The following is a 61,208-nucleotide window of genomic DNA, read 5'->3' as shown; positions in this document are numbered from 1 at the left end:
TGTATAAATATACACATCACAAAATATACATTTCTTATTAAAAGCATGAATAATATTTTCATCACTCTAAAGGCTTGTTCAGATATGATGGCAAAACCATGGCAAGTTTTTATGACTTGAATTTAAATGCGCCTTATATTTCTGTATCTTAACATAGAGTTCATTAAATACATGCCAGTTCTTCGTTACACGCAGTTGCCATTTGTTTACTGGTACATGTAAAAACACAGCAGCAGGTTTTTTTGCAGCGGTTTACCGTGTTATGTCTGAACAAGCTTTTATGACTGATAAAATTGTCTTTTCAGAGCCAGAAAGGCGTTAACTTTGGTATGTGAGTTAACATCCTTCTTGCTCCAAACGGGTGACATAAGGATATATTTCAAAGGAAATGTAACTATAAGTGAGTCTTAAATGAATGTAAGAAATCAACCAATCTACAGTCATTCGCTTACAGGAAGTGGAACTCTTAAAAATTCAGTTTACAACAATTCCAAAGATTATAGTGTGGCTCATTAAATCTACACCCACCAACCTTGCTGAGTGTACAATGTAATCTTAATTCTTTTGGAAGTTCTTCTATAATTTCAATATCTTTCTTCTCACAACCAATAACAGTATTTTGTTGGCCCTAAATGATCAAAGTCCCAAAGTATTTATCTTTTAAGTTGTATCTTTATCTTCATGTCCTAGCCCAAATTGTACCTTTTTTTCCTTGTGACACGGGACTTAGTGATTGCCTTAAAAAAATGTGCACTCTGCATGATATATTTGTAATGATTTTTTTTTCTTTTTGCCCTATTCATAATTCGAACAGAAATATGACGCCAAATAAATGCTATGAATCATCGTCGTCTTGAACGTTGATGACATACAATTAAATCAAGATATATTAAATGATTTATTTATATCTCTATCCTGAAAAAAGCTAATGTTTGTATTCCCTAATCATATATTTTAAAATTGTAAAAATCAATCCATGTTGGTCAAACTCTTTGGTTAAAAATATACATCAGAAATATTTCAGTAATAACAAGTCAAAAAACGATACTCAATGTGTACAAATTTGAAAGTACAATATTGAAATTATAATAGTTTTACTAATTTCTTTAATGTCCTCTGAAGACTACAACTTTTTTCTTGCTGTATTTACTCTTAGCAGTTTATATTTCTTTTCCATTTATACCAATACTATACCTACTAGGACTAAAGCCATCAATGCAACGTCATATGTTTAGTACTATTTTTATCCTAGAGTTATGTGTAATGTAGTATTTGAAAGAAATTTAACAAAGATCGGTCTTTCAAACTTTCAAAATATTAGATCATTCTAGATCATTCTATAACAAAAGCGTTCCTTGGTGTAATGAAACAATGTTAAAAGGGCTCAAGCATTCACAGAATTTCTTCTTACCAGTTATTAGCTTCACCTAATTGTACATTAATGTCCTGATTCATAAAAAGAAAAGATTAGTTCAAAGATTGTTTCATTAATAATGCCATCCAAGGTTCATATCATGTCACGTTCATTATCAAACTAACATGATCGCAAAGGCTTTCAATAAATCAACTCAAGGGTAATTTCAATGCTCTATTGTACTGCCAGTGGAAATCATGTTCCAATTACAAAATTGTTATCAGGTTCCTTGATATCAAAAGGTGAAGGACAATGATATTAAAATTGCTTTAGGAAGATTTTTCATAAGTCTTTGCGATTGTCTTAATAATAGTACTTTAATACACAAGACCACGCAATCATCGGGAATGATCACTGTTTGACATAAGTGGTTGTGGTAGTGGCTCCCATTGGAGGGGCGGTAGGTTGACCGTAGCCTGTGCTGTTGTAGTTCGGTTGAGCTGGGTAGGTGTTGTACACGTAGGTGGTCCTGGTAGTTGAATTAGCCGGGTAGGCAACAGGGGTTTCATTGGACACCACCACATAGCGGTTGTGACGTCTTCGACTGGCCAGCCAACAGCATGGGCAGCAGGCACAGACAATCAGGATGAAGAAAAAAGATATGAAGAAGCATGTTGTCACGATCGCACCAATCGCCCATGTCCTGCCAGTGGAGAAAAGGGTAATGATATCATCTAAACAGAATTGCTTTCATAGAGGTTTACTTTCAACAAACTTTTCTCATGTACTCCTCATTCATTTCATGGATGATACTACAAATGGCCTGCCATTGGAGAAAACATTTTTAGAATGGCTTTAAGAGACATTTACTTTCACAAACCTACATGTATCACTATGTCAGGTATTCCACTGAAATATATTTATCTATGAATAAAATTACAAATAGCCTGTTATTAAAGAATACAATATTGTTATTGGAAAAATAAATATCAAAATGTGTTTACTTTCACAAACATTTTTTTTTGCATTCCCCTTCAAATCCCCATTCAATCAGATTTGTAGAATTATTTATAAATAATGATGACAGTGGGTGCATCCAGAACATGTTATGGCAAACTTTGTTTTAGGTTTGATTTTGACACAGATATAGGGTTACAGTTGCAATTGGGTTTTGGGTTAGGTTCAGATCGAGTAAGGGTTGGATATCTTCTGTGGTGCAGTTGGCGCCAGAGCTTGTTTATTTTATTTACAATCTGATATTGAAATATAAGAAACAAATCCTTGTAAGCCCAGGTTTTATATTGATTTCATTGTGCCTCACCTTTCTTGCTGTTTACAGTATCTTTTGAGAAAGCTAGGTGCACCATTGAGATTGTCAAATGAATAATTCTTCTTAAAATTGTAATTTGGATACAAATTCCTTGTTGTTACTTGTCAGGTTTTGTTTTTTTTTTTTTGGGGGGGGAGGGGTCTTTGTTTGTTTTGTTTTCTTCTTCTTCTTCCTTTTGCCATGATGTGTAAATGTGAAATGCTATGAGGGCATCCTTTTAATACCAAAACTGTTGTACAGTTAAAAAGAAAAGAGAATATATATAACAAAATGATTTATTGAAGAAAAAAAGTTGACTGGGCCTTACGCAAGAATAGTTGGATTACAACATTGCTGAATCCCGTTGATACTACAACAGGTCGTCCAATCGTATGAGTCGTATGGCCTTGGGCAAGAAAACCCATAGTCAGATGGGCACATGTCTCCATAAGCACCTGTCAAAGAAGGAATATACAGTTTTCATTTTGTTTTTTTATGACCAGGTCAAGAATTTTATAGGTAAAGGTACACAAAGCTTTAAGCACCGTTTTTATTATTATTATTATTATCACAAAGTCCAAAATATCCTGTGCAAGCAAAATTATGGCTCTCAAATATCACCAAGAAAGGAAGAGTATGACTCCTGTCTTAATAGAGGCCCACTGGCTTCCATGGTAATACATGGTGGTGGTGGGGGGAGGGGGTTATATGCCCCCCTCATCCCACTGTACCTGTACTGTAGTTAGAGGAGATAATGATAGACTAGTGTAGCAGGCAGGTGCATGCTATGCATGGACATAATTAAATCCAGAGTGGTGGTGGTGGGGGTGGGGGGGGGGGGGCAGGCAGACAAAGATTTCTTCCATAAATTTTGTTTTTTTATTTATATGGAAACAAAGAGCAGAATACTCAAAATCGAATTGACATGTTCTAGTAATGCTCAAAGTTCAAAATGAAACTATTATTTTACCTAGATTAAAAAAGGCCCCTTCCAAATATATCAGAGCAATTTTTGCCCAAGGGTGAAAATTCTTGAGATATTATGACTTAGCTACATCAATATTAAAAGATAGTGAAACTGAAAGAAAGGGACTTTGTCCAATTAAGTTGGGTGTTTAAGGCCAAAATACAGAAATGATATGGACATCAGGCAAAGTAGGACTGAAATTCATTCATAGCATTTACAGAATGATGTACAAACAACCATTGGAATGAGACAGATGAGATGTCACTGGCTAAATAATATCATTGTACATAGCTAGAGACATGTAAACAAATAATCTACAGTGAAAAAACTTCTCCCTACCAATATACCATGTCATTCATCGTCTTGGCGAGTATCATTGAGTAATACTAGCCTGTACCAGTGCTGTACTGAAGGTTATTGAATGTAGTTATAAATAACGAAAATAAGAAAATACATCAAAAATTGTTCAATCTCATGTTCACGTGATCGTGACAGATCAAAGTTCAAATCACAATATAGATATAAGGGAACTAATTTGTGCGCATCAGTACACTGTGAATCATGAGAATTAAACGCACTAATTAATACACAATATTGTTTATAAAGATATAATTCATCCACTCCCAGAAAAGAGCTCGACAACTTACCATCAATTAAGGTGAATACTGCGACGGCAAGACATAGTGAAATCGTTCTTGATATAACAGACATTTTGGAACTATATCTTCTTCTCTTCAGGTCGTTTACGGATATCAGCAAAATTGCGCAATGTAAATGTGAATCAAATCATGTGTTCAGTTTATTCACGTACGTGCTGCAAAATATCATCGTTGCATAGGTTGTTTATCTTTGGTAATTACCCCTTGACGTATGATATATTGATGGGAGCAAAGTCCAATGATCAAAGTGTTTTCCTCTCAGTTTCAGGCCCGTACATGGGTGTCGATCCCGGGGGGGGGGGGGGGGGGGAATGGGGGGATATATCCCCCCAATATTTCAGGTGGGGGATGGCCTGTACAATCATCCCCCATATAATTCACCATAAAAAAAAAAAATTGTTAAATCAATAGCATCATAGAAATGCAGTGCGCCAAATGCAAAGACGCAGCGTTAAAAAGCAATGAGACAACCGTATATGAGAAACGAATAAATTGAATTCTCGCTAGCTCATACGGCTTCATCCAAATTATTGATGAATTTATTCAATTTGTTGAAGTGTCCCCCCAGGCGCGGATCCAGGATTTCTTAGGGGGGGGCCCAAATTTGAAATTATGCGAGCCAAATATTGGTACGTAATGGTGACCAACAGTGACGTGATGCGGGGGGGGGGGGGTCGGTGCAGGGAGGGGCGAATTTCCCCCTCCCTCCTCCGCGAAACGCGGAAGCTTTGACGTTTCATTTAATTATTAGAAAAAGAAGACGGTTCGTTGTACCGTTCTCGAAAATAAATCTCGTCTGAGTTTAGATTTTGCCCCCTCGCGCGAAGCGCGGAAAATTTTAGGATTTATTAAATTATTAGAGAAAGAAAACGATTCGTTGTAGAGTTCTCAACTCTAAATTCTCGTCTGAATTCATGTTCCCCCCCCCCTATCGCGCGAAGCGCGGAAGCTTTTAAGTTTCCTTAAATTATTAGAGAAAGAAAACGATTCGTTGTACCGTTTTCGAAAATAATCCTCGTCTGAATTTAGATTCTCCCCCCCCCCTCCCGCGCGAAGCGCGGAAGCTTTTACGTTTCATTAAATCATTAGAGAAACAAAACGATTCGTTGTACAGTTCTCGAAAATAATTCTCGTCTGAATTTAGTTTTTCCCCTCTCGCGCGACGCGCGGAAAATTTTAGGATTTATTAAATTATTAGAGAAAGAAAACGATTCGTTGTACAGTTTTCGAAAATAATTCTCGTCTGAATTAAGTTTTTTCCCTCTCGCGCGACGCGCGGAAAATTTTAGGATTTATTAAATTATTAGAGAAAGAAGACGATTCGTTGTAGAGTTCTCGACTCTAAATTCTCGTCTGAATTCAGGTTCCCCCCCCCCTTTTAAGTTTCCTTAAATCATTAGAGAAAAAAAACGATTCGTTGAACCGTTTTCGAAAATAATCCTCGTCTGAATTAAGATTCTCCCCCCCCTCCCGCGCGAAGCGCGGAAGCTTTTAAGTTTCCTTAAATCATTAGAGAAAAAAAGACAATTCGTTGTACCGTTTTCGAAAATAATCCTCGTCTGAATTTAGATTCTCCCCCCCCCCTCCCGCGCGAAGCGCGGAAGCTTTTACGATTCATTAAATCATTAGAGAAAGAAGACGATTCGTTGTACCCTTCTCGACTCTTAATCCTTGTCTAGATTCAGTTCCTCCCTCCCTCTCCCCCTCCTGCGCGAAGCGCGGAAGCTTTGACGTTTCATTAAACTATATGAAAGAAGGCAATTCGTTGTACCGTTCTCGAATCTTAATCCTCGTCTGAATTCAGTTCCCTCCCCCCCCCCCCTCCGCGCGAAGCGCGGAAGCTTTTACGTTTCATTAAATTATTAGAGAAAGAAGACGATTCGCTGTACAGTTCTCGACTCTTAATCCTCGTCTGAATTCAGGTCCCCCCCCCCCCCTCTCGCGCGAAGCGCGGAAGCTTTTAAGTTTCATAAGATTATGAGAGAAAGAAGACGATTGGCTGAACAGTTCTCGACTCTTAATCCTCGTCTGAATTTCGATTCTCCCCCCTCCCGCGCAAAGCGCGGAAGCTTTTATGTTTCATTAAATCATTAGAGAAACAAGACGATTCGTTGTACAGTTCTCGACTCTTAATCCTCGTCTGAATTCAGGTCCCCCCCCCCCCTCTCGCGCGAAGCGCGGAAGCTTTTAAGTTTCATAAGATTATGAGAGAAAGAAGACGATTGGCTGAACAGTTCTCGACTCTTAATCCTCGTCTGAATTTCGATTCTCCCCCCTCCCGCGCAAAGCGCGGAAGCTTTTATGTTTCATTAAATCATTAGAGAAACAAGACGATTCGTTGTACAGTTCTCGACTCTTAATCCTCGTCTGAATTTAGTTTACCCCCTCCCCCTCCTGCGCGATTCGCGGAAGCTTTGACGTTTCATTAAACTATTGAAGAAAGAAGGCGATTCGTTGTACCGTTCTCGACTCTTAATCCTCGTCTGAATTCAGGTCCCCTCCCCCCCCCCCCCTCCCGCGCGAAGCGCTCAAGCTTTAAAGTTTCATAAGATTATGAGAGAAAAAAGACGATTTGCTGTTCAGTTCTCGACTCTTAATCCTCGTCTGAATTCAGGTTTCCCCCTCCCGCGCGAAGCGCGGAAGCTTTTAATTTTCATTAAATCATTAGAGAAAGAAGACGATTCGTTGTACCGCTCTCGAAAATAATCCTCGTCGGAATTAAGTTCCCCCCCCCCCCCTCCATCCCGCGCGAAGCGCGGAAGCTTTTACGTTTTATTAAATCATAAAAGATTGGTATAACCGTTCTCGCCTCTGAATCCTTGTCTGAATTTAGGTTCCCCTCCCGCGCAAAGCGCGGAAGCTTCACGTTTCATAAGATTATGAGAGAAAAAAGACGATTCGCTGTACCGTTCTCGATTGTTAATCCTTGTCTGGGGCGGCGGCGAAGCCGGCCCCGGAAGCTCAGAGGTTTTAGGCGTTTAATTAAGGTCATATGAGCATATTTTTTTTTGTATACCTTATTATTTCGTGACACTGGCAGGTAACTATTTGGCGTTGGGTCCAGGGGGCGGAGCCCCCCAAAATCAGGGGCTTTAGGAATTAAATTACCGTCAGATGAGCATCTAAGGGCCCGCCGTAGGGCCCTTGGTGGGATCCAGGGGGCAGAGCCCACGGAAGCTTAGGGGTTTTAGGCATTTAATCACGGTCAGATGAGCATATTTTGATGCCTCATTATTTGTTAACACTGGCAGTTAACTATTCTTTCTTTCTTGCTCTCATTCTATTTTATTTCTCTTTAATATACTTTTTCAAACAAAGTGTGGGGGGGGGGAGAGCTCGAGGCTCCCGATCCCCACCGTACCTCGGGCCCTGACATGTAGGAATCTCAAGAATCATATTTCTTGCCTGGCTGCAAATTTAGGAATTGGTCATTTTCCAACAAACACATACAAACGTATAATTTACTAAAAAGTGAGGAAAGATCTCGGAAATGATGTAATTTCAGCATTATTTGTAATCCACCGTTGTGGAATTAGAAATAAACCACATTTGAATTTGATTTCCACTACCCCCCCCCCCCTCCCTTTCAGTACGCCAGTATCTCCTTTTTTCCTTTCCCTTTCCTTCCTTCTCTCTTATTTGTTTTATGGGGGGGGGGGGGGGGTCAACAGCCTGGGAGGCAAAGCCCTTTCGACCCCCCGATCTCCTTCTTCCCCCTTTTCTTTTCTTCTTCCTCTTCTTTCTTTCCCTTTCTCTCCTCTTTCCCTTTCGCTTCTTTTCCTTTTTTCTCTTTTTTTTTTTTTTTTTTTTTTGCGGGGGGGGGGGGGGGGCAAGGCCCGCTCGGCCCCCCCCCCTGGATCCGCGCCTGTGTCCCCCCCCCCCCCATTTTTCTGCTTGAAAATCAAGTTATAGGTACAATTCAGTTGCACACTGGAACGGTTTCACTAATAACAATTGTGTACTACCTATATAAAATTCGCATTGTTGTATTGTTTCCTTTACCTAGACCAGACTGAGCGTCCTCCTCCATGGATGTATAAGAGGAGCTATTAAAGGGTAGGTGCGTGGGTGCGTGCGCCCCCCCCCCCCCCTTGTAGTTAAGAGCCTGCAATTTTCATGTGATTTGATAGAATCGTTAGTACAGGCCATTTCCTTTCTGACTTTCTAATGAAACTTATTCATAACAGGTTAATGAAATTATTTGTAACGAGGCACTTTATAAAGATATTACAGTAAATTTGATTACATTATGAACATGGTCTATTGACAATAAAGCAGCTTGTTCGACGTCAAATAAGTTTTTACTATTTCCGAATATAACTTTCCAAATCAAGAAAGGGACCTTGTAATGAAAGGCTATCATAAACAATTACGATCGCTTCCATACAGCATAACGCTTTTTATATAGAGTATCACTAAGGGCTAAAAAAGAGAGAATATATGATTATGTTTCAGTTCTCTTCAAACATTCAAATTTGTGTAAAAGGGACAAAAGGAGTTTGTTTTGGCCATAAGCTTAATTGGCGCGATAGTACCATCCGCCAAGTCCATAATATCTCTTGTAAAGCCCTTCACAAAAATCGGATCATAATCTAACCTTTAAAGCCGTCAGATTGCGTTGCTATATTTTGTCGATTCTACCATGGACCTCTACCCTTTGTCAAACGGAAACAGATGATTTTCGACAAAATACAATAAATTGGCAAAAGTCCTGTCTGGAACCTTTTTTTTTTAGGTCAGATTTTTTTCTCAACCCTGTGATCTCGGAACAAACTTTGTCAAAAGAAACGAATATGTCTCATCACAAAATATTTAAACATAAAGAGTCCCATTTGGGAAGTTGTTTCATTTTATAGTCCGAAAAGAAAACAGAAAGTTTCCCTAATTCGACTCAAATTTTCAAAAAACCACCACCCCCCCCCCCCCCCAATAAAAAAAAAACCCTCGGTGGTGTGAAGAAAATTCTTTCGGTCCGTTTCAACTTTGTTAAATCAATATATTGCTTCATGGTCTCCCTGTAACAAAAATGTTATCTGACTTCAAAACTCATAGGAGTCGGGCGGGGGGAGGCTAAGATAGACCCCCCCCCCTGCTGCCTTAGCATGTCCGTCATCTACATCTGCTATTTTCAGGGGCCCCCCCCCCCCAAAAAAAAAAAATAAATAAATAAATAAATAAATAAATAAAAAAAATAAAAATGAAACGACTTAATTCCAACGGCATTTGAAAGGTAGTACTAATTAAGAACTTCCCTTAAAACAAAAGGGCTTGAATATATCTTTTTGTGTGAAAATAACGACCGTTAGTTGACGGATCGAATTTAGTGATCGCGGTCGTTTAATTAATTAGTCTGATTTTCAGACCCTTGTAGGCCTACCGAATGGTCGTGCGTTTTGTACTGCGCAAAGAATCAATCAGTTTCATTTAGGCCTTTACCAAAAATGGACTATTGATGCAGACAAATGCTCATGTATACCCTTTACAGCTCATGTTATGTATGTTATTACCAAAGAAACTATAAGAAGTCAGTCAGTCACTCAATAGTGTCTGACAGTGTTCAAATCTAGAAGGTATACGGGTTTCCTCATATAATACTAGGACGCATGCTAATGTTTAAATTTCACAAATAGGACATACGTAACATTTACAATTTCTGCAAAGTTCTACAGAATTTGATGTTGGATGCAAAAGGGATACCCTACGTTAAGAAGAAAAAAAACCCAGATAATGAATGACTTTTATTCAAAATTTCGAACATGAAGTCATTATATAGGCATTAATTTGGTCTTAAGTTGATTTTTGAAAGTATTTGCGATCGTGTTAAAAGTAATAACACTTATAAACATGCGTGAAACATGCAATAGATGTCAACATATCTATTTCTTGAAGATGATTAAAAGGCATTCACATAATCTACATTTTTTACATCACTGCAAAGAAGGCCTACTCTAGGCCTATGTGGTCAGCATGATGACGTGTAGATCGAGAGAAGACGAAAATAAACTTTAATGAATCATGTGACCGACTTGCGTTTTTACAGCGTTTACTTTATTCATGGTAGAACAATCCAAATTGCTTGACGATCTATCTGTGACCTTTTCTCTTTCCTTTTCAAAACAAGTCTGCAGGTTACTTTAGATTTATTTAATTATAAAGTGGAAAGAAACCATTTGATTTTACCATAAGCGATGATACCAGACAGAGTCACGAGCCTACGGTTGAAGGAACCACCATGCTTGATAATTAGGCCGAACTTTGATTGATATTGTATGGTACAAATAAAAATGGTGTCCGGGGTTAATCCCCACTCTTCCCTTATACACATTAACAAAAATCTCATTGTTATTATCATTATCATTATTATTAAATTTCTCCTCTCGGGGGAGCACTGTGCTTGCATGTCTGATGTCGACGACGACGACGACGATGATGATGATGATGATGTCTTGTTGTCAGTATAGCCAGCCTTAATATAGCACCGGTATCATCGTTCCGCCTCTGCTAGGTGCTTATGGCGATTGCTCTACAATGTCAATGTCTTGGCCACTGTGCCAAATTGCATGAGATTATATTCCAAAAAACGGTGACGGTCTTACATTTGTTAGCATTCAATTCTTAATTGCGATAATATCGTAGCTGGGAACAGGTAAGTCTTGAAACCGTTGACGGTCACGAACATTGATATAGTTATAGAATGAACTTGTTCAAGTTCAAGTTCAACTTTAATTATCTTTCTTTCATAACACACATTACAACATGTCATGAATATAACAAATTGACGGAATATGGCGTTACAACAGAAAGATGAGGTGACCTAATTGGTTGAAATAAATGCTTGTGGAATTAAAGGTAATACAAAGTTTTGGTATGGGGTCATGAATTTGGTTCAATTGAACATATTGGTAGCATATGCGATCTTACAATATTCAGTGATCGTTGTCGCGGTTGAAATCGAGTATAAAGTGATGAAATTGTAAATTATAAACTCTTTATGTTGTATAGCGCCCTCTAAAGGTCAAGATAGTAATTAAGCTCTAAAAGCTGATTCAGCCGAGGACGCAGGTTCGAAACTGAGTCACGTCTTTCGGATGGTGACGTTTAAAGGTCGGTCCCAGACGTAAATAATCATATCTGATTGATACACGTCTGTAAAAACCCAATACACACACACACACACACTCTAAAACAATGTTTCTTGACTACAATCGACCAATTTGCTATTACCTTTTGGAATTATATCACAACTGCATATTCTGAGATTTTCATGGTCGCAGCTACCATCGTATGGCCGTAGGCGCTATTTGAAATTTATCAAAATTTACCGGGAGCACCGGTGATTGTTTATATTCAATTTTTCTCGAAAGCAGAAGTGTTTCAGGGGCCAATTTTTTTAGTGCTTATAATACATCCATAGGGGCATCAAAATATATCAACATTGTAAAGAATCACTATCCACCCAATTTTCAAAAATTACCAAAACTTTGTAATACCTTTAAGGTCCCTCATGAGTAGCTTATGCATAATGCCTAAACCGGTCCTAAATTAACAAACTCGTCAGATAAGAATACTGCATACATTAAAATTGCATACAAACTAAATATAACTAAAGAACTGAGAAAAATATAAATATAAATAAGTATAATAAAATATACTGACTATGATGGCTATAAAACGGAGAAGCAGGAAAGAAGCACGGGAAGAGCGAAGGACATATATAAAGTTTAAAGAGAGCAATGTAGAAAACACTGCAGTGTCAGAGATAATGTTAAAAAAGTATGCTCCAGTGAAAGCGCCACACCCATTTCTGCCACGCCCACTGCATCAGCATCGTACACGTCTTCCGCGAGATGAAGGATCTAAGCTGGCTTAACAATGACAATAGTTTAATTGCTCGTCTTTAAAAGAATCTTACATTTTTCATCTTCTACAACATACTCAAAGAAGACAACTTCATATTATCCGATGCAATTTTTCAGAGAATATTGAGGATCATGCATGCGGCATGCATCACTAGTAAATCTTTTCTGGGATCGCGTCGGATGGCTCCTCCGCTCATCCACTTTTAGCTTTTTCACATTCCATATCTTTATTGCTACCGATTGACCAATTTATTTATTTACCCATTCGTCTATATTTATTTATCTATTCATCTATCTGTAGGCATATTTGGCATATCAAAAGTCTTCCCTAATAGGTAAGAGTTGAGGCCTGTCACGAGACTATGAGCTATAGCTAGCCGATGTGAATTTTGGTGTAGTCTTTATTCAATGCATTGGATTTCAGACGGAAAGCTGTGAGCGAGTGGTTCATTCTGTTGCGCTCCGGAAATGAATGTTTCTTTCGTTATTATTTTCAATTATTAGCCTCGAATGCAATGGAGAGCTTCTTTGTTTACCTTTGCATCATTCTTCTGTGCTGCATATTAAGTGAAAGTCATGTTTGTGTGCACAAACCTCCGCAGAATAAACAGGTAAGATCAAAACAATAATGCTCGTGCCCACGTATTGAAATATTTGTGTGTGGAAATTGCGTTTTCGACATTGCGCGAACTTCATTCATATTTTCAGCATTATTTATATTGGGTGTGTTTTATTGTGTTGTGAACAACTTGACGTATTTATTTTCTTCGATGTATGGTGTTTCATTTATTTTATTGTGTGCATTTTTGGGGTCAGAGTACTAGCTGGTGAGGACTCTTATCTCTGACTCTCTGAGACTGAGTAAAAAATTGCCAATCGACTAGGTCTAGTTGGAAAAATAAATCGGCCATCCAAAAATTTGGTTTAGACCTAGAATCTATATCACAAACACAAAAAAGTCATGATTTTTAGTGTGCGCTACATAGGTGCACGATGTGGACCAAATTCTTTGCTTATTTTAATTAGCCAAGTTGATTACCAGAAATACAGAGACTAGATCTGTCGCTTGGAAAAAAACAAGCGAAGGCTAAAACTTTTCAGTGCAGATTTCTTCCTTTTTGGACACGATTAATTTTGACTTTGGAATTGGATTATAACAGGAAATATCAGAAATTCTTCCTGTCGCCCATTAGAGGTAATATTCTGATTTTTTAGAGTTAAATTTATAATTAAGTATTTATTTATTAAATTATATTCACCCCTCTTTATTTTATTCTACACACAATATAGATCTATACCTTTTCCCGATGCAATGTGAGCTCCTAGTGGTGATTTTTATATTTTGACCACTAGTTTTAAATGGTGTAGTTACAGCAGGCTCAGAGTTCTCTTGATTGAATCCTATTTGCAGGTAAAATATGGAGTTCCGCTATCTTCATCGAGTCACCGCAATGAAAGGAGTACAGCTCACAAGCTCAGTGTTCATGTGGAATATGATGTTTCAATTAATGCTCTTTCTATCAGAGAATCATCACTAATTAAGGTATGTTCAGGGTTTCCTTCTCTTTCTAGGTGCATCTAATCTAAAATAGCTACAGTATACAAGGTAATGGGAGCTGTTTAGCCATGGTAATTGGAAAAAGAGCTTTGGTGAACTGGAAAAAGGTTACTGTGAGAAAATTTCACAAAGCACAACGCCAAATTCTAAAAGATCTCTCGTGAACAGAAAAGTATTTGTTTACACTTTTTCACAAGTAGTATTAGAATGTTTGACTATTGGTCAGTTCAAGATTTTTTTATATATATATATATATATATATATATTTTTTTTTTTGGGGGGGGGGGGGAGTGGGTCTTAAAGGTACTATGTCCCATTTGCAGGCCAAAAAAAAAAAAAAAAAGTTAAATTCCAACTGCATTTGAAAGATAATACTAATCTAGAACTTCCCTAAAAAAGGTGGGGCTTGAAAATGTCTTCAAGTGGGAAAATAACGACTATTAGTTGTCAAATCGACTTTAGGGCTATAGAGCCCAAAAGTAATCGTCTTGATTTTCAGACAATTGTACCGAATGGTAATACGTTTTTATGCTGCGCAAAGATTCAATCACTTTAATCTTGGCCATCACAAGAAGTGGGTTATTGATGTAGACAAATGTTCATGTACCCTTTACAACTCTAGTCTAGCAAGTAAACAGGTTTCCTTGCATAATTTGAATATGAGGACACTGCTAATGTTTAAATTTCACAGATAGGACATACATGACATATTCATAATTCCTGCAAAGTTCTACAGAATTTGAGGTTGTCTGCAAAAGGGAAATAGTACCTTTAAGACCAAAATAATAATCAATTTCCTTCTATTAACATGAAAAGCTATAAAAGGTCATTTGTCCAGCCAGAAAAAACAGTGTTTTCTTTTTGAGAATTTCCACTTTTCTGTATGCTTTTTATTTTTTTTGTAACATATAAGATATTCACAAATTGAATTAATCAAAAAATTGTTTTTAATTGATGTTGGAATTTGGAAATAAATCATTTGAATTGAAGAAGAAAAAAGTGAAGAAAAAAAACCAGCCATAAATCAAGATATAATTTTTGTTACGGTGACAGACTTAAATAAAAAAACTAAAAGTGTAGACTTTTCAAGTTGCATTTTAGGGAATTATTGTACCTCATAGATTTTTCTGTTTTTAAATTAAATTTCATCTCATCAGTTGAAAAGCATAATTTCAATCTTTTCATTTATACTAAACTTGTTTTCAAAAGATTTGTTGTTGTTACTTAGATCATGGAAGTAATGTCTTTTTTTGTGCCATGTTTTTATCTGCCAGGGACTCATGCCCGAAGCCCTTGATTTTGTGTCCGAACTGCTAAGTGTAAAACAAAGTCTTTCAACAGTTCTACTTAACAGGTACGTACGAATGTCCATCATTGAACTTGGTTTCTACAGGGTTAGCAGTCGTAATTCTGTCTCACTTTGATACCAAATCCCTCCCTCTTGTTTAGTAAAGTTAAGTGATGTTTTTTCTTGTGGGCTGTCACAAAACTTAGCTGTATGTCTAGAGGAAAATGTTACAACATTGGAAAGTGGGAGAAGGAAAAAACAGTTGCAATGCAATTTAAAAAAAAAAAATATATTACCCAGTCACTATTGGTGAACCTAGAACGCAGTAGGTATAATATTACAGACATCAATCATAATAAATGTGGATTAGCACATCATGCCTTTTAGGAAACTGTCGATTGGGAAGGTACACCCTCTCCCAGTCTAAGATCAACATCTTCCTCAGATCCCAAGAACAAGAGTCACCTGTGGCGAAAGGGCTTTCACTGCCACAGCACCCTTTCTATTGAACAACTTGAAGTTAAAATCTACAACAGAGAGTTTCAAGTTCAAAGTTGAAATCCTACCCGTCCTAATATCGGGAACTAGAGTATGGCTCTTATTCAATTTTCAATTCAATTTCAATTCAATTTATTTATTCAACCATAAAAAAAATACATATATACAATAATAATTCACGATAATATAAAAACATGGGGTTAGGGGCCCCTGAAGAAGTTTGAAAACAAACTTGTGATTGGGGCACCAACCATGACACATATATCGAGAAAATTTACAAAAACAACATTAACCGGAAAACAAATATATACAAGAAAAAAGATTATAAAGACCTATATGTATATGAGGATAAGACATTTACAGCAAAGCACCAGCAAAGGACGCAGAAAGGACACGACGTCAAGCGACACTGCGTCACTATATGCGCCCCTGGCTGGTGCTTTGCAGTATTACAAAACATTTATATACAAAATATAAAAAAATATTAAAAAAAGAACAAGTGGAGCAAGTTATTCATTATTTAATTGAGCGTGGTTTTTGTACTGCAAGAACATTTCATTTTTCAAGAGTTTTTTAAATTTATCAAGAGTTTTACTTAGTTTAATATTATTCCATAACTTAATTCCATTTCAACGTAAGGAATTTTGACTAGATCTAATTGTAGTTTTGGGAAGAAATTGATGAAGATCTGCGTGTTGACGGGTGAAATATGAGTGATAGGAGGCATTAGTGCTAAAAAGATCATTAAAAATATCTGGCAAGGCATTCGTATGATAATGATACATAAAGATATAAGTATACATAAGTACAAGGTCAGGGACCTTTAATGTTTTACATTCAACAAATAAATTGCTTGTATGGTTATTAAATGGTACTTTACAAACTGTTCTTATTGCTTTTTTCTGAGTAATAAAAAGTCTATTCAAGTGTGTTTTAAATGTGTTATATAATGAAATCATGATATGTCTAGGTAAAGTAAATTTAAGTCTGCGGAGGACACCAGTAGTTCTACATAGGCGAGTGCATAGATCATCAATATGTGGTTTCCAAGATAAGAATTCGTTTATTTTGATACCTAAAAATGTAATATTTGATACTTGGGTAATAATATTGCCATCCATAGTGACTTGTGGGATATCATTACTAGCTTTTTTATTTTTTGTTTTAAAGAGAACATATTTACTTTTTTCAAAATTTAAAGACAATTATTCAGACTCTTATTTTCTATCTATTTTTCCTTTTGCACCCCAGAATAGGAGTCCAAGGAAGATGGTGCAATACAAATGCCTACTATTAATTATTATTACTATTATTAAAGTCAGAATAAAATATGTTTATAATTTTATCTGTGGTTGCAGACAATGTGCTGGAGAACACTATGCAAAGAAGCCTGATGGTCATGAATACTGTATAGGAGGATGTGATGATAACACAATGTGTGGTCCTGTAACAATACCTCAACATCATTTACAGGTAAATGTTTATTTCTATCACACCTGTTTATAAGTCAATATATGTTTTTCTTTATTTCTTTTTTAATAGAAGAGAGAGGTAAACCCAAGGCTGTACACTATTACAGGAAGTGCTTAGGCTCATTAGTGCCCAAAATCTTTAAATGTACCAAAAGAAACGTTCAAAAGTTTGATAAGGAGCTCTTGAATATATATCGTAATAATATTAATCTAGTTCCCCTACCGAAAAGGATTGGATGCAGCCTTGGGTACCAGTAAACATGTTTTTGAAATTCTTTTAATTATCTGTATTTATCATATTTATTTGTTCCTGTCATTTCTTCTTTTTCATTTTTTGCAGTGAAGGGAGAGGTGATCTTGTTGATCTTTTTATGCAGTTAAAATATCAGCTATCAACGCTGACTTTAATACTGTTACTCCATTCTGCTTAAATTGTGTTAGACAGATAAAGGACAGAACCTACAGGAGACCTACAGAGTGTCATTCCTGGTTATGAATACTTTTGTGTTCTATGAAATTTTATCTTCAATCTCATAATTTGACTTGCTCATTACTTTTAATCTTATCTTGTTTAATGTACCTGTTTTAGATCTGTTATGCATGCAATGCAGACCAGACAGTATGTGGTCCAGTTAGTAACAGCAGCTCGGCAGGCGCAGGAATCAGTAATACAGACTTCATACTGTATGTGAGTGCAGTGGCCACACATGACTGTGGAGGAGCAGATATGAGTGCTCATGCTTCCTACTGTCAGCTAGAGGCTCAATTGGACAGGTAAGATGACGTTTTTGATTGGGTAACTATTTCTGTGATTGGGGAGACTCTTCATGTTAATCATGTTAATATTGAATGTTTCCACTCATTCTGTAGTTCATGTTACTATCTGTTACATGAATGAACTGCTATTGTCCAGTTACTTTGTAATTCACATTTGTAGTGTCTTCAAAGAGAAAGAATGATGCAATTATCGGTGGAGAATCAGGTACATTATGACTCTAACATATTTAAAAATAAATGTATTCCAACATAAAGTAAGTCATGTGAACTAGATGTCCTTGTCACTTGGCTATTGAGCTGTCTGAACCTTTTAGTAACTTGATCAGAGTTTCTTGCCATACAGACCTATAACAGGTCTTATCTACTTCCCCACAAAGCTGTCTAAACACTATAATGCATTAACTAGTCTCTCATATATCTGTCTATACAGACCTATTGCAGGTTATATCAATCTTTGTCCTCATCACTTGGCTACAGAGCTGTCTAAACACTACACTCTACTTACTACTATTCAGCATGAAATTATCCACGCCTTGGTAAGTTACCATCTCTTCAAATAAATCATGAATTAACTTTTTAAAATCCAAGCAATCTCTCTAGTACAGAGAAATTGTGCATTGTTTTCAATAAATTACTAAATCTGTTTTTTGTTTTGTGTTTCATTTTGTTTTGCATTACTAGGGTAAAAAAGAAGGTCTGTTGACAAGGATATTAGGGCATCCTTCCAAGATTTGCTATAGTTTACTTATTTGTAGTGTATGCACATTGACAATTCTGTCTCCTTCACCTACATGTATGTGTTAGAAATCATAAAGTGTTAAAAAGAATAAAAACAATGCTACTTAGAAGACTTGCAAATCTAATGACCAAACAGTGTTGTTCTCTCATATAATGCATATTACTCATACCTTTTTTCCAGGGTTTCTCTGCTGCCCTCTATGCGTTTTATAGAGATGGGAATGGTCAACCTTTGACACCTCGTCTATCATCAGGCCTCCCAGAATTCAATGCAACGTGAGTTGAGTGGTGCCTTAAATATCTCTTTTATTCTTCTATCATTAATATTTTTCCGTTGCTCCTTCCTTTTCGATGCTAGCAATGTTCTAAGCATTTGGATAGTGTTCTCAAAATGAACTCATAATACTTGATGTTGAAACTGGGACTTCTTGAATTTAAAAAATTTGATCATGTGCACCCCCTCCTAAAAAAAAAACAAGTTCTAAAGATATATGATTATGTGAATCTTATTGGTTGAAAGTAAAAGATGAGATGGTGTTTTGATTTTGTTAATTACAATTTTATCCTGTAGAGAACACAGTTTTACAGAAATTTGTTTTCATCTACTTGCCTCGACAATTAGAAAGGATACATTGCATTATGACAGATTGTTAAAAATTAAATTATATAATTGACAATGGATTTCAGATTCCTTGAAAGAATGGTTTACTAACTCAGTCCTTTCATTTCACGAATGTTGTATATATTGCATTCCACCAGGCTTGGTCTGTATCAGTGGAGTGAGAATGTGATCCGGTCGGTGACTAGAACAGATTGGGACGTCAGCCAAGGACAGATAGATTACACTGTCAAGATGCTTGTCACCAGGAAAGTTGTGGTGAGTTAAATGTCACTCTTGATATCATTACATGTAATAGAAATGACATGTATAAGCCCCAGTCTGCAAGGTTGTTAATAAAATGGATTTAAAAGCTAGGTCAAGTTCTTGTAAAGGTCAGAAATCTTTTGGGAATTTTTTCATTCTTCTTACCGTATTTCCATGTGGAAGAATATTATAGAAGCTAATCGACAGGAAGAGGGTTGCTCTTGAAAAGCTCTCGTATTTTTGGAAAAATGACTCAAAATATTTCCAACTTTGGGCAGATTCCAATGCAACATGTTTATATAGTCCTACGTGTATATACCAATATCATTATGATTTCGACAAGATTTAGACAAAGTCCTACACTTTCTTTCCCAATAAAACTGCATGACTAGAACTCAATGTTTTCTTTAAACTATTCAATACTGTGGGCAGTTGGAGCAGCCTTAATTAAAGAGATTGTATTCACATGCAAGAATAGATTTTTTCTTATCTTGAGATTGATTTATTTATTTATTTGATATTATTTCTACAAAGCAGCCTCATCGGTACTTGAAATACTGTTCGGATTATACAGGAGACATACATGTACAGTTAACTAAATTATTCTTACCTTACAGTATATATAATATTGATTCATCTTGATATTTCTTGAGAATATGACATATTTAAGCTTACATCTAAAAGTATTTAACAAAGACCCTAATTCAATCACTCCACCTTTTCATGCTCGAGTTACGAAATCAACGAAAACTATCAAATTTACAAAGGGTGTGAATAATTTAGTTGTTAACCGTACATAAAATATAATTTATGTGTTGAAATCAGGCTGGTTTTTCCAGAAAATTTAAACAAAATATAAAACAAATGGGGACAGGTATTATGAAATTATTAAATACTAATTAATGTATGTATTAATATGAACTTTGAATACAGGCACTTGGACTGAAAATTTGTTTAACAAAATTTTATGTGTGATATATGTTATGTAAAACTAAGTTGGTAGCTATGAAGGGGTAATTAATACACTCAGTACTTAAAGACCAAGTGCTGAATAATGTGTTCATTATGATTCATTCTTTAAAGGTAAAGACCAGTATTGGAAACGCCCCAATTTCAAAAAATTGAAATGGAAGCTCTTATTACCAATCATGTGAAAGAATATGTTTGGACTAATACATGATGATAAAAAATTGCCGGGAAACCGCCTACAAATCGATATATTTGGTAAATTAGTTTATCCGATGGTCTGTGAGAGATAAACGCACGTGTCGCGCACGTGTGGGTATAGTCCCATATACATCTTTCTGTGTACAGTGCTTGTAACTTTACGAAGACTGGGCCAAGTTTCTTATCATTTTGATGATTCCAGAACCTTGCAGCACACACCAATACTTATATGCTAGATGATCAACCTTTTCTGATCCATTCCACAACGTTTCTTTCACAATGCAATCGCATGACCATAACTGGTCTTTAGCTTTAAAGTATTACATTTTGAGAAGAAAAAGAAGAAAAAAAATTATATTTTTTATTACCATTTCACCATATTACTTTAATCCAGCTACAGTGAAAAAATATACTTTCAATCATACTGGATTAACATTAAAGAGTTGTATGTATTTGTTTTGATTAAACTCAGTTTTGTAAATTTTAGTGATGGTTTCACTTTCCACACTAACATGAATAATACTTTTTGTATAGTGTAATTCTACATGAACAATTTCACACAAATAATAATGAATTTAGTTATAAAAAGGGAACAATAATAATGAAAAACAATCTTCTGATATTTTGTAGGAGGAAGCTCGAGCTCACTTTCAGTGTCCCTCATTAGAGGGTATGGAGGTTGAGAATCATGGAGGTACAGGAACCGAGATCACACACTTTGAGAAGAGATTACTAGCAGTAAGTACATACCAAAGACATGGCTATGGATACAGCTTCATTACATTTTGTATGATCTGAGATATTTTTAGCATCTTAGAGTGAGGCTTGTATATCATGAGTGATGATTTAGTAATGAAACTACAATTAAAGAATCAATTATAGGGGGCTTGAATCATTTAAGACCATTCTAGAATCAGGAGTTACATGATTAACAAGATTAAGATAAATATCTGGTATTTTGGTTTCATTTTATATCTTAAATATCATCTTTGATATTGCAGTACTTGTGGTTGATCTTTAAGTGAATGGGAGTGGCAGCAATCTTTTTTTAGTTTATCTGCAGCCTATGTTAAAATTTGTCTTTAAAGTAACATTTACCGGTAGTCAAATTATTTTATTCATGGTACAACCTCTGACATACATGTATCTATAACAACAGACACCACAAAAAAAATATTGCAGATAATAGTCTATAAATAAAATGATTTGTCTTTTGTGTTGATTAATATCAGAATGAAGCTATGACTGGAACACACACCCACGAGAGGATCTTCTCCCGTCTAACCTTAGCCGTGATGGAGGATACAGGTTGGTATGTACCCAACTATGACAGGGCAGATCCACTGCACTGGGGACAGAACCAAGGATGTCAGTTTGCCAAGAAGAGCTGCAAATACTGGATGGATACAAGAGAAAACAGGTATTGCTGCCATCTTTCTTTCCTATCTTCCTTTCCTTTCTTCTCTTCCTCTTTATCATTCTTTTCCATCTCCCTTTTTCTCTCTTTTTCAAATAGCAAGTTCTTTATATATCACATTCTTAACAAGAAAATCAATTTGATCAATAGATGTTTTAATGTACAGCACCTTTAAAATGTGTGTATTTTCATGCAAATACACCCCTCCCCCCCCCCCTCCTCCCCCTCTCGCCTCAATAAAGCAATAAAAAAGAAAGTGAAAATGGGGGCCTTTTATAGGTACACGTAGGTGGTCTAAATACAGGTGGCCATGAAGGCTTGATTGGCTGTATGGCATTCTTCCTTTGATCATGTATTTTCAGAAGGCAGAAGCTTTATGTTATTGATTTTTTTTTCTAATGACATGAAGATATGTAAATTGTCTCCAAGGGGGCCACAGAGACATTCACTTACACCATTTTATACAGAATCCTAACCCTTTGGCCTGTATTGTGAAGTCTGGTTTAACTTTAAACCTAGGCTTAAATAAACCAGAATTCAAAATATGGGCGGTTAAGTTTACATATTTTGATATAATATATCTCTTAAATTGGCTGTAATGGCCCAAACCATTTAGTCTGACATATTTTGTTAAAGGGCAAGTCCACTTCAAAATAACTTACATGCAATAGAAGCAGAAAAATCAGACAAACCTATCAATAAGAGTTTGAGCAAAATCTGATATTAATTAATATAATATAATACTATTATTATATCTTTCATCTGCAGTGGTGAATCTATCAAGCCCTACTGTAAAATGATAACCCAAGAACCATTCAACCTAACATGTGATGTAGGCAGAGCTGCTGTAGCCCTGTGCAATCTTCATCAATATTCTAGTGATTTACCAATAGAATACCAAGTAAGTTTGGCTTTTACTTGATAATATCAGCTATTTGGAGCCAGAAGGGCATTACCTCATATATTCTTACACAGAGTTAAGTCCTGTCTTGCTCCAAACAGACGATATATATTTCTAGTTACTCAAGAGAACTTTGTTTATACAGTGATTCCTAAGGAGATTATGAATACAGTTAGAATTGTATGGAGATATGGTTCAGGGGAGAAAAGGGGTCTTTATAGACAGGTCTGTATGTTTAGATGGTCAATAAATTAGGTTTCACTCTATTAGGTGTAGATGTGTCGTGGACGAGTGGATATGTCACCGGACTGTGGATCACAAGGTTCGCGGTTCAAGTCCCACCGCGGCACTAATGTCCTTTGGCAAGACATTGATCTACATTTGCCACTCTCCACCCAGGTGTTAAATGGGTACCCGGTAGAATGCCAAAGCTAATGTGGTTAGATTAGCACGTGTGCGCTTGTAAAAAAGACGCCTGGCTGGAATGCTCCCCAGGGAGTGGAGAATGTGCATACATTGTATGCGGGTAAGCCTGAATCCTATGACCGGGGTAATAATATATATATATCTGTAAAGCGCTTTGAGAGGGCCTTCGGTCCTGAAAAGCGCTATATAAGAACTAGCTATTATTATTATTATTATTACTAGTGCAAAGAATAACTTTGTATTAGACAAACAGAATATTTCATCTTGCATTCATTACAGTGAAATGGAAAAACAAAAAGTAGTGAACTTTGCGAAGTTACTGCTGTTCAAGTAGTGTCTAAAATAAGCTACATGAAATAGTCACTATATGAAAAAGTATAGATGTCATTGTGTATGCAAATTCATTTCACTTAGACCTAAGACTAAATTCCTTTGTTAAAATTGAGTTTGAACAAAAGCCTAAACCCAGCATCAGTGTCAAATTTTAGTAGAATAAAGGCTAAAAAAAAATTGTAAGACTCTTCAAAATTTACAGACGTTTTCATCTATTTCTTGTAGATACATGAATGAAGTTTCTAGATGTTTTTAGTACTTATTAGTATGATTGAATACCTTTGGTATCTCTGGTAATACTGGAGAATTTATTTCCTTAATCCTTTTAATTTATTCCATTCTCTTCTTTCAGTACTTTACTTCTCTACCCGGTGTTAATGAGTCTAGTCTGAGTAGATATGGAGGGTCATCAGTATGATTGCAATACCTGTGGTATCTCTGGTAATACTGGAGAATTTATTTCCTTAATCCTTTTAATTTATTCCATTCTCTTCTTTCAGTACTTTACTTCTCTACCTGGTGTTAATGCGTCTAGCCTGAGTAGATATGGAGGATCATCAGTCTTTGCAGATTTCTGTCCGTTTCATCAGGTAGGACAGAGTTTATAATATGCTTCATATAAATCCATGTAACTTGTAAAGTATTTTGTTTCAGTGTTGTAGGAACATTGCATCATATCAACATATTTACATGTATATCTGGGTTCAGAGATGTTGTATAAACAAGTCTTAAAAAATTGAGCCATTAAGGCATTAGTTTCCAACAGCACTTGCCTTTATATAGATAGATTACATGAATCAAAGTAAATTTTTTAATTTTTAGATAGGATCAAAGAGTTTCGATTTTTCCTGTCATGGACATACTGTAGTACCAAAGAGTTATAGCTATCCACAGATATCAATTATATACTGAAATGTTGTGGAAAAGTCTTTTCAAAGTAACTTTATTGTTACCATATGAATACAAATTCAAACAAATTATTTTGTTCTATATTATAATTTTCTTTGTTTGCTTGTTTCCCCCCCCCCCCCCAATTTCAGCAATTTACCTATCAGATGGGAGATGGATCTTCAAACAAAGGCACGGTCTGTAGAGACCCTTTAAACCATCCAGGTAATGTATTAGGGGTCACTAAAAAGAAGCACAATTACCCATGTATTTTCATGAGGTTTGAGGTTTGACAGATAATATGTATTATCACTATGTATTTGAGAAAATTGAAAATATTTACAAAGTTCTGCTGAAGTTGTAAGTGTTGTCATAAGCTACTTTGTAGGTTTTAATGTTCAAGTAGCTATCCCAAGTCACAAGAAATACATGCAACACTACATGTCACGTGTATCTGGTGTATAGGCATATGTGTTGGGGTTGGGGTTGGTCAACCAAAAATTTAATTGATTGTGGCTTTCTCACTGTTACAAATGTCTGTACATGAACAATACCGTGTAAATAAAAAAAATAGAGAGACATGATATTCAAAGGTAAGTCACCTTGTGTTTTTGATACTGTTGAAATTGAAATGTGTTGAATGAGAGGAAATAATATGAAATGAAATATGAGATTATAACTTTTCTTGACCTTTCAGGTATGACAGCCAATCTTGCAGCTGAGGGTTATGGTGAAGGAGCATTGTGCATAGACTCAGTGTCAGCATGGAAGCAACAACAATGTCAGATGACACAGACACAAAAATCAACTGGTGCTGGGTGCTATCAGGTAAATGATGTTCAATGGAGTATAAGGTTATCATTTCCCACAGCCAAATAGCTTTCTCTGCCATGTGGTCTATAATAATATGTTGTAGAAAGGTCAATACCAACTCTACCCAAAGAATTCAAATTTTTTTTGGAATGTAATTTGGTAAAACAAAACAAAAGAAGGAAGTTATTTATTTTCATTTTTCAGAGAGTATTGTGCTCTACAGAGACAAATTGGCAACTACTTTAGAGATGCTGTTGTAATGGGTTCACTGCTTACCGTAATTAACGGTGTATAAACCACACCTTTTTGCTGCCGAAAAAAATTGAAAGTCGGGGGTGCAGTTTATACACGGTACACCAAAAAAAAAAGATTTTTTTTTTTTTTAAATTTTTTTTATTTATGCCCCTCCATCTGGCACTATACCTGGCAATGTCTCCCAGCTCGGTAATCGGTGTGTTGACTCACCACTCGGAAACTAGAACAACACTCAAATTTGTCTGTCATCTTGGTTTGAAAGTAATCTTTCTGATAGATCTCAATATGTAGTTTATAATAATAATTCCTCCAATTTTTCTTCTATTACATGGTGTACCACAAGGTTCTATCCTAGGACCCTACTGTTTTTTAATTTACATTACCGTAATGATCTTACACAAAACAAAACAAAATGTCGGCAAAAAAAAAAAAAAATAAATAAATAAATTTAAGGGCGAAAAAGAGGGGTGCGGTTAATACACGAGGGCGGTTTATACAACGTTAATTACGGTATGTTTTATTTGTTATGTTTGTGTATCCGCAATATAAATTTTTCTTCCGAGGTCATGTGTCATGCCTTTTTCAAAGTATGCTAAGGGTGACATGTGATTTCATGATTATGTCTCTGTAAAATGGGCCTTGTCATGAAGATGAAAAAAAGAAAACATTTTGGATAAGTTTGTTTACAAAATGAAAATGATAACACCTCTCTTCTTCTGAACAAAATGCAAAATCTTTCTCCAAAAGTTTTTAATAGATTGTGATCTTTATGTCATTGAAAACTAATTAGCTTGCAAGTTTGCCTCAACTCCCCTAAAGTATATTTGAACAGTTTCAGTATATTTTTGTTTTTTTGTTGGAGGGGGAGGTTGGGTTGATAGTGGGTCTGGACTTTCGGGACTGTGATTGAAGAGCATGGCATTATCACAAAATAAACATGAAAATTTGGTCTTCATATTGGTTCATACTTTTTTCTTATATATTTTTATATTGTTTTTTAGGTAGTCTGTGATAGTAGAGGATTGACCATCATCGTGGAGGGTATGAACTTCATCTGTACCTCTCCAGGACAGATCTTGAATGTTGGGGTAGCATCCAATCTCTATCTACACACGGGGCAGCTGATATGTCCTGCATGTGAAGAAGTATGTGGGACTGACTGCCCATCTTCACCAGTCATTAATGAACCAACACAAGGTCAGATTAGCAAGAATTTCACTATTGCTTGTTTAAGTTACCTCTTAATTAATTTAAGTTATGCATTGATAGCTTGAGTGAAGATAGATAGACAAACAGATAGCTTAGAGTATAATAAAAATGATATTCATTAATAGATAGACAAACAGATAGCTTAGAGTATAATCAAAATTCATTAATATAATCTTTTTGAGTGTGTAGGCGTGTGCACTATTTATCCTCTTTTACTCTCAAACATGTTTATCTTTAGTGTCAAGTGTTAGGGGAAAAGAAGAGGCAAAGTAGAACACCATTTGATGTAAATGAGCTGCTTTTAAATACCTAGCAAGACTATAGTATAAGATGTTGAAAATTGTATGTTCTACAAATGGAAAGATGAGCAACTTTATGATCATCCTAGCACAAGTGTGGACATAGTACACATCTGTTAGATATTGATTTTACTTTGTTTGTAATGAATTAATAAAAGGGATAGTTGAGTTCTGTTGCAGAGGGCGCTACACAAAATACTTTTTTGTGAGATAATGAAAAACTGAGTGTTAGATTTGAAAGAACATAATATTTAAATGACAAAATCATCTTTGTTTGATCAAAATCGGTTCAGAGACGGCTGAAATATAACGATTTCTAATACTTGTGTACCACCACAAATATTAGGTATTTTGCCAAATTTGAAAAAAACGTTGAAAAAACAAAATAACGCCTTTTACATCGTATTTCAGGCAATGCCGATGTTGGCTGTTTTGTTGGCATTTTAGTGTTGCTTATATTACGCACAACCAGCCGGCCCATGTATTGTTATTTTTAATTAACAGTCACCATGTTTTTTTGAAAGTGGAGCTGAATTGGTATGCTCGTATTGGCTAAATTTCACACATTTTGGGGTCTAAAATTACCTTTATAGCAAATTTATGTTCTAAAAGGGCACTGCAAATGTCATAGATAAGAATAAGAACAATAACCATGCACTTTGAAGGCATTTGCGGTCTGAAAACAGAACTTAACTATCCATTTAATTTGATTCATTTCCCATTACAAAGCTTAACTTTAAAGGGGACAAGTGATCAGACATCAAAATCACCAGAAGCAAATCAAACAAGCTAGCATATTTTTATTCTAGTGATTTTTTTCTGTTTGTAAGAGCTTTGTGAGCAAGTTTTTTTTTTGACACTAGATGAAATTTATGTGTGTTTTCTACTTGGTTTACAGGTATACCAGGAGATGTTGGAGAATGCCCCAGATTACAACCAGATGTTGTAGGACATTGTGCATTATACTGCACGTCTGATACAGACTGTGAGAGAGGGGAGAAATGTTGCTCTAACGGGTGTGGGCGTGTCTGTCGAAAGGTCATCTTAAACTATCAAACAGGTCAGTATACCTATGACTGGCATATTCTTGAATTTTTAAAAGAGGATTCAGTTTTAAAAATGCATAATGGAAACAAGATTACTTATGATTTAAAAGTTTTTAAGTTATTGACTTAAAGATATATTATATCACATAATTTTTGAAAACATATAAAATGTAGGACTGTTAGTATGATGTACTGCCTTTAGAGACTAGAGAGAAATTACACTCTTTCATTTCATTTTTTAATTTTTCTATTTGCACCTTTAGCTCCAGAGATACCATGCAGTGGCGGCAGCAAACCAGTAGTGGCTCCCCTGATAGTCTTGTACCTCATACCCTTGCTCATCACACAGATGATGGATCTAGTCTACTTATAACAGCCTCACCTTAGAGTCCGAAGCATTCCTGTTGTTAAACAACCTTTTGACACACATATCCTCTGTTTGGAACCAGAAAGGCTTTAATGCTTTGTTGAAATACAGTGGTGTTACTTTGTTTGTTCAAAACAACTCAAATCTTGAATTGTCAAATGATTTTGTATTTTTTGTTAAAACTTTGAGTGAAGGTTTGTCACCATGATCTTTCTTATAATGTACATTTAAGCCTTGTTCAGACACGACCCAATAAACTACTTAGATAATGATATGCCACTGCAAAATAAAACAATTTGATGTAAATGAAGGGGAAAAAAGGGAAGACAAAGAAGTAGTTGCAGACCACATAGGCTCATATTAAGCATGCTCACTTTGTCTCTGTGTTATAAGATACAGATAAAGTGAGGTGAACTTTACCGATGCCATTTATTTTTGCCATGGTGGGTTTCTAGGGCAGTTTAATAGCAGCGTGTATGAACGAGATTTATGACGATTTAAACAAAAAAAATTACATTAAAATGAAATTTTGTTCCATACAATTAATTAAAATGTAATATTTTCCAAGCACACCCTAAGATTGGACAGAATATCAACATCTTTTACTTCATCAAACATAAATGAGATGAAAATAAATACTTCAGAGCCTCAGTTTTGATTACTAGATACATGTACCTCAGGCACACTGCTGGACTGACTATTATCCGACCCTAAACCAACTGCTTCTTGGTCATTAGGAATAGTGTGATTCCTTGTTCGGTTTGTTGTTGGTCTGGTGTTGGTTTTGTTGGTAATTGAAGTATGGGAGCCTCTGTCTTTAATAGTATTGACCCATTCCTTTTCATTGACCGTCAGTCTAGCTTCAAATCAGATAGATCACTTGGAAGATTTTGATCACTTTGATGATTATGCCATTACTTAGACTGAGAAAAGGTGTGATTTTTAGAATGCAAGATAATTTTTATTTCACATGTGAATTTTTAAAAGTTATCAACACAGATTAAATTGTAGTTATTAAGGGGACTTGGTAAAATTGTTCAGATGAGAGAAAATGGTGCTAAGGTAGTGATTTTAATGCTAGGTGTACAATTAAAGATTATCTGAAAGTTTGAGTGAAAACAGACCATTAATAATGATAAAAATTTGGAAAAATTGATCTAATCGATTCCTCAATTCTCCCAACTATATTATTACAATTTAATTTTAATTTAGGTGAATGTAAATCGCCACAAAGCAATGAATTGGCTTTTAATATCATTCCAGACATTTAAGTGTTGAAAGATTTTTAAAAGCCTGTCTCATGTCTTATTTTCATGGAAAAACGGTCGGGAAAATTAAAAAATGGTTGGGAGAATTTTCATTTAGAGGGTGTCGCACAGAGGGTTAGTACAGTAAAACAGAAAAAATATAATTAGTAACATTCATACAAAAATTATGCAGTTTTTTCATCAACCTTCAACAATGTTACCAAGTCACTTTAAAGAAAAGCATGGTGCTTGTAGGAATGAAGTTCAGTTAGATTGAAGAATTCTGCTGCGTAAGATGTTTCTAGATATTAACTTGTACAATTTGTACTATTTTGTTGATATGAAAATGTATATGTGCAATATATCCACAGCAAGGTATTTATTATGTATGATAGAAACGTACTAGAATTTAGGGTACATGTAGAATATACTTTTACTTTGTATTATATGACATGTTTATTTTTTGAGAATGCATGAGATAACAAGAATTATGTAAACTGTGGCCAAAATAAGGATTATATATATATATGGGACAATAGTTAGCACAGTTGTCATGGAACTCCACATCATTTGGCTGTAGGTGACAGCTTTACAACTCATTGTGGTGTAAGATTGTAAGATGTGGGCCAGGCATGAGTATCTGAGGATAAATGTGGAAAAGACCAATCAAATGACTGAAACTATTCTAATGATGCAATATGTATAAGAAAATTGAAAAAGGAACAGCTAGGTACCTGTTTCTTGTGATCTGTTTCAATTGTTTCTAATAATTTAACTCCAAGTAATACTTTGCAACTCAAAATGATGCAATACAGCTCATTGAAAGTAGACACTATGGAAATAAAGTATGATTATTGTATTCTATGCAAGAGGTGGAATAAGTTAATAATTTGAAATGTAAAAATGTTTTATAATTCTTTTTAAACTTGATTTTCTTTTATAAATATCTCTTTTACCACGATCACTGCCAAACCAGAACTTTGTACATAAACATTGAAAAAAATGTATAAGTTATTGATGTTAGTTTATAATGAATTCATTGAAATTCAAAATGTGTAGTGAAGTATTTTTTAATCATGCATACCATATGATGTAGGTCAGGCTGAATTTTTATGCCTCCGCCACCGAAGGTGGTGCCGGAGGCATCATGTTTTCGGGTTGTCCGTCCGTACGTCCGTCCGTCCGTACGTCCGTCCGTCCGTCCGTACGTCCGTCCGTACGTCCGTCCCGTTTGACCGTTATCACAATATCTCAAGAACCATTTAAGATTTAAACTTAAGACTCGGGAATAGTATTTATCACCATAGGAAGACGATCTGATTAGATTTTGGAGTACGTAGGTCAAAGGTCACAGGTCACAGAGGTCAACTTATGAAATTCCTTGTATTGAGTTTGTTAGCGCGATATCTCAAGAACCTTTTGAGATTTAAACTTCAAACTTAAGGATAGTATGTATCACCATAGGAAGACGATCTGATTAGATTTTGGAGCACGTATGTCAAAGGTCAAGGGTCACAGAGGTCAACTTATGAAATTCCATACATTGAGATTGTTATCATGATATCTCAAGAACCACTGGAGATTTAAACTTCAAACTTAGTGATAGTGTGTATCACTATAGGAAAACAATCTGATTAGATTTTGGAGCACGTATGTCAAAGGTCAAGGGTCACAGAGGTCAACTTATGAAATTCCATACATTGAGATTGTTATCATGATATCTCAAGAACCACTGGAGATTTAAACTTCAAACTTAGTGATAGTGTGTATCACTATAGGAAAACAATCTGATTAGATTTTGGAGCACGTAGGTCAAAGGTCAAGGGTCACAGAGGTCAACTTATGAAATTCCATACATTGAGATTGTTATCATGATATCTCAAGAACCACTGGAGATGTAAAAACTTCAAACTTAATGATAGTGTGTATCACCATAGGAAGACAATCTGATTAGATTTTGGAGCACGTAGGTCAAAGGTCAAAGGCCACAGCGCACATTATGAATGCAAAAACAGCTTGTGATCGCGTTATCTCAAGAACCAATTGATGGATTCATGCGAAAATTAGGTCATGTTTGTTACTTGCAGAGCCAATGAACTGTCATGCGCCCATTATGTATGCAAAAATAGCTTGTGAACGCATTCTCATTAGAACTGACAGATGGATTACTATTTAACTCAGAACATCTTGCAGAGCCAATGAACTGAGTAGATTTTATGGTCATGAGGTCAAAGATCAAAGGGTCATATATGTATATGAGAAATTGCTTGTAATCACAATATTCTGAGAACCTGTCAATGGATTACCATTGAACGTGAATTCAATTTTTTTTTTCTGTTTTGGTTTGTAAAATTGCTCTATAACGGAGGCATCATTTTCGACTGCGCACAGTCGAATTCCATCTAGTTGTATCTGCAACTGTTGGGTTTCATCTGAACTTTTCAACTACGTTGGGCTTTATGTCTCCTAACTAGTTATCTGCTTGATTCAGGAATTTATAACTATATACATGTATCCAAAAGATCACCAACATTGATATGTATCATATGCATGAACTGTAATTGGTGGATGTATTTAGTTCATTGTACTATGTCTGCAGCTGTATATTCCAAGTATATATATTCTGTGCTTCGACCTTGTTTTTTATTTGACAGGTATAAATCGGTATCCTTAGCATTACATTTGTATATCGGTTCATAAATGCAGTTATTGAAAAATCAATGAATAAGGTTTTTGACACTGTTTTTACATCATATTGATATATTAAAGTACCAAATCTTCACAACAGGTCGATTCATGTATGTATTCACATGTGCAAACATTGTGAAAATGTGACCCTTCTTGAAATGTCCTGTTCTTTTAAAAACATTTCCCTTTCTCTAATCCACATATATATATTTCCTCAAAATTACCCCATTAAAGGGCTAACTATACACAAAGTCAATATATGAAGTGACACCATCAGGATTACAGCACATTCCATGAATGAAATGGGCCCAGAGTTTTGAAAAATGCTTTGTCCAGTAAGGGTACAACGAAGATGGCTTTAAAATATTAAATTTCATGGAGCACTGCTTTTGACCAAATTATGTATGTAAAGATATTCATGTATACATGCAACATGATTTTCCACTGGTTATGTATCTTTAATTCCATTGTATGTGAATTTTGAACATGTTATGCATATGTATGTGCTTTTTAATTTGTCATGCAAGGTGTAATGCCATAGTTTGTGTGTGTGTATCACTGTCTATTCATGTTCCATCATAACTGTTGCCTCTTTATACCTGCCGTAATGGGAATCTGCTCATTCTATACATGTGTGAAACCCCCAAAAATCATTTAATGTAAATCTGTACTCGTATAATGAATGTACCTTACATATATACTATTTGAAAATGAAGAATACATGTATCCTTCACTGTTCTATTCTAAATGTAGAATGTACTGTACCATGATTTCATTGAGATGTGATCAGTTTGCAAGAAGAGCTACATGCTCATGCAATCATTCAGACAGTGCGAAATTCTGTGTAAATAAAGTTACACAGCAACAGTAAATGAAAACATATTGGGTAGAGCTTCTACATGGATGATACATAGCTACATACAACCGTGCATTCTCATTGATCTGTGTTACAGGATATGGAAATGTAAGGTTTACCATGCTCACATGTACCTCTTCAACAAGAGAGAAGTCAAAGCACTTTACGGACTCCTGTCTGAAGGAGGACTTTTATATACCTGTATGTTCGCCAAGATGTGTGTACTTGTATTGTTTCGCATGTGTGGTGTATAATGCTTAACATGCCAACTTCTATCTCAAGTATATGCATTCTACATGAAATGTCTATATTCAATAAACTTGTTTTGTCCACTATACAATAAAAGAATGTGCCATTTGAATTCTTTGAAATACGTGTCAGAAATTGTTCTTTGGTGGCTGTCGTACATGCACAAATCTATGGTTAAGGTGTCATGAGCACTTGACTGGAAATTCAAAGGTCTAGGATTCAATCCCTGACACGGCACTAATGTCTTATGACAGGCCCGAGGAAGAACAGCCTTTGGCTGAAGTGGGTGCAGTGGGAAAAAAAAGAAAAAGAAAAAAATGAAAATAGGCATCAATCTACATGTGCCACTCCATACCCAAGAATGAAATGGGAGGATGATGAAAGCCTTTGAGATGGTGCACACTGTGTATATGAGCGACTCCAAGGATTGGGGTAATAATAAGACATGCATCTGTAATGGGCTTAGAAACAGTATTTTATATTTAGTGCTATATTTCAGATACATTACCCTGATATTATTATTATGACAAGTCTTAAAATGGAGAGAAATGGTGCAGACCCTATTCACAACCCTTTCTTATTCATGATGAATGAAAGATGAAAAAAGGGGGCCTGCACAAATCCTTGGGAGGGGGGGGGGGGGCAATTGTAGAAAAAACTTCTTGAAAATGTTGTTCCTTTATTTATGGTGTTTATCATCTCGCTCTCTCTCTCCAAGTGCCATATCGTTTGACTTTGGCGATCATGCTGTTCCACAACTCTCGGCTCCTAGCCTCCTGTATTAGTACCACTCCCAGTTCTTTCACTCCTCTCTCTTCCAACAATTTCTGCAGACTTGTCCATCCAAAGTATCCTCCTTCTTCCCACAATATTCCTTGTCAAAGTAAGATTCTCTAGGCCTTCTTTACATGTAATGTGACCCATGACCTTCAACTTCCTAATCAACATCTCACGTATCATTTTCCTTTGCACTCCAACTCATGTAAGAACATCCTCATTACTATGTGTTTATTAAAGTATTTGAAATTTCAAGTTTGTCTCTCTGAATCTAGAAAATGAATCACAAAAACAGTCGCATCTGAAGTTGTATGATAATAGGTATATTTTAACATAAAATACATGCATATCAGCATCGTAACAATATGAAATTCCTTGATTCAATTGTAAGCTACATAATACCCATTATACATGCAGTCAATGTCCACATTGTATTATTATGTGTCTGCAGATAAACTTATCATTTAATATTATGGCTTTATTACATTCTTGAAATACAATATCATAAGATGCCATCTGAGAAAGAAAAAGGATGACCAAAAAAAATGCGATCCTACTATTAAATGTTCCTTTCCAAGTAGAGAGAGACTACAAATAATACTGTTGAGTATTGTGCCTATTGAGAGCATTAAGTGATTTACCACAATTTTAAAAGTATTAATTTCAAATACATGTAATTGTTAAAAAAATGTATCTCTTCAGATATCAACACCAAAATGTGGGCTTAATAAAAGGTTGACCTCTCAGTTATACATAACGGGTCATAAAAATAACTGTTTCACAAAATAGAAAAACAGATTAAATCAGAGGATTTTGACACTTTTTAAATACAAAATTAAAATAGTGGGAAAAGGTGAAATACTTTGTATTTGTATTCTTGTCATAATTTTGAAGATTAAAATAACTCTGATCACGGTTTAAAATTTCATATAAGTATACAATGCATAATAGAGTATTTGTCCCAACAAATTAATGAAACATAATACTGAGACAATTTGGGGTCATGATTATACATTCCTCTAAAATATCAACATCATAAACTCAATTCTTTTTTATTCTACTTCCTAAAGAGCAAAGACTAATGGAAGAATTATGTTTTGAATAAACAATTATGTACTGCATTGTTAATAAAATATGAAAGTGGGGTCAGATAATCAAGAATGATTGATGCACGCACATTAATGACTTGAAGCATACAAATCAATAACAGATGGCATCTTAAATGCCACATACTGTATATGTCAGCTTATTTTATCAATTATCACATAGTTCTCAAAACAATTTAATGTAGATATACATGTATATGAATTAAAGAAGCATTAAGATAACAATCTTGAGAATGCAGTCATAGCTACAGTTAAGTGAGAAGCCAGAATAAAGGCAAAATCTGACTACGATACCAGCCATAAATGAAAATAATAGTCTGCTTCCGTTAAGACCATATCCATGTAACCATAAACTTTCATATAGTTGATTTTGCTAGGGAGAAACATGCTGCCTAACATATCTCCACAAAAGCTTCCTGGACCATTTATCACTGATCCAACAGTTGCTCCAATGACAAATGCCCCAGGCTTGGTTTTATCAGAGATATAGGGTTAGGTGTAGTGTCGGCCAACATGTTGGATCCAGGCTTGAAGGTAGAAGACTGGGTAATGTTTGAAATAGACCACAGAGCAATTGTCACTGAAGCATACATTGTATAACCCATTTATTGTGTTCCTGTTTTCACTCATCCTCATCGTCTGCTTGTGGATCCACCCTTTCGCTTTCCAGCAAACAAATGTTTGGGCATCTTGCAAGGGATGTTACGATCGGCCTCGCCCTTCTTAGCGTTCATGTTCATCTTGCGCTGAGACACCTTGGACAAGGTACGAACCTTCTTACGCGTCTGTGTGTGTTGAACAGAGAGAGAGCGAGAGAGAGAGAGAGAGAGAGATGGAAAGAACAAAAGAAAGAAAAAGAAGAGAGATAAACAGAGGGGGAAATACAGAGGGGGGCAGAAAGAGAGAGGGAGGGGGAGAAGATGGAGAGAGGGAGGAATAGAGAGATTGATCATGGATTCTTAATCATTGAGGAAGCATAAGAAGTTTTCCATTTGAGACCGCAATGACCAACCATAAATTTTAAGGGTAGACAATCAAAAGGCTTGGCACTACAGAAAGATAATATTTCAACTCAACTGATTTCATATAAACTATCAATGTAATCATAACAACTTCTACAGTTATTTTTTTTTAAAGATACTATAAGGTCACCACATTCATGAGAACGAAAATGTGTAGGTTCATAACTTCATACTGCACATCTATACAGATATATTTTACTACACAAAAAAGCAGTATTACTAAGCTGGCTTTAAAAAGACTGTTTTACCAGGTGGTCAAAGCATTACAAAAATCTCAATACACATATGTCAAGAGTCGGAAACTGTAGGCATAATTGTTTCTTTCCAAATGATCGTTGTGACATGTTTACAGATTCACACTATAGACTTTTGATCCATATTATGGCTAAAGATTCAGTACATCATAAATGCCATCATGATTGGATGATATGTAATATTACGAGACAATGTGAGTTCATACCTTTACGTCTCTAAGGCCAGACTCATCCCTTGGTGTTCTCATACTGCTTGTCTCACGTCCAGTGGAGTCTGTACGACGCTTCTTGACCAATGGAGCACGACTGGTACTCCTTCCACGATTCTGGGTAAAGTTATCCTATCAATGAAAAATAAACACAGATTCTTTATTTCTCTATGAATAAATATCAACTAAGCATCAGAATAAATTCATAGATTTCACCCGGAATATAGTTCTAGACCGAGAATCCCTGAACCCACATCCTACCTCTACTCCTATCCAAGACCCATGCACAAGAATCTACAGAGTAGAAGTTAAAGATTTGTTTGTTGATCACAGGACTTGTGTTAGAAACTATGACTTTGCACTGATCCGTTACCACATGGTGAGACTTTTGAAATAAATCCTAAATTAGTAACTAGTTTGTGGAAATGGAATGACAACTTGGAAATGCTTCTTCTGAAACTGTTACAACTTGTGTGCTGGAACGGCTTATGTTCATTTCACAGAAGCAAGGATGTATTCATAACTCCTTTGCATTCCAATATATTTTCAACATGTCAAAACAAGAAAGCTGAACATATGGAGAAGATGAGTTATCAAAATAAATATTACAAGCCATACATAATGGATAATTTAAAATTGATATACATGTACTTACACCTGCAATATCCACACCCAATCCACCCATCTCACTCTCAAAGCGCTTCCTTTTGATCTGTAGAGAAAAGAGAAGAAATCATTGAGTCTGAAGAATTGAACAGCGCAACAACATATTTCATAAATTCCATTAAAAAAGGAAATTGAATGAAAGAGATAAATTCAAGGGGTTTTCAGATGTATTATTTGACTTTCTACTTTGCAGGCTGTTATCTTCAGAGATGAGCCTTGAAAATGTTGTATGAAGAGGACATCCAAAACCTTGTTAGGACAACCACCTCCTCAACTATCAACTATAATTGACATAGTGGGTAGTTATCTGGTCTTGATTGTATCTAGAGCAGTCTCTTGTATACCATGATATAAATATAGGTACATGTATGCACAATAGCAATACTGTATGGGATTGATATGAAAAGCATCGTGAGAAAAATACCACCATCTGAATAAACAAAGAATGGTTTCCTTTCTAATTATGATCATTTTATACATTTGCAACCTCTATTTCAGCAAATCTGTAAATGTTACTGATGTGAATTCTAATCTTACCCCTTCAGTCTTCCTAATAATAGACGGATGTCTGATCCTCTTCTTTTCTCTTGATTCCATCTGTAACAGGATCTTCTTGTCACGGATCCTGAAAATGGTTAATATTGATGCAAAAATTATGGTTACTGATTTATGATAACACCTTCGTATTTGGTAAAGGAATAAGCTAATTCTGTATACTTTTCATATTTAATACAAACATATTTGTTTTTTAAAGAGCAAGAACTGATTGCTGTAACAGTAACAACACCATCATATTTGGTGCAAAAGATAAATAAATTACATATACTTTTCATTAAAAACAATTGTTTTACATAGTGAAAATTGATACCAGATAATATATAAATCGAGTATAAAAAATAATAAATAGAACAGACATATTATTGTTATAAAAATAGGGATTTTCTTTCCAAAAATAAGCCAAAACAAAGCCAAAACAATTTGATGACAAAGATGGTCCTCATTTAAAATCTTGATGACAACTAGCAATTCATTGTACATTCCATGGCAAAAACTCAACAACACCTACAAATAACATAAGCATGTTACATGGTCAGGAAAGGTTAATGTAAGGTACTCACTTCCTTGCTGTTACCCTGATCTCCTTCATCTCTTCATCCTCAGACTAAAAGGAAACAAACAGGAATACAATGAATCACTCAAATGAAGACAAGTTTAAGACAGTTGCGATTCATAACAAATTTGAGAAATAGATACTACCGATGATGATTAATACAAATATTCAAAATTTTAGTTCAACATTAACTGATTTTATGCTCATTTTGACCCAAAGTGCATTGAAATGTATGACCTGCTTCACAATGAAAATATAACTATTTGATGAGAATGCAAACACAAGGTTTATTTACTCTAAAGCAAGGAATGTGACTCACTGATTCTGCATTGTCATAGACACCAGCCGCCTCTCTCATGGCTTCCTCCTCCTCCAGCTCAGCCAGCTTGGCATCAATCTCAGGATCCACATAGTCTGCTATGTTCTTACCCATCCATAGCTCAGGGATGATATCTGTCTTCTCTTCTTCGTTCTTCAGATCCCATTCTCTATGTAGCTCGAGGATGAAGTCATCTCCCATCTCGAGCTCCTCGTCTCGGAGTGACCGTTTCTTGCGGTCCGTCTCCATGGCTTCCTTGCGGGCTAGCACAGCAGCGGGAATGCAGGGCGGTCTTGACTGTAGAGAGCATGATAATATCATCAGCATTTAAGATTTATTAGTGAATGTAATCTACATTTGAACTAAGATGGCATAATAACCCAAGCCGTTTGGTGATTATCAGTCAGTGAGAGGATGGACAAATAACCCTTTTTCTGTATCCTGTTTGAATGCAATGAACCATAAAGTTCTGTACTTATATTTAGAAAAGTGATACCTCAGAATTATTCTTGACAATTACATCCATAAACATTGCAGTTAAGCTACATGTAAACAAGTCATTCATATCTGATTTGATCCATTTATAATTACTTCCCTTTTTACGTGCTTTGTTCCATTAGCTTCCATTCCTACTTTCTACATTGTCCACTGTAGAAATTCACTTTAATTTAACTATAATAAACACACGTTGTAGAATAGTTTAAAATCTTTGACAGACATGTTTTTCTCGAACAATCAAACCCCCCTTACCTTATCATCTCTTGGAGAAGGCATGGCTATGTGGAGGCGATTAAGGACATCATTGACCTTACGACCTTTCATCTTCATGTCTACCCTTTGTAAGAGGAGTCTGTCACATGCCTGCATAACAAACCAGAAAATACAATAACCATTCCATTCAACCCTGAGAAGAGGGATCAAAACAGTTTTAATTACATTCTGATTCATCAAGTATTCGCACATATGGCATTATTCATCAACAGCAAATCTGATATTTGTATTTTTTGGTGCCAAGACACAACTTATATGCAAGAATAGTATATTGGATTTTCAAACCTGAATACACTGCCTGTATGTTTACTTTATCCCTTATATTATCACATTGATACATTAAGAATTAAATAATTTCCAGTAGTTTTACACTCAACAACATGCTGAATAAATTTATGCCAAATATTTTTATTCAATTATTATTTTCAAGAGAATATACATGTATTTCATATAATAATCATCTCCTTCCAAAATTATCTGACCCTTCTGCACACTGGCATTCATTAAGGTTCATTTGAAAATCAGATCATTAGCCAATCAAGATCAATCAGTATTGTTATCTTGATTATGATTGGTTAATATCGAGGCATAGACATTACTTATAAGTCTTTGATGATTTCAACCTTACCTCTGTTTTGACTTGCATGATGCCTTGCTCTGTGACTGTGCTTGTCTGTATCACAGTAACTCCATCTGCTTCAGCTTTCCTGAAGAACTCCTGTCAGGCAAACAAACAAAGTCAGGTTTACTATTTTCTACACAACACTGAAATAAGCTAAATTATGTCATGTGACCATTATTGAAAGGACGGTAAACAAAATTGTCTTTTATGCACCTACCATTAGTGAAACAAAAATGAAAAGAATACAAAATTAAGATTTTAGTGTATCAAGCTGTTTTGTGGAAACTTTTAAACTTTAAAGACCCTTTTCCTCATTTAATCAAGCTGAGTAATATTTCCTCAAAAATTCTAAACTCTAAAATTGCTATGCTGTGTTATATTGATACACTGAGAGGTACTAGTTGATATTCTGCTCTAAACTTATAGTGTATGAATCTAGAATGTATAAAATCAAGGTTCCTCAAAAAAGATATAACCCGCATTCTATGGGTTAACAGTAAAGAAGTACGAAGAAAATAAAAGAATAACATAAAACGGCATGTACTGAACCCAAGTCGGACTTGGCTCCCGTACAAGCCTTATTCTACCGTGAGCACGTATGGGTGCGTTTAGTCACTTTTGTATCTAGTGAGAATGTATTTTAACTTGTAATATTCTTATAGAAGTACTATTTGAAGTTCATATTTTGATAGCACTATAGGCAACCTGAAACCTCCAACATGTAGAGCAAAGTAGTTCCCGGTCATTGGAACAATTGAAATAAAAACAAACTGTGACCGCTCAAGTGCATGACCGAGTGACTGGTTTATAAAAGAGAGGTATCATTGCACACAGGATACAAAGGTATCGCTCTGGGCCTTCATGATTACTCACCTGCTGTTCCTCACTGAGTTCTTTGAGCTCAACTATATCTGTCTTGTTAGCTACAATGATAAGAGGCTTGTTGGCAAACAGGGGGCGTATACTCTCAAATAACTCCATCTGTAGACAGGAAACATAATCATACACATTAGGTTAAATGAAGGAATTCTGATAACATTTCAAAAGCCACTTCCTTTTTAACAAATGTACATATTAATTTTATTTTATCTGGAAATTGAAAATAAGTTGGATGCTAATTTTTCTCCATGGAAATACTTTCTCATACTTACCTTTTGCACAGAGACATATTGTAACTCATGCATCATATCATGTCTATAAGTCTTTTAGACAACAACTCTGGGATTCTAACAAGTGCTCACAATGAAAGGTGTTGAAATCAGCCACCATAGTCATTGCATGAAGCGGTGATCGTCTCAAACATACCAAATAATTACATCTGTTTTTTAATAGAAATTCACAGCTCTTTAAAGTTATCCAGAGGATAGCATCACTCTCTCCTCCTGCCAATCTTTCAATGAATAAAAGACAGATTCAGAAGTCACATCATAGCAAGATTCTTAGGGGAAAATAACAAATCTACCACTTCCTCCTAATGGCAAAATCTTGTTCTTTTTAATATAATTATGTACACAAAACAAATGATATACCTGTTCTTCAACTGAATGTCCACACTGTTCTGATACATCCATGACATAGAGAACTGCTGCCCGGAGATGTGCCAACGCTGTGATGGCTTGCATCTCAATGGTGTTCCTATCTTCAAGGGAATGATCTAGGATACCGGGTGTGTCGACCACCTGCCAACGAAGATACCGGTAGTCCATGTGACCCACAAAGAGAGACTTGGTGGTGAAAGCGTAGGGTTGGACTTCTACATCTGCTCTAGTGACCTGGGATGGGAAATGGAACACCATGTAGTGTGACAGTCATCTTCTCATACAGCCTTTACTGCTTTATCATTATTACATTGGACAAAGCAAGTTAAATCTAAGTGAATCATGATGCAGCTTGGGGGAATGTAGATATTTCACAGGGTGATGTGCACCTGTTACTGTTTTATGCAATAGGCACAGAGAGTTATACTTACAAAAGTGACAAAGACACAATTGGCTATTGAGTTTAATGAATTTGAAATCTCTAAAGAAGACACTTCAAACCCTCCTTTGTCAAAATCTAAACATTTTTGCTTGGGGTCCTACGAAACAGACATTCTCACAACCTGGTTTCAGAACTATGCACAAAGTAATGATTAAAGGTTTCAAGTCAGGAACAAGCTCCAGAGGGATGAAATACAAAAACCCACCTTATTCATGAAGCTTGATTTGCCAACGTTGGGGAACCCACAGAGTAGGAGTGTGCGTGTGTTTGGATCTATAGAGGGCAGCCTTGATAGATGCTGCCTGACCTGCTCCAGGTACTCCAGACTCTGACCTTGCCTCTTCATGATGGTGCACATTCGTCCCATACCAGCCCTCTTCAGCTGCTTGCACCGGTACAACGAATCACCATACTTCATCAGTCGGCAGTAGTCTCTTGCGACACTGGGAAACAAGAGAAGGCAGAATGAGGCATTTAGGAGCGTGAATTATCTACAAAATAATATTAATACAAGCAATGCCCTAGCAATACTTGGTAAACAGCAATCAGTGATCACATTTTATGGTAAATTGTAATTATACTGTTCCATAGCATATTGATGATTAACCATTCAATTGTGAATGGCCTACAGCAAAAGAATGAAATAGAACTTCAGTTTCTTTCAGAATTGGTTCTCTTCCATGAACAAAAAAACTAAAAACATTTCTTTTAAGAACTAGCCCACATGATGTTACTGTAAATCTTCTATGCTAGCCTCTGGACAGCACAGCAATCAGTGGAGGCGTAACGAGGATTTTCATCAAGACATATTTTACTCTTGGATCACTTGCCCTATTAAAATAAAGACGATTGTCTTTACAGATAAACCAATAGGAAAGCCATTACTTTAATACTGAGATGAAGAAAGACATAAATACCAACTGGAATGAATAAACAGAGCACTTACTTGTCAATGAGATGCAGGGCTGTGTTAATCTGACCCAGGGCAAGCTTGTAATGGTCTTTATCATACAATACATTCATCAGATCAGCATAGAATGGATGAACGTCCTGGAAGGGGGGGGGGGGGGGATAAAAGATATTTATACAAACTTTCTCTTCCAAACTATACAAACCTTCCAAGTCTGGTTCACAAAAGACATTAATCACCATCCTATTGCTTCATCCTTTATTTGTGATTGACATGCAAAATGATATTCTTAAGAAAGCATATTTCAATGTAATAAAATCTACATCAGTTTTTTTTTAAAGGATTTGGCCTGTAACCGATCTTGAGCCGATCAGGTGAGATTGGATAATAATTTCCAATTGCCGATCAATAAAAAATGATCGGCAGAATTTTTTTTTTTTTTTTTTTAAGCTGAAAATTCTCAAGTTTTTGGCTTTCAAATGCTTTAAACAAATTCATAGCTGGGATTATTTTGTCATTTGGAGTTGTTGTAGACCATGTTTGTTGATATTTATAATGATTATAATGCATGGATTATAATGCATGCCTACATGACGGCCCGCATGTTTTGCCTATTCTCTTAGACCAATATTTGTAATTTCAAAGTCATGAAAAGGCACTAAATATCAACATACATGGTCTACAACAACTCAAAATGACAAAATAATCCCAGCTATGTATTTCTATCCAATCAAAGCCCCAACTTACAGGGTTAACTAAGATATTGCCATTTACAGGTAGTCAGTCATAAAAACAGGTCTGTTGAAATGTTACCATGCATCTCCTCAATCTTCTCAACATTTCTCATACTCACTTCTAACTTGGGAAAGTCCTGAATGATCTGTTGAAGTTTGTCATGGTAACTCTGCTGTGTAAACTTGATTTTTCTCATGTAGAACTGCCGTATTCGGCTGATCTTATAATGCTTGTGAACAACTGTTGGGGTCTTGCGTTGAGTCTTCGACAGGACAATGTCAATAAAGTCCTAAAATGAGAGATAAAAGCAAAAAACAGATTACAGCAAAGGTGAAAATATTCCCAAGTTTCATTCTCCCATGAGCTTAAAATAAAAAAATAAAAATAGTCTTAGACCAAAATCTTCAGTCTCTCATATCAAAGGTTGTTCCACTGAGACTACGTCTGGCTACAGTGACCGCCGCTATACATAGATTGAAGGAGGCCGTTAGTCATTGTTGGGGGAGGTTTCATAGGTGCAGTGGGAGCGTGATTTCCGGTCTCACTGCGCGGAACAGATTCTTAAACTGAATCTATATTAAGGTCCTATATTACCTGAATGAAGGTCCTTATGTTCGAAGCTCTAGTTGACTTTCAATGTATATGTTACGTTTCTTACCTGTTTTGTGTCAATTTTGTTATCTTAAAAAAGATAAGAAAAACAGGTAAAAAACATGGATTTTTAAATCATGAACATTATTTTTGTGTATGCTTTTATACACTGTAGACTGGTAGCTAGAAGAGACGATATCTGCACGACAGAGTAACAGCACTTACACAGGTCAAAGTTTGGATATGATTCTGAACTAGCGCCGTTTTTTGTAGTATAGAAATTAGGGCCTAATAGAAATAGAGTAAGACCGCCAAACTTCGGACACTTAAGACAAAACGGGGGAAAACATTAAATTCTCGTTTTAATTATTGAAAGATCAAATATATTATTATTGTGCAAATACTGTTTATGTATTTCATGAAAAGAAAATTAGTAAAGGAAATGGAAAACTAGAATTATTTACTTACTCGCCGAACCTTTTTTCATGCCAAGCTTCGGACGCACTTGCCAAGCTTCGGACGTTCATGGGTAGCGCACGTATAACGTACGTATAGCGCATAGCGCACGTACAGCGCACGTATAGCGCGCGCGCGCTAAAGTGCGCATTCATCGGAGGTTTGGAAACCAGATCAAAAATCGTTCAACGGGGGTAAGTTTGACTGCGTTGATTTCATGAATAAAATATTATTTTCTCGTTTTGGGTAGATTTATTTTAGGTAGAACTATCAGAAAGGTGTTTTTCACAACACTCACACAATATTTTGGTGCTAAAATCTTACGAAAGTGCTATTTTTTTCGTAGTCAAAATGACACTCAATGTTGCCTGTCCGAAGTTTGGAAGAGCGCCATCTTCTGGTAGGGGTACCTGTATAGTACCCCTAGGTCCGTGGTAACGGCCGCCATTAGAAAATTTTCGCGATAGAGTAAAAAGTATCTCATAAGCTCCCATAATCTTGGCAGAAACCACCTGAAATATGCCAAGGATTTGTTTTTAATCGATATATTGGAGGCTCTATACCTTAACTCCCCTGTTAAGGAACTGTAAAAATCCAGGTAACCTGAAATCTGTCTCTGAATTCAATGTTTTTTGTGAGTTTTGCAGACGGCAACCTGCCCTAACTTTCTGTACTAACGATGTAGGTTAGTAGTAGTATCAAATGCATGCAAGTTACCCGCCTGAGCTAGGCTAATATTTTGCGTTCGAGCCGTTGAAGTAATTTTTGTCCGAAGTTTGGCAACGTCCGAGGTTTGGCGGTTTTACTCTAGATAGGTTCTAGATCTATATTTCTTTTCAGATTGTAGATCTCTAGGCCCTAGTGGATTCACGATCAAAATTAAAAACAAATGGGAGATAAAATTTTAGCCAAAATTGTGAGTTCCCCCCCCCCCTTCTCTCTCTAGAAAAGGGGTCTACATTTTCATTTTGCTAATCTTACGAATCCTGATGATTGATGTCAAAATATCTAGAACTCTACGGCTGATCACCAGACATTACAAAAAATCAGATCCCTTTGCTACAAATCTGGGCCATCTCATGAAATAGCCGAGTCACAAATGCACCTGTGTGCAAACTGCAAAAATCAATGACAATGTCAATGAATGCCGGGCAAATGAATGTGAAAGACAATTAAAGAAGTCTCTCAGTGCAGTGGTGGACTATTTTACAAGAAGAATGCCAGAATCAGTGAAAAACTATTACACACAGAAACGAAAGTATATTTCTTGGTTCTTTTCGCAGGTGAACCTGCCATAGCTTACTTGCAAACAATAACCAGATAACCATGATAACAGTTCGCTGCTCGAAAATGCAGCCGCTGAATTGACCGCAGACCAGCGGCACGATCTCTAAGCCATTGCGGGAAAGTCTGGCGAGGACCCTTTCCCAATTCTCCTTAGGTCTATTTGGTTCCAGTTCCTGCAAGCTGCATATTCTATTTTCTTGAACAAAATACTGACAATCATGCATTGTAAGATAAATAATATGCCAATAATATTAACAAATGTTTCATACCTTAGACTTCGGCACAACTGTTATCTTCTTGAAGTTATAGAGAGACATTTTTAATTCAAAGAGCTTCTACTTGTAGATCTAAATGGATGGTGTAATCCTGACAACACGTCATTTAATTTCCGATGTGCGAAGTAAAGCGTACATTGTCAGAGAGATTACACGGTGAGGTACTTTCGTAGTACAGTATGTTGGCCTCGATCAAAGCGTGGATCGTGAAAACGACACTCACTTTCCTTCCATCTTTTTCAAGTTCGTGACTTGTTTTACGAGAGCAACCTTGATTATAATTTTAGATATGTACAATTCTAACCGATTTTATAATGAAAACCAATAAGGCGTGGGCAATGATAAACTTAAGAGTTTGACAGGTAGTGGCCCCCCTTGCCAAAAAGGGTTTAAAAAAAGAAAAATGAACCCCCCCCCCTTGGGTGGGGGAGGGGTGGGTGTTGAGAAGGGGGAAAAGGGAGTGTTCACCCCCCCCCCCCGTTGAGCCCCCAAAAAAGCGCTTACCCCTCCCCCCCCCCCCCCCCGGCCCCCACACACACACATTACTCCCGTAAAATCGTGATTTTGCTACTAATTACGAGACGGTACCCCGTACTAAAGTCTGATTTTCCAGTAGAATTAAAAGAAAATTATGTAATAATTTTGTTTGGTACATTATATTTGAAAGTTAGGGATTTTGTTTAATGAATTCTAAAAAAACTTCCAAGAGACACAGCATAGCACGCACGAATCCCCACGCAGTTAGTTGCCACTGAATACAGAAAAGATTATTACTACTTCTCATGTTGCGTGCTAGTGGAACTGACTGAGCCCTCTCCGCAATATAAGCTCTTTGGTGGAACTATTAGTGCATTGGACGATTGGCTGCTTCTTGCACGCACGTGGACTGAACCCACACTGAACCCAATCTATATCACAAATTTACTATGTCTACCATACGTTGAGATTGGGCATACGTTGATAATAAGCCGATTATAATAATAATATAATAACAACAAGATCAATAATGATACAAATAATTTTAATAATAACAATACTAATAATAACCTATAATGATGATGATAATAATAGTATTTAACAATAACTAGGCCTATATAGAAGAGTGAGATACGCTCTGCATCTCATTTCTATTTGTATACTGTCTAGTTTGTTGATCTGAGGCGGCGAACTCGGACACCCCCCCCCCCCCAGGAAATTTTGAAAAAGGGAGAAAAAAAAGGGGGGAAATGCATAATGAGTAAAGTCGGATGTGAAGCGTTTGAGAATGCTACGCTTTTTGGGGGTAGGCAAATATCGCAACCCATGCGCATGCCCATGCAAGCACATTGAAATGCATCACAGTTAATTTGAAAAGAAAATCATACAATAACATATAAGCAACGTCCTATATTAAGTAATGTAATAAGTAATGAAATAATAAAATGTTCCATCGATTAATACTTTAAAGAAAAACAAAATTGAAATTGTTTTTATTACAATCATATAAACCTCATTGAAATATATGTTGTTTTTGTTTTTGTTGAATACAAGATCATTCTCTACTTGCTGACTCAAAATTTAATTTGATATATTATATTGTGCCTTCTCATGCTTCTCTCCTTTCTAATGCGCATTTCTCTTTCCTCATCTTCTTCTCAAACCCCACATGCAGCTCATCATTTTGTATTATTTTCTATACCCCCGATTTCTCACTTCTTTTTTGGCATTGTCTACTCTTTGTATTATGACCGTGTTTTTCTATATCTTTGTCATGTGTGTTGACATCTTTTTTGTAGTTCCTTTTGTAGTTACGGACTTGATTCATTATTTCTATGTATCAATTGAGGTGTCCACACGTCTTGTACAAGCATTGAATGTTTATAGTGGACCCCTCTGATTTCAATATGTATTCCTACATTAATGTTGTTGTTAATATTTATAATTGATTTGTAATGTTTTGTTGGAAACTGAAAACGGAAACTGGAAATTGAAATTACACGAATGCCATAATTTGACATTCACTAATGATTTTTCAAAAGTTTTTTGCAGAGTGCATGCATGTCTCCAATTGAGACAAGTTATGTGCAGAGGCATGCGAGGTTCAAGAGGACCATCTTTCTGGAGGGGCTTCCGAGTTCGAGGGCCTAGTGGGAACTTGGAGATTCTCCCGACTTGCTTAATTTTCTACATGTGCCCCGTTTAAATTCGGAAATGATCAAGAAAACTTCTTTTTTTTTGGGGGGGGGGGGGGTGTAGAGAAACAAGATAGTTGCGTAATGAGAACAAAGTAGTGAGGCCGCTGGGCCAGTGTATTCTTAAAGCCCCTATAGTGTTGGGAGCCCCAAAAATTGGATGGCAAAATTACACCTATCATAATGTGAAATAGGAGTTTCACAACCAATGTGTTTGAAGTCGAATATTGTTAGAAATAATTTTAAAAAAATAGGTTTTCTGCGTACAACAGAAAACCCAAATTATTGCCACTCCTTCCAAATAAGAAGACTTTGCATTTAGCTGTGAGCTTAAAGCTTGCATTCTGACGACATCATGCATTTCGTTGTGTGACGGGTCGCGTAGCAAATAAGAAATGTTTAAAAAAACCTAATTTGGAACCTAGCATTCAATTAGAGCAGATTTTAAAGGCAAATTAGAGTCCTAGCTTAAAATTCGCCCCCCCCCTATCTTCCTTCTGCAGACGGTGAGACCTATATGAATATGAACGTCGAACCAACTTTTAAACATGGGACGACCCATTTAAACATTTTCCATGCAGGAGAGACATCCCCTATCCCCTTGAATCGCCGAGTCCTGCATTTCGTCGTTTAAAGGCCCCGTTTCACCAGGCATCATTAATGACCCCCCCCCCCTTGGATCGCTGCCAGTTTGCCGCCCCAAGCCGGCCCCAACAATTAGCCTACTTGTATTTGCGATGGCGTAATGAGCAAAAACTTTTTTTTTTTTTGGGGGGGGGGCAAAACAAAAATCCGCGTCACCACAAGGTGACATAATGGGCAATTGATATTTAGGGGGTGCGTCTTTTGAAGAAAAGATGTGGGCCTACAAATTACGATTGAGCTATGGCGTACTGTTTTTCGTTGATTTGTTAATTATACTGCAAGAGCGTATGATAAGTTAATATCCCATCCATTATCTAGGGGCGATAGAGCGTCATACAAAGTGAGGGGGCACAACAAAAGGGGCAATTTCTGAAAAAGGGGCACCTACAAAGGGAAACCTCAAAGTTTAAATTTGCCATTTTTAGACATTGGTATAGCCTATATACCCTTACATTGTGATTACATTATCAGGGGTGATTTCAATATTTTTCCTCTCTTTATACATAGTCCACGATGTAGTTGGCTGTGATGGTCTGAATATACAATATTTGCGAGCGCGCAGAGCGAGCGAGCAAAAAATTAAAGATTTGTGAGGTCGCATTGCGAAAAACAACATCGTATTAAATGGGGAAACAAATTCTGATGGTGTTTTAGGCACAATCTAATCATGAAAGACTGAAAAGATATTCAATAAGAAAAATATTTTTATCAACTTTAAATGCAAGCGAACTTTGGGCGAAATTAATGACGATGTTGCTCTTAGTTGCTATAAATTACGACCACTTGTTATGGTGAAAGGAAAAGGGGACACCAATGAGAAAATGACACTTATTACAATAGAACTTAAGGAGCACAGTCATGTCAAATTAAAAAGGGTAATTATCAGAGGGGAAAATGGGGCACTTCTATAGCACCTGAAGGGGGTACTCACCAGAGATAATATTGTTAATGCGCCATGCAACTCCACATGATGACTAATGTGTTCGAGGCGCAATAGAGAAAAAAAACTACAAGTACACGAAAATACACCAACAAAATTAACAACAACAATGTTAAAGTAAATCTAATGGAAAGCCACTTTGAACAAATGAGTTTTGAGGGCATTTTTAAAGCATAGGTAAGATCCAGCGTGTGCAAATAACCTATCCCCCATGATTTTTTTAGTTTTCAGAACAACAAGCAATTTAGAATCGGATGATCTTAAGCTTCTGGGAGGAATACAAGGCATCACAAAATTGATATTGTATTTTGGAGCAGATCTATGTATACAGAGAAAAACAAGCAATATTAATTTAAATACAATATGGGATTCAACAGGTAACCAATGTAGTGAAGACAAAACAAGAGTAATGTGGGTAATAAGGGTAACAATACGGGCTGCTGAATTTTGTAATTTTTGAAACCGTGAAAGTTGAGAATATGGCAGCTGAAACAACAGTGCATTACCAAAGTCAAGTCGAGATGATATGAGGGCATGAACTATTTTTTCTGTGGCCGAGCAGGTTAAATACTTGCGGATAATACCTAAATTACGTAGTTGATACCTAACAGATTTACAAACAATCGGGATCTGAACGGTCATGGACATTGTAGAATCAAATAAAACTTTAAGATTTCTTCATGATTTAGAAGGAGTGATAACAACATCATCAACTTTGATATAGGGAAGGCTGACCTTGTCTAATAGAGTTTTAGAACCGATAAACAACAACTCCAATTTCTCTCAATTTAATTTCAAGGAATTAGAGATGAAAAATGCACTTATGAGAACGGAGAAGGGGCACTTTTCGCAAAGGAGAATAAAAGGCAATTATCAGAAGGAAAATGGCACAAATAAAAAAGGATAAGGGGGGGGGGCAATAACAGGGGCAATTATCAGAGATGGAAAGGTACACTTATTACAAAGTTAAAAGGGGTATTTCTCAATTTGAATAAGGGCACTCACTGGAGATGAAAAGGGGCACTCGTCAACATTTAAGGGACATCTCTCAGAATTAAAAAAAAGAGGCAATTATAAGAGGGGAATGGGCACTTATCAGAGCAGGTAAGGGGCACTTCTTGTACCTGAAAAGGGGTACTCACCTGAGATGAATAGGGGTACTTGTGAGAATAGAAAGGGGCACTTATTACGAAGGAAGATTGACACTTGTCGTATTTATTTTTAGAGGTATTTATCAGAGTTGTGAGTAGGGGCATTTATGAGAAGGGGAGGTGGCTCTTATTTAAAAAATTGACATTTATCAGAAGGAAAAAGGGCACTTATTAGAAAGAAAAAAAGGGGGCAATCATCAAAGCTGAAAAGAGGCACTCATCAAGGATAAAACGGGGCACTTATCTCAGGGCACCTCTCATACTTGATTAGGGTAATTATCAGAGGTAAATGGGGCTTATCAGAGTGAGTGGTAAGAGGCACTAATAAGAATGTGGAACGGGCACCTATTTAACATTTTTAAAGGGGCGCTTAACTTAAGTAAAAGGGGTCACCTTTCCTATTCAAAAATTGGCACTCATTGTAGGGTTAAAAAAGTATAATTTACAAAGAAGTGAGAACAAAAACCCGGAAAATTTTGTCATTTCAGCAACATTTGTAAATCACTTGTATCGAACTAGAAGAAAAAAACCCGTTTGAATTTTATTTGGGGGCAACTGCCGCCCCCCCCCCCCTCTCCCCTTTCAGTACGATAGTATGTCAGTGGTACAAAAGCCCCAATGCATTGGCGCAAGAACTGATTGTTCCCTCATATTGGGTAGAAAACGAAATCCCGCCGGTATTGGCTTTGACAGTATATAGCATCAATGTATGTACTGGAGCTGTGGTCCAGGATCTAGATTGCCTTAACATAACTCAGCCCGCACAAACTCGCTCTACACTATTATTCTATTAATACATGGTAACAGCGGTTGTGATATTATATTTTTTGGAACTACCATCCCTCTCTACTCAGCTCCCCTTTTGAATAAACATAGGTAACACAACGACTCGACATAAACTAATAAATTCGACACCACAATGTAAGCTATCACATCTGTGCAACTCAGTAATATATCTATAGCCTATAGCTATATACGTATCGTCTACCTTGAAAGATTTTTTTTTATAATTAATAAAAAAGCATATGCAGGATATTGAAACAACTCTCATACATCAATATTTTCTAAATGTTTGAGAGCTCGTAGAAAAGAAGGAAATAGTGAAATAACGTTTTGCATTTTACAAGTGAATATAAAATATTTAGCAAAAATAATAACTTGACGAAATATAAGAGTACCCAGGCGCGTACACAGGGGGGGGGGGGTTGAACCCCACCCCCTTTGGTATATTTTTGTGTGTAAACCCCCCTCCCCATAACCCCCTACCCCCCCCCCCCCCTTTGGATTTTTTTAATTTTTTTTTTTATTTACGGAGCAAAATGACAAATTTTCAAATTTCGAGACCAAAAAAAAAAAAAAAAAAAATGTCCTCTTACCCCCCTCCCCCCCCCCCCCCCCACTTATTCAGCGGTCGGCTGAGTCGTTGCGAAATTTTCGGCCCGATTTATAAATGTTAAACTCCCCCCATTGAAAAAATCCTGCGTACGCGCCTGAGAGTACCAACAAAATATTCTTCATCTGTGAACAAATCATTTTGTATATTCTTTTCTTTTAACCATACAAATATAACATTCCAGAGAGATCATACTTTTTCACAGTTTAAATGAGCTAACGTCTCATTTGTTCATGATTTTCTCAAGGGCAATTCCACGGTAACGGAAGGACACTCAGATAAGATTTTTGAACTTCAGGTTCATACTAAAAGAACTGTTTTATTAGTATAAGATGTGAAACAGTACAGATATAATACCTATATAAGTGCCTTTAATTCTCCCCCAAAAATTGTCATTATAGTTAAGTAGTTTTAAGAATGTGCATATTAATTATCTCAGTAACGGAAGGACATAAAAATGGACATGGTTTTTCCAGTTAATTAGTGTTTATCCAAACTTTGTGAAGTTGATGAAGCTTTCCACTTGACTGAAACACATTTTGTTCCCCATAGTTTAATACATACTAATAAAACATTTCTTTTAGTATGAACCTGAAGTTCAAAAATCTTGTCTGAGTGTCCTTCCGTTACCGTGGAATTGCCCTCAAATAACCTTGATGTTTGTGAATGTAACATACCTTTGATACCTGTAATTTTCATTTAAATGGATGGTGTTGAGTTAAATCTGACAGTATGCAACGAGCGAATGCCCCCCCCCCCCTAATAAAACAAATCAGATGACCTGGCCTGGCCCCACCCGGTTCTTCGAATTTTGTGGAAAGAAAGGGACAATTTTTTTGTTTTATTACTTATTTTTTGTTTTCAAGACTTGTACCACCACCTGCCCTAGAATCCTGGATACGCCACTGAACGTTGTTGGTTGCAATGGTTATTCCCCCCCCCCCGGTCGTCCCTGAATGCTGACTTATCTACCAACCATGAAAGCACGAATGTTTTTTACATGCGAAAAAACACATCGGCCGAACTCGAAATATAGTCGAGGTAGTTCGGTGTCAGAATCTTGTACCGTACATGCACTCGACTCTTGCACTGCGCTGCCCATTGATTTCCCGCGAAACTAGAATAGTGCAGTAGTACAGTGCATGGGGATTATGTGTTGAATTTCCGCTCGCAAATCTAGTTGTGCATGCCGACGCGACGTCAGATCAGAAGACCCAACAAGAAACTGTAAACAATATTGATCAAGGTAACATATCAATATTTTTAAATACTGTATTTAACGTTAGACCCCGAGGTTGCTTGAGTAGATTTAGACTCGTCATTATGGTCATCATGCTAGTTGTTTCTTTTGTTTATGTTCAGCTAGTTTTCAGTTTATTTTTTCTGGTCGAAAATCAAGTCTGGTTGTGTAGGCCTAACTTAGAGTCTAACTTTAAAAGTTGTAACAATCAGTCTGAGTGGCTCTATGACTATCTAGGACTATAAGCTGATGAGTAGGACTGTGAGTAGGACTGTGAGTAGACCTATGACTGAGTGAGAGTGAGAGAGTCTGAGCTGAGTCTGAACTGAATGAAAATTCAAATCCATCCATGTTTGTCTTCAGCGTCGCATGTGAGACGGTTCAGAGCATTTTCAAAAACGTTCTTTTCAAAATCATTGTTATGAATAATATGATGTTTCAACTTAAACTTTTAAGTTGTAAATTTGTTTTTTACTGGTTTTTACGTATAAAAATGTCTGTCTCTTTCGTTAATTAGCCTCTGATTTGGGTAGGGTCGAGAGTATCGGGTATCGTATAAATACCTCTCGCACATCGGCAAGTGCGTCATTTGCGAATTCACTGCGATGGAGTGAACACGGAAGAACTCCTCTTCACACACATACTAAATTCATTGCGACGACAGCACACGTAGTTGTTTCGCAATAGACTTCTACATATGGCTATGCATGTTAGCGCATGTTCTAGTATTTGTAGTAACAGAAGTGGAAGTGCAGAAAGTTTGCGACACTGACCAATTTCGAGCCAACTTGGAGATCTTTCCAGGGACCTAAATGTGATTTGATTTTGAGAGTTAAGAAAAGTTGTTCAGCTGCCTGATTTGTGCAAGTTTTGTCGCCAATAAATTATTTTTTAAATTGTTACAGCTGTTGAAACGGCTGTCTGACCGAATACTGGGCGCGCTACCTTAATCGGTTTTGGCATTTTTTGTTTCTTTACTGGAATGGCTATTAAAATCACGACTGCAATTTTGACCAAAGGATTTCTTAAGTGAGGTATAAAAATATGATTAGCACGGCCATATCATGGTTTGGGAAACCACTCGTTCATCTGCACTCACGCAGTGTTGAGCGAATAGTGGTTTCCTATTTCACGATAATGCCAATACTGCCATGCCTTTTTTTGGCATGCACTTGCCTGTGTGAACCATGGTCAATTTCAATTTTCAACATAATCACTCGTTCCCACACATGACGAACCTTGCAAACTACTGTTATGGCATTCGCTGGAGGAGCATTTTTTTACACTTATCAGGCAACACACTTATACTCTTTTCACACTGGTTTTGCTTAACCCTATACTTTGCTTAGCCCTGTACTATCCTTAACCCCAGACTATTTTGGGGGGCTTTTCACACACGCTGTTTTTAGTCCCATTCGGTCACTTAAGGGGAAATAATAATAATAATAATAATAATAGTGTAAACTTATAGAGCGCACACACCGTCCAGGGACGCTCATGGCGCTAGCTCAGCAACAATTCTCTTTGATACAAGTAAAGTAAATAATTTTGCAATATTTTGTTATAACCCATTTCAATCCTCAGCTCTGCCTGAAAATCGCTAATATTTTGAATTCTTACCTCTTTTAATTGGCATTCTAGTTCTACCCATCAAAAGAAAAGAAATTTATTCCTCTAACAGGATTTTATAGTCACTTAAAATATAGACCTAGAATGATGATAAGCAAAATACTTCCAAAAGAAGACGGAGCATTTTTCTGCCCAGAATTCGGTCACACGATTTGTGCGTGGTATCTCCATTGCCAAGGAGCGAAGCGTATTTGCGCAAAGAAAACGACTAAGAAGAAAGAGAAGAAGAAGACTCCTATTCCGGAATAAGAAAATTCACGCTGTTCTCACTGCAATTCGTTAGCCCCGGATATCGTGAATGTTATGATTGGACAGTGGGCTCCTTACTTCGCATCTGGCCTGCTGCGATACGCTCCATTGCGCAGTACCGGACTATTTTTCGTTTCTGTTCTCATTCATTTGCTTGGCACCGCACTTGGGGGTTAGCAGGAGTTAGCACCACAATTGCGGGGTTAGCCCTGCTATTTTGCATGGTTAGTTAACCCCGTACTATAGGTGGGGCTAGCCCACTTTGGTAATTACAAGTCTGAACAGAAAGTGGAATAAGCTAAACCCCGGACTATAGGTGGGGCTAAGACCCCCCTTAACCCCACCTATAGTACAGGGTTAAGCAAAATTTTGCCAGTGTGAAAACAGTATTAGGTAGTCAAATTTGTGGAAATTTATTTATTATTTTTGGATATAATAAACATGGTTCGTACAGGTCAGGGAATTTCTGGAAAGTCAGGGAATTTAAAAATGTTTTTTCCAGAAGCAAAAAGTCAGGGAAAGTCAGGGAATTCATCCATTTCTCCTGGAAAGATGTTTGTTAAAATGGCATTTAATTTGTCTTGTGAACAAAGGAAAAAACATTTTGTAAAATCTGTGGTTCACAGGAACTTTTTCGTAATAAATTACACGCAATATCTTTAGGACCTACTAGTATCGTGTCTATTGTGTCTTTCATACTGTATGCAAGATGTTTGTGTGCATAAATGACTTGCAGTGACAGGTGCGGTGCGTGATGCTGGTGTATGTACATACAGGAATGCTGCATGCACGCTGTACGATTACTTTTTGATCGAGCTTGTACTTTGATTTTGATTAAAAGTTTGAATGAAGGTGTTTTACCCCAGGGTTTTACCACAGAATATTCATAAAACAATAATTTAAATGTAAAAAACTATGCATCAAGAGCCACTCGTGTTTTCTTAAGAACCCCTTTAAAAATCGTGTTGCTCTTTACTCGGAATATCGCAACCCTGAATCACATTTGATTCCACATTTGGCGTCCATTGTGCGAGCGTGTGCTAGCCTAGCCTCGTGGTTGCTGCTTTCCCCAAGGTCCGCAATTAAGGCACACTTTTTTCCGTCAGCAAAATATTGAAAGTCGGGGGTGCGCCTTATATAGTCAGGTACAGGATATTTGAGTCCTCAAATGCTACTTTTTAGTGGTTTTCAAAAATCTCTGTGTCTCAACATGAATTACATAATGCATATAAAGAATAGGATCTACTATTTGAAGTTAAACTACGTTCCTAATTTGAAAGGAAGAGAGTTTTTTTTCAGTATTTTTTTTCAGTCTCAATAAATTATGCCCTGTCACAAGGCACTTTGCCGGCCGAAGCTCTCCCGTGTCTTTAGCTCACTCACCTGTATGATGCAGCTCACTTACACAGGGGATAACGAATCACCACACGAAAACTAGCCTGTCCACATTTCTGTTTGGACTCGGAGGAAACTTCTGTCATCTTTAGTTTTAAAAACAACATTGTTACTGGGTCTAACTTAGTTCACAAGCTCTTCTACTGTGCCTCGTAATAAAATGAAAGTATTTTCGAACACTGTCACTGAAATAAGAGCCGATCTGATGTTAACAAAAAGACCAATGTTGGCTTTTTTTTTGGTGGCTTTTTGTAAACCAGATCAGATCGCGTCTTATTTCAGTGTTCGAAAAATACTTCCACTTTTCATTATACGAGGCACAGTTGAAGTGCTTGTGAACTAAGTTAGACCTAGGTCTAGTAACTAAGACATGTTCATCATTGAAAATGTTCATGGAAATTTACATTATCCTGCTCTGGAAAGTCATGGAAAGTCATGGAAAGTCATGGAATTTTTAAAATGTGTAAGTGTACGAACCCTGAATAAAGCTTTGCTTACTGTGTTCCTATTAAACCGATATATATGCGATTTAGAACTTTACATTAAAAACGTTGACCTAAGACTGGAGTTTGTGATGTTGATCCTGCCAGAATGGCAAATAGCTATTGCAGCGTAAAATATTGATAGTTTCACGTAAAACGGCGCAGGAGGTATCAGTGAGTGACTTTGGCGACACATGCTGAATCCAACTCTTCCAAATTTAGAAGTTTAAGACAGGCAGTCACATGACCTTTCTGATATCAGAAGATGTCAGAATTCTTAGTTTCCTTAACACTGAAATAGAAAGGAGCTTCACATACAATTATTCTCTCCCTCTGCCTCTTTTTCTTTGTTACAATAGATGGGCAAAAAGCAGAGGAAACCTGAAGATGGGCCTGAACCAGAAGGTGAAGAAAATGAAGAAAAGAAAACCGAGGGAGAAAGTGAGGAGGAAGAAGAAGAGGTCTACCAAGTGGAGAAGGTTGTCGATAAGAGGATACACAAAGGAAGAGTAGAATACCTCCTCAAGTGGAAGGGCTATGGAGAGTAAGTACATTACAAAGTAATCTGTCCCATGAAAAGAATATGGTCAGGATAAAGAACATTTACATGACGTATTTAGAAATCCTTATGGAAATAAGTTAACAACAGACATAAAATGGTTTATTTGGGACTACAAAATTTGCACTGTAATAAACAGCAAATGATTATGAATTTATGATCATTATACACAGCTGAATTGATTCTTTTGATTTTTTAATTGACTTGCTTTTGTTCAATGTACAAGTCTGAATACACTTCCCTTTGTATGATCCTCTAAAAATTGTAATAAATAAGACTTCATAATAGTAAAACTTCATAATAGTAAAACTGAATATATTCACAGTCTTGAGAGAGAAAATGGTTGTTATGGTTAGGATAAGGGTTAGGTTTTGTGTTAAAGGTAAAGACCAGTATTGGAAATGCCCCAATTTCAAAAAATGAAATGGAAGCTCTTATTACCAATCATGTGAAAGAATATTTTTTGACTAATACATGATGATAAAAAATTTGCCGGGAAACCGCCTACTAATTGATATATTTGGTAAATTAGTTTATCTATTGGTGTGTAAGAGATAAACGCATGTGTCGCGCACATGTGCGTATAGTCCCATATACATCTTTCTGTGTACAGTGCTTGTAAGTTTACGAAGACTGGGCCAAATTTCTTATCATTTTGATGATTCCAGAACCTTGCAGTACACACCAATACTTATATGCTAGATGATCAACCTTTTCTGATCAATTCCACAACGTTTCTTTCACAATGCAATCGCTTGACCATAACTGGTCTTTATCTTTAAGGTTATTAGTGGAGGTACGAATTTAACTCTGTCCAAAGTTTTATCATCTGAAATTTGACCTGGCAGTATCTGGATTCTGTAATGTGCTCAGGGCTTTATAGTTATGGTACTACAGGTGTATCTCGGTCACTGCAATAGCCCTAGTGGTAAATTTATTTGTTATCTTGGCAATGTTAGACCTGCGACCTTTGAACTACCGGTATACATGTACTTCAGGATCTTGTGTACGTACAGTTTTGAGGCATACTTTATATAGACCTATCTACATGCAAAGGAATACATAAAAGTATGATGAACTTCAGTTATAATCATGATTCTGTAAACAGTTTTTGATTCTTGAAATGTACAGTGTACAGGTATGTGATCATCGTATTCGGATTGTTTTCAAAAGAACTAGAATATAACTAGCCATTGGAGGTTATGTAACATTTGATTAAGTTAATTTGAGGATCTGGTGGGCACTAACTTTTAATTGTTGCTCAACAGAAGTATCATCAATGTTAGTCAGGACCACTCTTTTTCTTGGCATTTCTTTGGTGCCATTTTCTCACGAGTCATCCACTATGCAAGATACTGAAACTTTACTTACAAAAGTGTGTTTCTTATTAATGGATACTTTAAATCTCTATTTTACATGGACAGAATTACGGGATATCAGTTATTACAGATCCAAAGACAACTGTTGTACCTACAATGTATGACTTATTGTAATATACATATGGGGCTGTAAAATATACCTTGAACTTGTTCATTTTTGTTTAATTGCATGAGATTTATTTTAATTTCTATACTATTTTTCTGTGCAGTGATGAATCGACATGGGAACCCCAGGACAATCTAGAGTGCCCTGATTTAATTGAGGCGTATGAAAAGAAGATTCGAGAAAAGGAGGCCTTAAAGAGAAAATCAGCCCAAAATGTTGCTGCTGGAGATGTAGCAGCAAAGAAAAGAAGGAAAGAAGAAGCTGCTGCAACCGAGAAGAGGAAAGACTCATCTGTAAGTTGTTTGAACAAATTGTCTTTTCAAATTGAATAGATTTAATTTAAATAGTATCAAGTTAGATTATATGAATGACAAATTTCTCACTATCACCAAAGCTATGAGTAGATTACCCTGGTTTTATGATACTTACAGTCTGATTTGTAATAGTTTAGGAATTCTTAGGTTTTCATTATTTGATATAGATATGACTTAATCCTAATACATGTAGTTGTGAATTAATTTGTCAAAAATAAGTTTATCTCTGAGATATTCATGAACAGAATATCGTTTCTCTGATGTTCTTCCATACTTGCATTTAATAACAATGAAAACGCTCACAAATTATTTTTCAGAACTCAACCGTCTCTTTAAATTTTGTTTTTTACCGCAAATGAGTAAATCACTATTAATGACTATTATGTAAAAATGATATGATAGCAAGCTTATTTCCATATGTATACTATGCATTCCACAGGGGCCTTCCAAAGATGGCAAGCAGACGAAACAAGATGAGAAAAAGTACAGAGGATTTGACAGAGGGCTGGATCCAGAGAGAATCATTGGTGCCACAGAATCCAACAATGAACTCTTATTCCTCATGAAGTGGTAAGATATTTAAAGTGTACCAATCATGAAACACATTTTGCTTTTGATGTAAGGCATTCCATATCGCTTGTACTACATTCACAAAATGAAATCATAGATTTCTTCTACTAAAGAGTTATTGCAGTGTGAAATATACTCTCAGTTAATATAAAAACTATACTCATTGAGTAGACTAGTCAACACATGTGTACTTGCTTACATATCATAGGGTGCTCATGGAACCCAAGTTTAATTTGGGTTCTGTGCATGACTTTTGATGTTATCCTTTATTTCCTTCATTCTCTTTAATTATTAACTTATAAAATGCCAGATATATATTTTTTAATGTTGATTTTATACATTCTAGCTGTGCTCAAATTATTTTTTCAAGTGATAGTACACATTAAAAA

The 61,208-nt window shown here is 36.2% G+C and overlaps 4 protein-coding genes across 4 annotated transcripts in view; 2 read left to right on the top strand and 2 right to left on the bottom strand.

The window, feature by feature from the left end:
- Positions 1–681: 681 nt before the first annotated feature.
- On the bottom strand, positions 682–4,470 carry LOC105441928. The gene is made up of 3 exons (XM_030972210.1): positions 4,278–4,470; positions 2,992–3,118; positions 682–2,057 (listed from the first exon to the last, which is right to left on the bottom strand). Exons 1-3 carry the CDS (start codon positions 4,339–4,341, stop codon positions 1,766–1,768), a joined length of 483 nt encoding a protein of 160 aa, XP_030828070.1. The 5' UTR covers positions 4,342–4,470; the 3' UTR covers positions 682–1,765.
- An 8,079-nt stretch (positions 4,471–12,549) lies between these two features.
- LOC752864 (leishmanolysin-like peptidase) lies at positions 12,550–28,967 on the top strand. The gene is made up of 17 exons (XM_030972659.1): positions 12,550–12,759; positions 13,560–13,691; positions 14,981–15,060; positions 16,851–16,965; positions 17,554–17,738; positions 18,172–18,277; positions 18,661–18,755; positions 19,239–19,356; positions 21,142–21,249; positions 21,744–21,931; positions 22,697–22,829; positions 24,089–24,178; positions 24,629–24,701; positions 25,174–25,304; positions 26,546–26,741; positions 27,951–28,112; positions 28,362–28,967. Exons 1-17 carry the CDS (start codon positions 12,664–12,666, stop codon positions 28,469–28,471), a joined length of 2,118 nt encoding a protein of 705 aa, XP_030828519.1. The 5' UTR covers positions 12,550–12,663; the 3' UTR covers positions 28,472–28,967.
- A 5,617-nt stretch (positions 28,968–34,584) lies between these two features.
- Positions 34,585–46,722, bottom strand: LOC575126 (nucleolar GTP-binding protein 1). Its single transcript, XM_030972306.1, has 14 exons — positions 46,591–46,722; positions 44,106–44,276; positions 43,289–43,392; positions 42,548–42,785; positions 41,892–42,134; positions 41,236–41,343; positions 40,369–40,458; positions 39,720–39,830; positions 38,970–39,266; positions 38,658–38,701; positions 38,077–38,164; positions 37,529–37,585; positions 36,871–37,005; positions 34,585–36,173 (listed from the first exon to the last, which is right to left on the bottom strand). Exons 1-14 carry the CDS (start codon positions 46,636–46,638, stop codon positions 36,021–36,023), a joined length of 1,887 nt encoding a protein of 628 aa, XP_030828166.1. The 5' UTR covers positions 46,639–46,722; the 3' UTR covers positions 34,585–36,020.
- Positions 46,723–53,958: 7,236 nt separating this feature from the next.
- LOC752896 (chromobox protein homolog 1) overlaps positions 53,959–61,208 on the top strand; it is a 13,460-nt gene continuing 6,210 nt past the window's right edge. The window contains exons 1-4 of the mRNA XM_030973303.1: positions 53,959–54,142; positions 58,251–58,435; positions 60,039–60,228; positions 60,689–60,819. Coding sequence (XP_030829163.1) covers positions 58,251–58,435; positions 60,039–60,228; positions 60,689–60,819 — 506 coding nt within the window. The 5' untranslated portion in view covers positions 53,959–54,142. The remainder of the gene's footprint in view (positions 54,143–58,250; positions 58,436–60,038; positions 60,229–60,688; positions 60,820–61,208) is intronic.

This window comes from Strongylocentrotus purpuratus, unplaced genomic scaffold (assembly GCF_000002235.5).
Source record: "Strongylocentrotus purpuratus isolate Spur 01 unplaced genomic scaffold, Spur_5.0 spur5_scaffold_6, whole genome shotgun sequence".
NCBI classification, from domain to species: Eukaryota; Metazoa; Echinodermata; class Echinoidea; order Camarodonta; family Strongylocentrotidae; genus Strongylocentrotus; species Strongylocentrotus purpuratus.
This window is presented reverse-complemented; position numbering and strand designations above follow the sequence as displayed.

Bases quoted from the DNA above. Each gene is read 5' to 3' on its own strand.
- LOC105441928 (XM_030972210.1), bottom strand. From the start codon at position 4,341: ATGTCTGTTATATCAAGAACGATTTCACTATGTCTTGCCGTCGCAGTA. The intron at 3,119-4,277 runs GTAAGTTGTCGA...CTTCTTTGACAG, and splicing joins AGTATTCACCTTAATTGATG to GTGCTTATGGAGACATGTGC. The intron at 2,058-2,991 runs GTAAGGCCCAGT...CTCCACTGGCAG, and splicing joins TGTAATCCAACTATTCTTGC to GACATGGGCGATTGGTGCGA.
- LOC752864 (XM_030972659.1), top strand. From the start codon at position 12,664: ATGGAGAGCTTCTTTGTTTACCTTTGCATCATTCTTCTGTGCTGCATA. The intron at 25,305-26,545 runs GTAAATGATGTT...ATTGTTTTTTAG, and splicing joins CTGGTGCTGGGTGCTATCAG to GTAGTCTGTGATAGTAGAGG. The intron at 26,742-27,950 runs GTCAGATTAGCA...CTTGGTTTACAG, and splicing joins CATTAATGAACCAACACAAG to GTATACCAGGAGATGTTGGA.
- LOC575126 (XM_030972306.1), bottom strand. From the start codon at position 46,638: ATGTCTCTCTATAACTTCAAGAAGATAACAGTTGTGCCGAAGTCTAAG. The intron at 42,786-43,288 runs GTAAGTGCTCTG...CTTGTTTCCCAG, and splicing joins GCCCTGCATCTCATTGACAA to TGTCGCAAGAGACTACTGCC. The intron at 42,135-42,547 runs GTGGGTTTTTGT...TTCCCATCCCAG, and splicing joins AATCAAGCTTCATGAATAAG to GTCACTAGAGCAGATGTAGA.